Here is a 72089-nt window from a genome sequence, read left to right on the forward strand (position 1 = left end):
TGGTAGTGGACCTCAAGGTGGAGACAGCTCATGGAGTTGCACCCGCCAGCGGGGGCCTTCATACCGCTGGCGGCGTCCAAACGTTAACTGGTTAAATGGTAGACGTTACTTTTTTCAAAATGTGGGTTTTTGGGCAGCATTAAACCTACTCTCCTACGTCCGTATTGCCCCTTGTGCTGTGAAGATTATTTTGTGAACTTAATTTTGCGCACTCTTACAGCAACCAGTCTTTATTGCAACCATCACCTTGCTGCTTCTTTTGCCGACTGGCCTAGCCGACTCTGCATGTCTTTTGTTCAGAAAACCCGCTCATTACGGGCAATCAGTACCTTGATGGGGTTCACCTGCTCACGCACCACGCACCTCAGCGCAGCGAAGAATGGAGCAGACGGCTGTCAATCAATCGAGCCGTGCCAAGGCATTGCTTGACGCAACAATAGCGCTGTATCATACAAGGCATGCAACTCAAAGTGCTTAACATATGGAAAAAACCATCATTGATGGATTCAAAAGGAGAAGTAGAGAGGAGAGATAGAAACAAGGGAGAATAGCAATAAGACAAAAGAAGAAGACTGAGATTGTAGAGTCATAAGGTCCACATGGGTTGGGCCCAGGATTCTTAGAGGCATAAGGTCCACAGTGGCTGGGTCCAGCATAAGTGATAGATAGTCACACTGAATTTGGGCGCTCAGATGTGGCTCCTGGTGGCAACAGGGGTGAGTAAAAACTCCCTTTTGACTTGATTCATAGTTTATAGGGGGGAAAAGCTCAATGAGGTCTGAGAAAAAACCCATATAGTCAGGCAGGAACCTCAGGCAGAGACCACCTAGAGGAGCCCCCTGCCAGGGCTGGTTGTGAGCAGAGTGAGGACGCTGCGGCAACTGGGATGCTGTGACGCCTGGGCAGCTAGGAGTAGGCAAGGGTGAAAAAGTGGGTCTTCAGCTGCTTCTTGAAGGAGTCGATGGAGCTGGCTGATCGGATTTCGATGGGGAGGGCATTCCATCTCTTGGGCGCATAACACACGAACGCAGCGTCGCCAATCTTCTTTTGCGGAGGGGTGGGAGTCCTTGCAGCTTGGCGTCAGTGGATCCGTGAGCTCGAGCAGGGGCATAAAAAGAGAGCATGTCAGAGATGTAACTGGGGGCAAGTCCATTTAATGCTTTAAATACCGCCAGCAGGATCTTAAAGTCGGTTCTGTATGAGACAGGCAACCAGTGAAGATCTGCCAAGACTGGAGTGATGTGCTCTCTCCTTCTGGTCCTTGTTATGATTCTTGCAGCAGAATTCTGAATAAGTTGCAATTTGTCAATTAACTTTTTTGGCAGGCCAGAGAAGAGAGCATTACAGTTATCTAGCCCAGTCTCAACAGGGGTGCCGGGGCACCCTGGGGTGCCGCGGGCCCCCCTCAGGGATGCTGTTAGTCTCTTGGACCAGACTAGTCTCAGGCTAGTCTCTTGGCACAGCGGTATCGTACTGTGTCTCCCATTGCCGGACCGTTGTAGTTGACGAGGTCGCACGTTCAATCCTCGAGGGGGGTGAACAGGTGCAAGATGACCTCAAAGCTCAAATCCGAGTCTATGACCACTCCTAGGCTAGTAACCTTATCTTTAATATGCATGCTTAGGTCACCTAGGCTTGAGTGAAGCGCTGCACATTTGTCCTTAGAGCCAATGAGTAGCACGGCAGTTTTATCCTCATTTAGTTTTAGGAAGTTACTGTTCATCCAATCTGTGATGTCAGACATGCATTTAGTCAAGGCATGAATGGCAGCGGTTTGGCTAGGCTCAACAGAGATGTATACTTGTTTGTGTATCATCTGCATAGCTATGAAAATCAACATTGTGCTCTCTGATGATGGAGCCCAGAAACAACATAGAGAGAAGAGGAGAGGGCCCAAGCAACTACCCTGAGCAACTCCAAAAGGCACATAATACTTGTTGGAGACATGTTCTCCAATGGTGACAAAAAATTGGCTTCCTATGATGTGTTATATGTTTTGAACCAGTCTAAGACGTGGCCGAACAGTGGCCGAAACTTTGTTAGCAGCGGTGCTGAGCCTAAGATCACTTATTATTTTGGTTAGGGCTGTTTCAGTGCTATGGTTGTAGGGTGGCCATCGGTCCGTTTTTACGACCTGTTTACGACGTTCGTGTGTCCCTCTCTTTGTCTTTCCTCTCCTGCTCGCCTTGTGCTTATGGCCTCGAGATGAGAGGCAACGTCATTGACACAAATTAGATTGACAGTCGGTCGTGTTTCCGATATCTGCGGCCGCCATGTTACTCCAGACTTCGCACAGCAAATTAACTGTATTGATGTACTGGCAACGCATAGTGCAAGCAAGTTTGTCCGCTTAATGCATTTACAACGAGGGCTCTCGCAATGTTGTAACCAGTGCAAAGAAAGCGTCTTTCTGCACGGGCGCTCTCCGTCTGTATTTTGAGCTTGTGCTGTTGCTAGGTTATCCAAGCGTCTGCAGGAAAAATATGCTGACAGAAGTGGCTGCCTCTCGTTTTAAAACACAGCTGATAAACACACTCCTGACCTTAACTTTGAGTAAAGTACATCAAATAAATTGTAGGGTATTATACACATGCATGTGTAGCAGTAGAGCTTTCTATTGCTGTCCGTCATGTCTGTTTCCTCCCTGTGCACGTTTGACACTTTGGTGACAGTCCCCCCAGCGGGGCTTCACCTGAACTCACGATTGGGTGACCGCAAGCCACACCTACATAAAGAAGATGGCGACGCAAACATTCTGTGCTTTTGCTGAGAGGAACAGACTTGGCTAGCAGCTTTGGCTGTATGCTCCTCATCGCTTTTGCCCCGGAGGGAACTCGTCGTGCCCCTGGCTGCTCGGTAGGTTGCTGTTCCTCTGCACTTTTGACAGAGCGCAGGCGCAGTAGTTTAATAACAGCACGAGAGCAACGGCTTTTCACAACTGAGCATGCAAATCATTACGTGTGCACCGATGCAGCCAGATGATTGGATCACTGGCAACGCAGCTCAGCAGGCACATTGGCTCTTGTTACCAGAAAGGCGGGAGACGTGCGGGTAGACGCCATATTTACGTTACGAATCTTCACTGTTCATTTCTATGGACACCAAACAATTCTGACCTATCAACCCATAGAGGTAGAAAATAACACTAGAGAGGACACAGCAATTTGCGACAGCACTGCTAAATGGCAGATGGAGCTTTCCAACTTCTGTAGGTAGTGTAGGTACCTTCAGGCAATGTAAGTCTATGGAGAACACGCCCACCCCTGTCAAAAAATTGACTAAAATTGTGTGAATATGAAGTAGGCCTAACACATTAATCAAAGACCAGATTTGTAATGTCAGGCTAAATATCTACTTAAATCATATGAGTCGATAAAATACATTTAAAAATCAAAAAATATCTTTTATGAACATAGTTAGCAACACACTTCAACTATTGTCCTTGTTTAGTGTGTTGATGGACATTTTCACATGTTTACGCTAAGCCATTTTTGACAGAGGTGAGCCTCGTTCTCCGTTAATTTCCATTTCTCTGATCTACCTACAGATAATGGCCGCTACAGATTGCTGTAAAAAGGGGGGCGGGGTCACCTCTAGTGTTATTTTCTACCTCTATGTATCAACCCTTCCTAAAAAAATCTTAGTGGGGTCGTAATAGGCTCAGTCATTTCAAATTGGTGTTAAAGTTTGGTTTTCACTTCCAAGTTGAAGTTTAGGGCCTATAGAACAATTTGAGTTCGAGTGTCAAACACACAGATAACAAAATGGCCTGCGGGGGGCGCTCTAAAATATATAAACTGCTATAACTTTTGATTAGTTAAACCAAATTTAACATATGAGGTATGTATGGATTCAGCATGAAGAGGAGAAACCGGTGAGCTAAGTATTTGGTTACCAGATTAAAGACACACTATGTAATAAACACACTTTTAGCCCATGGACAGCTAAATCCGGGCTTTTTTAAGATAAAGGGTGGAAATGCCCTCAAAGTTGCAATGAAACATAATGTATTGTTACAAGTTATTGTAAATAAAGCCTGGGTTATCACTTAACTTGATTTGTTCAGAATATCCCTGAAGCACACAGATACTTAGGATACCTATACACAAATATGGCTGCATAAAGCCTATATTTAGCACCCAACTTGCAACTTTGAGTTTATGAATTTAGGATCATGAGTACCAGCTTTTTTTTCAATCAAGCCATCATTTTATTCACAACTTAAACACTTTATATCTGGAAGAAATTAAATCAATAATAATAATAATAATAATGATAATAATGATGATGATGATGATGATAAATACTATGGGGAACATCATTTTTTCCTGCATTCAAAAAGCAAACAGAAGACCATAGGGCTAACATTTATTCCAATAATTCACTCTACAATAACTATGACAGAGAACAGATACAAAAACAGTCAGTGGTCAGTCTTAGAAATTGCATGTGCACTTGCACTGACGTGTGAACTTTAACTCTGCCTTCATGCACTTGCACCGAGATCTGGCAGGTCTATTTGTACAAGTACAGCTGCACTTCACCTCTAGTTGGAATACATCTTTGGCAACTGCATCTTTGGTAGTGTAGTCCAAATCTGGGAACTGTTCATTTGTTACCAGATTGGCACGCTGGTTTTCATTCCTGTCAACTACGCTGGTAACAAATGGACAGTTCCCAGAGCAGATGATTGTGTCTACCATGTATGAAATAGTCCTATAGTATTATTTAGTATGCTTGCCAAAGGCCTCTGCTTGCCCCCAGCAAGCATACTAATTGTTCTCCAACAGTTTATTTAGTATGCTTGCGGGAAAGCATACTAATTGTTCATCAACAGTTTATTATTATTATACATTTTTCCATTCACCTCGGCATATGGGAATCGCCATTCATTAGTACGGCGGCTTTGAATCGTTGCAGCGTTCGAGATAGAGACACGGTTCGAGTGCCAAAACGGCTCGAAAAGGGCTCAGGGTGGTCTATTTTTCGTTCACCAGACTTGTTTTTCCTCAGTTTTCTCTCTGTTTTCCCCCCATTGAAATGAATGGTAGAATGGTCAAGATGATGATGTCACAAACTGTGGCAGTTAGAGTGAGAGGTGACCTGATCTGGGGTTTTTAACTAGGTATCAACTAGGTAAAGGCAGAGAGAGTAGAGAGAGAGAGGTTCCATTAGCCCATTATTTCCGGGTTCTATTATTTTATTATTCTATTATTAAGGGGGGGGGGGGGTCCCCCTTTAGGCAGACCTAGGCAGACCTAAGGACCTGTTCTATTCATTGTAGGAGTATTATGACACGCCCCTTTAGGCAGACCGGAACCTGGTCATGTTAGGTGCCCATAGCAACCTATTACACTGGCATATCTCTAGAATCTCTGGTAAAGGCATTGTCAGAGAGGTCTTGGCTCTGAATACAAACTGTGTGAAGATCATAAGCCAACTCTTAAAAATGTTTCAAAGAGAGCAGTTTTAAAATCCCTATGATGTGACCCCATTCACTTACAAAAAAATGTGTGAACATGAATATGTCAATTTTTTGACTGAACCATTTGGCCTAGAAAAGTGATCTCAGCTTTGACATGAAGAGCAGGGTTGTGTTTGCATTTGTGCCATTTGTGTTTCGATATCATCTGACAACTGGCAAACCTTTTGGAGATATGACAGTGTAAAAATAAGGCTGCACATATTACTCAGCTATTGACTACCAAACTGTCACCGTTAGAATCTTCATTCATACACACACACACACACACACACACACACACACACACACACACACACACACACACACACACACACACACACACACACACACACACACACACACACACACACACACACACAGCCTTGTAGAACTTCAGACCTCTTCTGTCACCTGGGCAACCGTGGCCTGATATGCACTGTGGCCACTCTACAGTAAGTGGCAGTGGCCTACTGGGTAGGGTGTTGGTCTGTCAGAGGGTTGCAGGTTCGAAACCCACCCTTACCTCTCCCTACCCACCCATTGCTGAAAGGCACCTGAAGCATCTCCATACATGCACACACACACACACACATCTCTCTCTCTCTCACACACACACACGCGCGCGCGCGCGCGCGCGCGCGCGCGCGCGCGCACACACACACACACACACACACACACACACACACACACACACACACACACACACACACACACACACACACACACACACACACACACACACACACACACACACACACCTCTCTCTCTCTCTCGCACAGAGACACACACACACACACACACACACACACACACACACACACACACACACACACACACTCAGACCTCTATCTCTTTCCCTCGTGTTTCTGTGTGTGTATACAACAGCTCTGTGTGTGTGTGTGTGTGTGTGTGTGTGTGTGTGTGTGTGTGTGTGTGTGTGTGTGTGTGTGTGTGTGTGTGCATAAGCCGCAAGCATTGTCTCTCCGGAAATGCAGTCTTATTATTAATATTATTATTATTATTATTATTGATTTATTTTCTTCCAGATATAACGTTTTTTTGTGATTTATGTGTGAATAGAATATGGCTTGATTGAAACAAGTTGATACTCATGATCCTAAATTCATAAACTCAAAGTTGCAAGTTGGGTCCTTAATATCACATAGGCTTTATGCAGCTACACTCGCCTCCAAAAGAGTTGTCGCCTATCCATCTGTTTTGAATAACAGCTAATAACCTGACTTTCAATTAATCACTTGGCTTCAGAAGTCACTCATATGAAAGCTACAACCCTCCCGAATGAAAATGTATGTACAAAAATACATTTCATGCACCAAAGAAAGATTGAGCCTTTATTGAACACAGACAGGGCAGATTTTCACAAGACAAAAGTTTTGTCGCCTATCGAACATAATGTGAAAATGAGCAGATAAGTCACTTCAAAACACTTCAAATACGTAGATTGGGTGTCATACTTAATCACTGAATCACTCTCACCTCTCCAGAAAATCGACTTTGGCCTTAGGTGTATGTTTAGGGTCATTGTAATCATGGAAAGCAACACAATGAAAATCAATGGAGTTCAATGAGAGATGGTGACATATTCGCTATTCGTAGAGCAATACATGTTTAACTTCATGATTTAATCAATGATAAAAGCCCTCAAACACCTGCAGCATGCATGCAGCTCCTCATAAGAGCTGTATCTGTACCATGTTTCACTTTATGCACCATTTCTCTTTTTTCATATTCTTCATCTCCAACACCATATAGTTTTGATGCTATCAGTTCTAAAATGGTTGATCTTGGGATCTTGACTTCAGAGTATGAGTCCCATTAGCCTTCATTTTTGTCAGAATTAGGCCTGACATACTCTTGGCTGTTTTTTTTGAGACAGGACAGTGGGAGAGACTTCTTTGGTGTTAAAGGTGAAGAATTTGGAAAAAATGCATGGTGCCTAAAGTCAAACATGGGAGGGATACAGCTCTTATGTGGAGCTGCATGCATGCTGCTGGTGTGTGAGGGCTTTTATCATTGATTACATCATGAAGTTAAACATGTATTGCTCTACGAATAGCAAATATGTCACCATCTCTCATTGAACTCCATTGATTTTCATTGTGTTGCTTTCCATGATTACAATGACCCTAAACATAAACCTAAGGCCAAAGTTGATTTTCTGGAGAGGTGTGAGTGAATCAGTGATTAAGTATGACACCCGATCTGCGTATTTGAAGTGTTTTGAAGTGACTTATCTGCTCATTTTCACATTATGTTCGATAGGCGACAAAACTTTTGTCTTGTCAAAATCTGCCCTGTCTGTGTTCATTAAAGGGTCAATCTTTCTTTGGTGCATGAAATTTATTTTTGTACATACATTTTCATTCGAGAGGGTTGTAGCTTTCATATGAGTGACTTCTGAAGCCAAGTGATTAATTGAAAGTCAGGTTATTAGCTGTTATTCCAAACAGATGGGTAGGCGACAACTCTTTTGGAGGCGAGTGTATATTTGCGTATAGGTATCCTAGGTACCTTTGTGCTTCAGGGATATTCTGAACAAATCAAGTTGAATGATATCCCAGGCTTTATTTACAATAACTTGGAAAAATAAATGATGTTTCATTGCAACTTGGAGGGCATTTCCACCCTTTATCTTAAAAAAACCCTGAATTTTGCTGTCCATGGGCTAAAAGTGTGTTTATGACATAGTGTGTCTTTAATCCGGTAACCAAATACTTAGCTCACCAGCTCCTCCTCTTAATGCTGAATCCATGCATGCCTCATATGTTAAATTTGGTTAAACTAATAAAAAGTTATAGCAGTTTATATATTTTAGAGCGCCCCCCGCAGGCCATTTTGTTATCTGTGTGTTTGACACTCGAACTCATGTTCTAGGCCAGTGGTTCCCAACCTTTTTCTTAAGGGACCCATGTTTTTACTATTGTAAGCTTTGGTGACCCAACCACGCGAGCGCCCGCACGAGACACAAGATGCCCTCCGTTTCCTGCGATAACTTATTTTAGTTATTTTATTCCTCAATTCGTCTTTGGTCAAATATAGAATAAATGTTTAATGTAGCACTTACAATTTGTTGCGTCTATGCATTTATTAGTTAAATGCTTTGTCTTTTATTCAACATGGGCTATATATATTTAAAACGAAACCCCTTAAAATCAAGAGGGCTCCGCGACCCCCTGTGGATCTTTGGCGACCCATAAGGGGGGTCCCGACCCATAGGTTGGGAACCAATGTTCTAGGCTATAGACCCTAAACTTCAACTTGGAAGTCCAAGACAAATTTCCTTCGGGACTATTAAAAAGAATCTTGAATCTTGAATCTTGAAAACCAAACTTTAACACCAATTTGAAATGACTGAGAAAAATTGCACACGCCTACGACCCCACTATCTCTGTTTTGACTCTCTGCCCCATGAACCCAAGTATGTTCAACGGCAGTGTGCAGGGGACCTGCCCCCTCCCCTGGACACTGCAGTTGGATGCTACCAATACACACACCGCTCCCTAAAAAAAGCCATACATTTATTTCAATTTAAAAAAAGATTAGGCTACATTAGATTAAAATGGTTGGTATAATATAATTTGTATTAAGCTACAAGTCATACTGTAGGGTTTATTATTATTATTATTATTATTATTATTATTATTATTTACAAACGTCTTCTTGCAGATAACTTTTCTTTTCAAGTTGAGGAATCCCTACAGAGCGTCTGGTGCTGTGGAATAATAAGCTATCCCATCCCTCCCATGCCATGGTGTAACAGGATGTTGGAATTGGAGGGCGGAGACTTCGTGAAAAAGAGGAAATCATGGGTTGCGACAAGCAGTAAGTAACTATGTAGGCCTACATCTTATTTTATGACAACGGACATAATGTATCCATTTAATGTTTGGCTTTGGTCTTTATAACGTTCTGTTCTGTTGACTAATCGTGTTCGCACATGTCCATGCGTTACCCACTCGGCTAATGGCCTATCCTCAGGTGTGATGCACACAACGCAAGACTGATTTCTTGTTGTTTTCTTCCGTAATACCGGTAGGCCTACTGTATGAACCGAAGGAAAATGTTAAACAGTATATTTTGCATCTGTTACGAGAAAATCTACGGTGAGAGTTGTTCAACTATCCGTGAAACGTTTGGTTTTGGCACCCCTTACCGGAAAACAGGCCTGTTTGGGCAACGCGATTTGATACCTCCTCGGTCTTGCATGTCAACCAAACATTTTCGCTGGCAACATGCCACAGTAAGTCCACGACGTGCCACACACTTTAAAAAAGTACACCAAAACCCGGCAAATTACGAGAAACAACGTGAATATAGCACACCGCTGAAGTGAGCCCGTTGTTTATTCCAGCTGCCTGCTCTCATTCTTTTTTCAGTGCTATTCGAAATGAACTGTAGGAATGTTTCCTCTCGTGGAATGGCAGGTGAAAGAAGCTTCTGAAAGGGATCTAGAACTAGGCCATATGTCGCGCGTACCTATCATGTAGGCGCTTAAATGAACAAAAATACATAGTCAATGCAGCAGCAAACAGCATCTCGAGAATTTTGGGATCATGACTGCCGACTGCAGGCCCATATTACTTCATGATTTTCTGGCTCTAGCAGTGGACCCCCGCAACATTTGGGTAGGTCACATAGGCAGGTCACATTCTTATTTTTTCGTTTAGGCCTTAGGGTTAACCCTAGAACAGTGATACTCCATATTTTTTCCTTAAAGGGACACTGTGTGAAATTTTTAGTTGTTTATTTCCAGAATTCATGCTGCCCATTCACTAATGTTACCTTTTTTATTAATACTTACCACCAGCATCAAATTCTAAGTATTCATTATGACTGGAAAAATAGCATTTTTCATACATGAAAAGGGGGATCTTCTCCATGGTCCGCCATTTTGAATTTCCAAAAATAGCCATTTTTAGCTGCAAAAATGACTGTACTTGGACCATACTAGAAAATATTTGTTTAATACTAGGTAAACTTTCATGTAAAGATCAAATTTGGCAATAGGCAGCCCAGTTTCAATGAGCAGCATAGTTGCAGTACCTTTTTTGACCATTTCCTGCACAGTGTCCCTTTAAGAGCCACATTAGGAGAAAAAAATCAGGAGCAGAGCCGCATGGAGCGAACCCCCCCCTTACTTTTCAGGGCCTTTCTTTTTTTGGGGGGAGGGGGGGGGGGTTACATCATGATAGTGTTGGCCTCATTATACATGGTTGTAGTATTATTTATGCAAATTATTATTATTAGTATTATTATTAGTAGTATTTAATTATTAAATGATTAGTATTTTTAAATTGAATTATTAATTAATTACCCTAGCCTATGTCAGCAAATGCTGTTTGGCCTCTAGCTCACTTTTAAACAAAAGACACCACGGCTGAAGGGCACTTTTACATCAAAGAACAATAGGGCAGTTCAGTTTAACCTGGCGCTGACAGATGGCCAATACATATTGCCGCGTTTTTTTACCGGCGTCAGTGAAAATACATTGAAACCTATCTGTCCTTACACACCAACCGCGCTGCATTTGGAAAATAGAACTCAAGCGTATTTTTCACGCCGGTGACCGGCGGTGTCTCATTCAAATGAATGGCAAAGTAGCATGCTAGCTTTGGCTGTGAGGAGGGTTTTGAACAGGACTGGCCGCGCACGCCGACGCTGTCAGTGTGAAAGGCAGAGAAAAACACGCCGTCCGGCCAAAACATACCAAGGCGGAACGGAACGGCCGCGGAACGGAACGGTCGCAGGACGAACGCGGTCTTTCTGCTTAGTTTCAGCCGGCGTGTTTTTCTCTGCCTTTCGGCGTGCGCGGCCAGTCCTGTTCAAAACCCTCCCCACAGCCAAACCTAGCATGCTACTTTGCCATTCATTTGAATGAGAAACCGCCGGTCGCCGGCGTGAAAAATACGCTCGAGATCTATTTTCCAAATGCAGCGCGGCGCGGAGCCGGCTCCCGCGCCACTGACGCTCGACTACCGCCGGTTGGTGTGTAAGGACAGATATGTTTCAATGTATTTTCACCGACACCGGTAAAAAACGCGGCCGTTCCGCGACGCTTTACCGCCCTGGTGTGTAAGACCCCTAAGACCCCTCAACTAAGCAGAAAGACTGCGTTCGTCCCGCGACCGTTCCGTTCCGCCTTGGTATGTTTTGGCCCGCGACGTCGCCGACAGCACTGAGTTCTATCAGCTGTCAATCAATGCCGTGCAGAGAGAGAGAGAAAGCGAGATAGAGAGAAAGTGCGTTTCCAACTTGCAGCATTCCAACGCGAATCCACGTGCTTTATTCGCGCTCTGCTTGCCTTCATTGCCCGTTTGACAGCGCAAGGTTAAACTGAAAATGAATAGCACTTTGCGATGTGGTCGGCAAGCAATCTGCGCGAGAGAGTTACGGCTGTGATACATGTACGTAAATTCCACCCGCTCTCAACCTGCTCGCTCGCCTCGTGTGGTGACGTAGCATTGTTTCCCGGTCAAATTAGCTTAGCTTAGCAAATGCTGTGGTCAAACAACCGTCTCTCTTCAATCACAAACACTGTATGTACGAATAAAAATGATGAAACAGGATTTGACACCACCGAAATCAAAACAGCCTCCATTTTAAATATCCCAGTACTGCTGGTGACGCACGTGACGTCATGGCGTTGAAAGCTCTCCGGTTAACGTTTCGTGGTGCTGCTACATTTTTCAGCCAAGTTCAACTTTCTCGCCTCGCTCGCCCACCGCCCGCCACCCTCGCTTCCCTACGTCACCACCTCTCGCCTCGCTGCCGCGTCCCAACGGAAAATAATGGAACGCCACGCTTCTACCGCTTTGGAAGCGCCCATGTAAATCAGGCGTTACACCAGGCTCTAACATGGAACAGCGTGTGCGATGTGGTCAATAACAAAGCAATCTGCGCGAGAGAGTTACACCAGGCGCGTGCACGCATCATTCACAATGTATGATGGAATTACTCATTTGATGTGGACTAGACAATTTATTGGTCTCTGCCATTGAGTGTCGTGGCGTTATTGTGAAGGATGCTTGCCGAATTAGGTTAAGTTTTGGCGCTCTTTTCTCTGCTGATAGACGACCCCCAGCCATGAAAAGCCGTCTATTTTTAAAACAATGCAAAACCAAGCCACCAATGAAAATGTGAACAAACGTCCATAAAAAATGACAGCCAATGCATTTTCAAATAAGATCTGTGATTGATTTTCGCGGCTCACTTCGGAGGGGAAATGTGGCTTGCTGCTGCGCGCCTGAGTCAAATTTGTCAGTAAATAAACAACGACGCATGGGGCCAGGTGGAAAAAAAGAGATCTTGATGTAGACGTGCCCATAGCCTTGCCTACTTGATGACTATAGTATGATACGTGTTCATTGTATATTTAGATTTTAAATGCAGGTCTGTTGATTGTGTTGGGCTATAATATTTTTTCTATAACCTTGCGAGCCGCACAATGAGTAACAGGGCCTTAGAACTACAAGAACATCTGCTGATAGTGCATACTTAGACATGACATTGATTTATTCCACACCAACACTGCCAAAGAATGTCTCAGATTTATTGATGGGTATGGCACCAGCAAGAATGTGAAATTTGGACTAGGCCTACCATGTGTATGCCTACTTCAGCTACTGCATGCACCGTATGAATTTGACCGCATTTACTGTATGCACCTATGCATTACACAAAGCAGTCGAGATGGTCTTGAGGTGATACTGTCTTGCAATTCATTGTAGAAAAATTGACAATTTATACAACTTTCACTTATTTCAGAGGACGACCCCCCATTGGCATGTACTACTACTGCTGAAGTATGTTTCATCAACAACTGATATTTTGGGGATTTGCGAGGACTACTCATAATGGTCGGACCATTTCAGAACCTACCCAACACCCCCAACATCTCAACATCAGTGTGTCGACAAAAGAAGAGTTGGTATAGCGCTGCTCGTAAAAAAAACAACTGGAGCTAAGGCACTGCAAAGAAAAAGAACAACAAAAACAACAATAACAAAAGATCCCAGTTGATCTGTGAGTGGAGCCTTCAATAATGTTTACCTGGAGGCTGTTTTGTGTTTATGGGCTGCTACTGGTGACTGCTAGGACTTGCCATGGCCACAGTCAGTTCACCTGCGAGCCCAGCAGGGTCCAGTGGTGCCAGGGGATGCCCTACAACATGACCTTCTTCCCCAACATGCTGCACCATTACGATCAAGACATAGCAGCGCAATCAATGAAGGTAGGATGTTTTTTTCTGAATAAATAATTGAAGATTGTAACATCCATTTTGGGATATTTACATTTTTGTGAAAGCGTGAAAGTGAAAGCCCATTGGGAAACTCCAACTCCCATTGTCATTGTGACACAGCACTCCACAGCACACAAGTGAACACTGCACACTGCACACAACGAAATTCCATTTATGCCTCACCCGTGCAAGGGGGCAGCCCTCAGTGGCGCCCCATGGGGAGCAGTGCGGTGGGACGGTACCATGCTCAGGGTACCTCAGTCATGGAGGAGGATGGGGGAGCATGGAGAGCACTGGTTGATTACTCCCCCCACCAACCTGGCGGGTCGGGAGTCGAACCGGCAACCTCTGGGATGCAAGGCTGACGCCCTAACCGCTCACCCATGACTTTTGTATTGGGCATTCCATTGCATTGCATTGGAAAATTCATTTTATTTAGATGAAAAAACTGTGTTCTCAAAATATTTGAATGGCAAGAATTCACTCATACTGTAGATGATAGGACTTCTGAAAAGTCAATAACAAAATGCAGGTCAAAAATGGTGGTTACGTCGTTTTGCAACAAAACTCCTCAAATGCGAGTCATTTTCTCAAGCTCATTGAAAACACTATAAATCAAAGTATTTATTTCATGACGACAACTCGTCGTCATTAAATTTGGATGACCAAAAGTGATTAAAAAATAAAAGGGATAGTCCAGAAAAAAGGAACACCACTATCAAGACATTACAGTGTTGTCAGTGAAGGTAAATGTACTGGTTTACTGTGTTTTTTTTTAATTCATGCAAAAGTCATTGAATAGTCACTTAGTATGGATGACCCAGTGTTATGCGATTTCTCTCTTATCTGGAATAGTAACCATGTTCACTAAAATAAACCATGCGACAAAATCTAGGTCCACCACCAGTTTGTGGTGATTTTTCCCTTCTATCTCCATTGTTCTTCTTATGACTGTGCACATCACCAGCATCTGGAAACTGGTTGTGCTTGACTCAAACATGGATATGCTGTGTATGTCATTACCCATGAGGCCCTGCTAAAAAAGAAATGGCATTGGTACCACAGTAGCCCCATAATGAGGCATGCAATTCCATAGTAATCTCAAATGTTACAGCATTATTATATCCATGCTGTCTCCATTCATTTGAAATGAATTCAAAATAAATTGTGCCAACAGAACACTTATATATAACACCTATAAAAAACACTATAAATAACACATTCACAATATTGAAGGCTTTTTGCACATCAAAACGTGCCTAACTCACCCTGTATGTCACTTGAGTTATTGTTTGCCACTGTGCTGTTTGCTACTGCGTCCGTGAGGTTGTGATGATGACAGTTGAGCAAGGGAATACACAGATAGGGTCCTCCCTTACCAAAGCCTCTCCTCTCCAGCAGTAACATAAACAGGACAAGTAACATACTTCAAGATAAATGTAAGCCTATATAGGCCTACAAAACAAATACATTTCTCCTTTCAAACGTTAACTAGTTGATCATGTGTTAGCATTTAGGCCAAGCGGAAATTTAGCATTTCTCACGTCGCACAACACTATATTAAAAAGTTGATCATCCAGCTCTCCCTCAGAGGAGATATGCGCCCGACCTTGCGTGCCGGACGCCTAGGCTACTGTCTCTCTTTCCATCTCTCTGCCCACCGTCAAGCTGTCATTCTAACAGAATATTTCTATGACCAATAAGAAAAAAATCTTTAAGTTGACTACACGGAGGCATCTCTATAATTACTATGCGTTGTTTACAGATAGGACCTAAGATGAAGTGTTTAGTCGGGAGTTTCCCTCTTTTTTTGGCGAGCTGATTTGAATCGACTATTGCTAAATCAGCAATATGATATGTGGAGATGGTCATTAATCCATCTCGTGTTAGTTATGTCAGTGTTTCCCAACCTTTTTTGTGCCAAGGCACACTTTTTCTCTTGAAAAAATCTTGCGGCACACCACCAACCAAAAATGATGAAATAATGAAAGCAAATTATTCTCTGATAAGAATGACTGACTATATTGTATAATATATGTAATGTATATTCTCTGATAAGAATGACTGACTATATTGTATAATATATGTAATGTATAATCAGTGTTGGGTAAGTTACTTTTTTAAAGTAATTAGTTCCTTTACTTTAGTTACTGCTTTCAATTGTAACTGAATTACTTTACTTTTTTAAAAAGTTTTTTTACTTAAATTTAGTAATAAGTAAAGTAACTTGTTACTTATTACTTTACTTTACTTTTTGCGGAAAAAGGGATTTTAACCAGTATAGTGGTACAACTCATAATACACCTGCTTCCCCAGGTTGTAGGCCGGCTGTGTAAATGGCCTAATATTTTGATATGTGCAAACTGTACCTCTATGGAATCCCTCATATAGGGCCTAGGCCTATTGTCATTCTCAAATCTAAAATGCATTTCATGATTGCCCTGTAGTCCTATTTATAACAGTGTCAATACATTTGAGTACAATAGAATAGACTTTTATTGTCATTTCAGCATGAAAATTGCCTTTGGTCTCACTGAATAAAAACAGAATGAGTAGGCTGAGGTGGCCATACCAAACAGAAATGTTGTAGGTAAGGACACCCTAGGCTTACATATTTCCTCTCCTCGATTTTTTGCAGCTTACCGGTAGCTACTCTTTCAGTTTCCTGATTAAAAACGACCTTGGATTGTATGCATCAACATTATTAAGGCATTTTATTGCTAGTGGCATATTCATCTTCCGCTATTCATCTTTGCTTTAGTAGGTCTACTATATTAACCATTTTTAAATCTTGATTTTAAAAATATATTTTTTAACAAATGTTTAAACCGCTCCAGCTTTACAGATTCTACTCAGAATGTGCACGAGTCTCCCTCCCACCAAGACTCCCCCGCCCCTGCGCGCGCTTCTAAACACACCTCTCCCATCCCATCAGCAAGTGCTACTTTCCCAACCAATTCAACTTTTAAACAGGACAACTGTGTCAACAAATTTCACGTTGTACTACTAATGTAGACCTACAGCAGGCTATGCAACAGTGTGCGATTTATTACTGTAGAAATTTTAAGACGACCATTCTCGCGGTGGTAGGCGGGCCTATTGCATGTATAACACAACTTCAATCCAGGCCCGGTTTTGGGGCGTGTGATATTGGGGTCTCCCCCAGATTAGACATTTTTGATAAAAGCAGAGCTCTTAAATGGTGATCTTGAGCTCTTCAGACAACCTCCTTGCTCCTACTCAGTCATTTTTATACCACGCTGCGTTTCAATTGCATCTACACTCCACCACTCCATACAATCCACACGTTTGCGTTGTAGTACCACTTAACAAGAATTCACAGTAAATGCATCCAACAGAATAACACCACCGCAGTCATCATTCCAAAAAGGAGCTCCGTAAAAAAATTAATAAAGTCAGACGTTGACAGCATACAGACCAGGGACGGTGAACACGACAGCTACCTGCGTTAGGCTAGCCTACTTGATTGACAGCTGTCATGGCATGGCCCAAAAAGTCTTTTCACTCGAAAACAGGCCTACGACAAAGAGACCAAAAAGCCCTTCTGAACAATTAACATCAGTTAACATCAGCAACTAGGCTACAAACAGCGTCACAGCGGACATGAACCCATATTGACCTTACCTTAAAAGTTGTCTTGACCGCAGTATTTATCCCAACTTTTAATCCATGCGTTTCCACCACCATCATTCACGTTCCACAGTTTTTGTAATCCACATCATAGCTGGCAAGAAATTAACTATCCTCGAGATTAACTTTAATTATGAAAGCAAGCAACTGGTCTGAGCCAAAAATGTAATGCAAGACGTCTGCTCTTAGCTCCACTTCCTTAATCAAGCCAGCTCTGCTTATGGCGCTTCAAATCTGGGACTTCAGTGGCTGTTAGCCAATCAAAAACCTTTTTACCTTTTTTGCCACATATGAAAGTGAATGGTCCAGGGCTCTATTTCACACATTGCAAAATGCAAAGGCAGAAATCAGATATTTTCTCCAAAAAGGTGAGGGGGACTGATCCAAGTAAGTGAATGAAAATCTGGGTACGTCATGTCATTTTAGTAGAAACATGTTTGCAACTGAAGTTGAAAATTATTGTGGTGGCGCGTAATGCAACACGGCTTAACGGAATCAAAACTGGTTTCGCCCCCTGTGCGTTTGGACTGCGTTACCAGTATGTAGAACGGAACCATGCCAGCTTCAGCTCACACCGCACAACGGCTGCAGCCCCGCTCCGTTCTGAGTCCCAACGCACAGCCTGCCCAGCCAGTTTTGATTCTGTTATTAAGCAGTGTCGCTAGTGTCCAGGGAAGTCAAACACTTGACGTGACAGTAAAGTGTCTTACGATCTGTCTAGTTATAGCTATTGTAGGCCTACATGAGTTAAAATATAACATGAGTTATAGTCTTACCATTATGCTTCTTCTCTTTTGTGGTCATCTGCCATCTTCCCTGTTGAGATAGCCTATCTGATAAAACAAACAAACAAAAAACCCTGTTAAGCTTTAGAAGTTGTTCTCTCTACGAAGCCACTAAGTTTTGCAGCATCTCTACGGCATTCCGTTCGTAACCACTGTAAAGAAAACAATTTCGTTCACGGATTCAGTAGTGCTCTGTACATAGACACACAAAATTATTAATCAATAGTACATCTACGGACCGATTCCCACTAGCACTTCTAGTCTTTGTCACCATCAGCGACATAGTAGTGCAGCGGTTAAGTTAAACAATCGTTCAGTTTGTGATACAAGCATGGAAATTGAACTGGATATGGAGCCATCGTGAATTTTCAACATAGTGGCCATGGCAGCCATTTTTCAAAATGACCGCCAGCAACAACTTTTTCTTATGAGTAGCCTAATGGATATAATATGATATTTTAGACATCTTTACCATTCATACGACTTGGTAAATGTCTTATGGATAATTGAAAAGTTGTCATGAATATTCAAGATGGCCGCCATTTTCAAGATGGCCGCCGTCACTCGTATGATTGTCGGATATAGGTGATATTGGTGTTAAATCAGTCATTTTTCATGATGCAGAATTCAAATTTGTAACTTTGGAGTTGACCAGAAGCTTCCTTTTATCTCATTCTATACTTCATATGAAGAGCTCTTTTCCGAAATGAGATACATCCATTTTATAGAATGTTGGGAAATTGACATTTTTGTATTGGGCATTCCATTGAATTGCATTGCAAAATGCATTTTATAGAGGTTAAAAAAGTATGTTCTCAAAACATTTGAATGGCAAGATTTCACACATAGATGATAGGACATTTTAACAGTCAATTCCAATATTAAAATGCAAAAGGCAAAAATGGTGGATATAGCATTTTGGAAAAGAGCTCTTCATATACAGTTGAGGACGATATTATTAGCCCCCCTCCTGAAATTAGACATTTCTCTTGATTTCTCAGTAAGAATTACCATTATTCACCGTTTCTGTTATTCTGGAAACAAATACACTGATGAAGATAATGTTCAATGAGTTGAATTTGGATTTTTCTATTGTTACGATGAGTTTAAACAAAAAAGGGCAAAAATGACAAGGACAAAATGATTAGCCCCCTGATCATTAATAGTCAATATGGCGCCATTTATGAACCAAAACTGACAACAGGCTCTGATAAGTTGCTACCTAGGTTGGCTCGTGCCCCACTAGGGATTTTGGCCCATTTCTTCACTGCAAAGTGTTCTAGCTGGTCCAAATCCTATGGATGCTGAGCATAGACATTAACCACAGATTCTCAGTGGGATTGAGGACTGGACTATGAGCGGGTGATTCCAATATCATGGTTTTAGTATCCTTGAAGATCCTCTGAACTAATCTAAATGTATGCTTTGGGTTACAATGTTGTTGGAAGACCCAGCAATCCAGATTCAGACCCAGACTCCCTGTGTCTGAGGCTGAATAACAGACTAAACTTGATGCCCTTCCACTATGTGTAACTGTGGAAACTGCTTAGCCTCATTAGACCAAAGAAGCATTGGACACCTGCCTAGATGATTGTTATTGACCTGGCCTCATCTGGAGGTGTTTTCCCCCCCAAGAGAGGCAGTTGTTAGGGCTTGTCATCATATTGGGCTTTGGGGCCATCATCACAGAAGAACCCCTTTTCTAAAGGCAGCGCATATCAGAGTATTATTGAGCTTTGCCTGTGAACATTTGAAAGTCAAAAATGAGTTTTGAACGTCTCTGCTTTCGTCTGATGATATTCAATTGCACCTGCTTTGATGCATGAATTCTGCTTCTGTCAGGTGAAGAAAGGGATAGGCCTTGAATCGTTATAAGATGGTTTCCACAATTAAACATGGTGGTGGATGCATCATTCTGTGGCAGCCTCAGCCACAGGAAACCTTGTTTGGGTGTACGGCACCATACAAACTGAAAATTATGATAGAATGTGGAAAGTGACCTTGCAAAAATATGCTCATAGAGGGAGTTAAGATCATAACCCAAAACTTGCATCCAAAATAGTTCAAATGTTCTTCAAGGATACTAAAACCATGGTCATGGAGTGGTTTAGACCTCAATCCTTTAGATAGTATTTGAAGAGTGCTGAAAATGAATGTCCATCTTCAACATCCATGCAATTTGGACCAGCTTAACTATTTGCAATGAAAAAAATGGGCCAAAATCCCTGGTAGGACATGTGCCAACATAGTTAACAACTAATCAAAGCGCCTGATGTCAATTTTTGTTCATAAATGGCACTGTATTGACTATTAATGATAAGGGGGCTAATAATTTTGTCCTTGCCATTTTTACACTTTTTTGTTTAAACTCATTGTGAAAATGGAAAAGTCCAAATTTAACTTATTGGATACTATCTCCATGGTGTATTCGTTTCCAGAATAACATACATTTACTAATAATGATCATTCTCAATGATCAATGAAGAGATATGTCTAATTTCAGGAGGGGGGCTAATAATATCGTCCTCAACTGTATAGTATGTATCACTGTTTCTTTCAAGATAGCAGCCCTATGGCCAAAATCGAAGTTACAATTGCAAAAAATGTGTTATCTATTTTGTTTACATGTGATCTAATAAACGTAACAATTCCTATATCAGCAACAACTGAACCATTTGATGAATGGACATGAAATAGAGTGTATGTTTAAGCACAGCTAGGACACACTGGCAACACCACTGCTGTGAAACTTGGCATGGGGTTCAGTGCCAGCTAAATACTCTGTCTAATAATGCCATAGTTTCTGTTATTAATGTGCTGGTTGTTGTGATGGTAGTGTAGTTAAGATAAGTTATAAATTTAGCCCCACATCCATGTAGTATACATTAGCTGTAGTTAGATAGCCACACCGGAATGGACAGGATGTTCCAGTGCGAGAGAACCGAGCCAAGGGTAACATTTGTAGTGTTACCATTTGCCCCATTTTTTGCTTCATTTTCACAATAGTCATTTGGTTTTAAGCCTATGCACGTCATTGATCTATGTATAGATATTCAATATATTTCTTTTATATTTTGTATTTATCATATACACTCACCGGCCACTTCAATAGGAACACCTCTCTAATGCTGAGTTGGACCCCCTTTTGCCTTCAGAACTGCCTGAACTGCCTGCAACAAGACTCGGATAGGCTGTGGCATTCCAACAGAGATAAATTGGTACTAATTGGCCCAAATTGTGCTAAGAAAATATCCTTATGCCATTATATCCCCAGCCTGAAATGTTGATGTAAGGCAGGGTCGACCCATGTTTTCATGTTGTTGACGCCAAATTCTGACCATTCCACCTGAGTGTTGCATCAAGACTCATCAGACCAGGCACCATTTTTCCAATCTTCTAGTCTCGTTTATGGTGAGCCTGTCCCAATCGTTGCCTCATTTTCCTGTTCTTAGCTGACAAGAGTGGCACCAAATGTGGTTTTCTGCTGCTATAGCCTATTTGCCTCAAGATTTGATGTGCTGTGTAATCAGGGATTCTCTTATGCATACCTTGGTTGTAATGAGTGATCATTTTACGTAAATGTTGCCTTTATATCAGCTCAAACCAGTCTGGCCATTTTCCTCTGACCGCTGCCATCAACAAGGCATTTTTGCCCACAGAATCGCTTTTTACTGCATTTTTTTCTTTTTCGTACCATTCTATGTAAACCCTAGAGATGGTTTTGTGAAAATCCCAGTCATTTCGGCTTGACAGCCATGTCATGTTCAAAGTCATTTAAATAACCTTTCTTCCACATTATGATGCTTGGTTTGAACTGCATCAGATCATCTCGACCATGTCTACATGCTCAAATGTATTGAGTTACTAGAACAGTCAAAAAGATGAGGCGCACACAAGGCTTGCAGGTTCAAAAAGTGTATTGTGTCCGACAAATTAACAAAAGAAGTCAACGGAAAATATCTGGAGCTACAAACGTTTCGGATCTAGTCCATTATCAATGTCTCCAGTAGGAAGCGCGTGGCGCGCTTTCCGGTCTTAAATAGTGTGACGTGTGAGGTGAGGTGCTCCCCCAAGGTGAAACCCCGTCAGCATCCAACCTGGATAATTCAAAATAAATAATCAGATGAACAAATAAGTAAAAACACATTCAAGTGATAACGGGATGTAGATCTAATATTATATAACATGCAGGTTATATAGGCTACAGAGACTTAAAAATAATCAGTGGTTAGGTTAATTCATAGAAAACATGATAAGACAAGCTCTTCATTCATCCCTAATGGGTAAACAGTTTTCAAAGTAAAAATCCAGAAACATTCCCTCTGCAGTAATCTTTTTTCTAAATCCCCTCCCCTGCGTGTCGGTGTGATCTGTTCAATGACAGTGTATGCCAGTGATGACACAGGATGGCCCGCTTCGTGGAAGTGCCGTGCCACTGGTGACTTTTCATCCTTGCGCCTAATGGCGCTGTTGTGTTCAATGATGCGCGTCTTTACTGCTCTGTTTGTTTTTCCAACATATTGTTTTTTGCATGGGCATGTTATCAAATAAACAACATTTCGGGTGGAGCAAGTGGTGAATTGGTGGAGTTTGTGTGTCTTGTTGGTGACGGGACTGCAGATTGTGTTGCTCTTGGTTGAGTTGTTGCGACAAGCGGCGCATGTCCGACATGGGTGGAAACCGGTGGCTCTGCTTAGGCGTTCAACACCACTGCGTATACTGAAGTTATCAGCCTTGACCAAAAAATCTCTAATGTTCTTGGCCCTGTGGTGGGCAAAAAGGGGTAGCTCTGGGAAGAGGGCGCGGCATGTGTCGTCACTGCTCAGGACGTGCCAATGCTTTTTGACAGCTTCTTTTATCTGCGTGCTGTGTTTGCTATATGTTGTAGTGCAGACAACAGAGGTGCGCTTCTCTCTTTTCGGGGGCGTCGAGGTACGGTGGACTTTTTCCAAGGCCTCGTTGAGACAGGTGTTGTCATAACCTCTCAGGCTGAATTGCTTATACATTCTGGTGACTTCCCTGTTGAAATCAGATGCATTAGTACATATACGCTTGGCTCTAAGGAATTGGGTGTAGGGCAAGCCACGTTTCAAAGCAGGTGGATGCGCGCTGGTAGCATGTAAGATGCTGTTCTTGTCTGTCGGCTTCGTATAAAGCGTAGTCCGTAGGCTGCATTCTTCAAGATGTACCACAGTGTCCAGGAACGATACAGATTTTTCATCAATGACCACATTGAATTTGATTGAGTCCACCATGCTATTTAGATAGTTCACAAAAGTCTGAAAGGTTTCAACCGAGCCCTTAAACAGGCAAAAAATGTCGTCCACATATCTTTTCCACAGGATCACATTATCAGAAAAAGGATTGTTATTCCAGACATATCTCTCCTCCAAGTAGCCCATGAAAAGGCACGCGTAATCAGGGGAGAATCTCGAACCCATTGCTGCCCCTTGTGTTTGCAAATAGTACTGGTTCTCAAAAAGAAAAAAGTTCTTGTGTAGAAGGAGGTAAACAACATCTGTCAAAAACTGCGTAGGGGGTTTTTTTTTCAGTTCGTTCGTTGAGGAAGTGTTCGATGGCAACAATGCCCTTATCATGTGGTATGTTCGTATAGAGCGATACTACATCCATGGTAGCCAAGAAGATGTCTTGAGTTTCACAATCAATGTGGACATTGGATAGCTGTTCAATAAAGTCATTCGTATCACGTAAGTATGAGGGGCAAAAAACAAGAAGTGGTATGGAAGGCTGCGGATAAAGGCGGTGGAATCGTCTTATTAAATAAGGACGAATATAGAACTGAAATCATATCACAGCTCTCCAACGACAGATGTTATGTCAAATTAGCCAAAAACCCAACCCCCGACTTTAAGAGAGAGATTGACATTTTTCTGAACGACGCCCTTGAAAAGGGCCACATCAGCCAAACTGAAATGAAGTTCCTCACTACTAATCACCCTGTCACTCCTGTGATATACATCCTACCAAAGGTACATAAGACATTGGTGAAGCCTCCAGGGCGTCCAATTGTTGCGTGCAATGACAGCCTTATGGAGCCGCTATCATTGTATGTTGACCGAATTTTGAGACCTCTTGTGGTACAACTCCCCTCATACTTACGTGATACTAATGACTTCATTGAACAGCTATCCAATGTCCAGATTGATTGTGAAACTCAAGACATCTTCTTGGCTACCATGGATGTAGTATCGCTCTATACGAACATACCACATGATAAGGGCATTGTTGCCATCGAACACTTCCTCAACGAACGAACTGACAAAACCCCCCCTACGCAGTTTTTGACAGATGTTGTTTACCTCCTTCTACACAAGAACTTTTTTCTTTTTGAGAACCAGTACTATTTGCAAACACAAGGGGCAGCAATGGGTTCGAGATTCTCCCCTGATTACGCGTGCCTTTTCATGGGCTACTTGGAGGAGAGATATGTCTGGAATAACAATCCTTTTTCTGATAATGTGATCCTGTGGAAAAGATATGTGGACGACATTTTTTGCCTGTTTAAGGGCTCGGTTGAAACCTTTCAGACTTTTGTGAACTATCTAAATAGCATGGTGGACTCAATCAAATTCAATGTGGTCATTGATGAAAAATCTGTATCGTTCCTGGACACTGTGGTACATCTTGAAGAATGCAGCCTACGGACTACGCTTTATACGAAGCCGACAGACAAGAACAGCATCTTACATGCTACCAGCGCGCATCCACCTGCTTTGAAACGTGGCTTGCCCTACACCCAATTCCTTAGAGCCAAGCGTATATGTACTAATGCATCTGATTTCAACAGGGAAGTCACCAGAATGTATAAGCAATTCAGCCTGAGAGGTTATGACAACACCTGTCTCAACGAGGCCTTGGAAAAAGTCCACCGTACCTCGACGCCCCCAAAAAGAGAGAAGCGCTCCTCTGTTATCTGCACTACAACATATAGCAAACACAGTACGCAGATAAAAGAAGCTGTCAAAAAGCATTGGCACGTCCTGAGCAGTGACGACACATGCCGCGCCCTCTTCCCCGAGAGCTACCTCTTTTTGCCCACCACAGGGCCAAGAACATTAGAGATTTTTTGGTCAAGGCTGATAACTTCAGTATACGCAGTGGTGTTGAACGCCTAAGCAGAGCCACCGGTTTCCACCCATGTCGGACATGCGCCGCTTGTCGCAACAACTCAACCAAGAGCAACACAATCTGCAGTCCCGTCACCAACAAGACACACAAACTCCACCAATTCACCACTTGCTCCACCCGAAATGTTGTTTATTTGATAACATGCCCATGCAAGAAACAATATATTGGAAAAACAAACAGAGCAGTAAAGACGCGCATCATTGAACACAACAGCGCCATTAGGCAGTCCCCCCAGGAAATCGCGATGTTGCGATCGCGTCGTTTTTCGCAACTTCAATGAATTCCCGCGAATTCTGCGCGAGAGCGCAACTTAAACCAATCACCGCGATTTCCCGCAACTTTGAACACTTTGAACCAATCCATGTTGCGACTTCACTGACGTCGACAAACTTCCGTTCAAAAAGGATAATACAATAAAAAATACAATAAAAAAGTAACCTAGCAATCAGTCCCAGCACTTTACTATGCATGTACAAAGTTGTCGGTGAGGGGGAAAAAACTAATAAATACGAATGTAGGAAACGCCATGTTCTCATTGCGCGTCTGCTCGCATGGTCACAGGAGGGGAAAATTTATGACTACTAGTCTGGCATAAGCATAACCAATAGGCCTACATTTTTAAAATGTGGTAGGCCTATGTAACGGAGGCTAACTAGCACAGAGTTGGCGTGGAACGTTGGTAAACCTCCCTCCGATAGCCTCATACAGTCTTGTGCCGTTGGGCGAGAGATAGTCTCTTGGCCCAGCGGTATCGTACTGTGTCTCCCATTGCCGAACCGTTGTAGTTGACGAGGTCGCACGTTCGATCCCCGAGGGGGGTGAACAGGTGCAAGATGACCTCCGTCACAGTGGTGCCGTGACCCGGATGGGAGTGAGGTTTAAGGGGGAGAGTGTAACGGAGGCTAACTAGCACAGAGTTGGCTTGGAACGTTGGTAAACCTCCCTCCGATAGCCTCATACAGTCTCGTGCCGTTGGGCCGAGAGACTAGTCTCTTGGCCCAGCGGTATCGTACTGTGTCTCCCATTGCCGAACCGTTGTAGTTGACGAGGTCGCACGTTCGATCCCCGAGGGGGGTGAACAGGTGCAAGATGACCTCCGTCACACCTACATAAATATATAGCCTAATTAACACTTCATGACAGTCATCTAGGCTACATTACGCCAAGTATAGGGCTCCTACAACAAGATGTGTTTTCTTTTTTTCTAAAGCGGTCCACCTGCTGGGCCACTTTGGTGTTTGACTTGTGCGCATACAGAAGGCAACATTTTCCCTCCGAATTGAGATGCGCAAATGCCTTGTCCACAACAAAGCAGTAATTTCCATCCTTCATTGTGAATGCTGCGTGCGTGCCTGGCCGATATAGTAATCTCTTTCGCGCAAATTGGGCTATGGCTGGATCAGGGTTCACGTTAGCCGGCTGTGGCCGGACATTGGCCGTTTGCATGCATGAATGACCGGCAAAATAAAATGTGGCCGGACAAAATGTCCGACAAAAATGACTGCAATCAGTCAGTAAATAATATTAGCTCATTTTAAATAGGCCTAGGCCTACTTAACGTTACAAAAGACCAGTAGGCCTAATATGAAACTGAACAAAACTGAAAATATTTGTGAATAGCCTATGTAAATGAACTTGTCATAAGCAGCAATTGCTTGCGCTCTCGTCCCCACCGTCGTTGTCCCCAATCACGTTATGCTTATAATCACTTGACTCACGCTGGCTGCTGTGCTGTCGAGGAACGATTCTGTTTTGTTGTGGGCTATTTTTTACCAATATATCAGTGAACACAACAAAGGGCATTGCATTTGCAAAACCGTTTCATGCCCTTTGAGAAGTCAAGCCTAACAGTTTGGGACTCAATGGCATGCGCAGCATTGCATCACTTTCACTTTTACCTCTGCTGAAAAATGGTGGTGGATCTCCAAGTAGGCTACAGAGGGTCAAGTTAAACATTCCAGAGAACGATGGACTCGCCAGAAGTCCCAGTGAAAGTGCATGCAGGGCTTTATAACTGTTTTCATCACCGGCCAAAACGTGTAGCCCATATGAGCATCGTTGACAGCTGAGACCTCCGTTCTGCAGGCGATGTGGTGTTTTATAGATAACAATGTCGTCGTCTTTTATATTCACAAGAGCACCAAAATTAATATAATTTCTGAGCATTATTCAGCAAGCACCCTTCACAAAAGGAAATCTGTGAACTCCATCCTCGTTACATTGAATGATGATCATCAGCCGGACGGCGCGGGAGAACCAAAAAAAAAACCTAGGCTATGCCTTCTTTCGAAAGCGACCCCTCTCTCTGCTTTTATTTGTGTTGCTTTTGACAAGCTTGAAAATTAAACGCCGACACAGGCAGGCTATGTGTAGCAGACGACTCACATTAACCAGGATTTCAGTCAGTTCCTGTCGCGCAGCCTTGGGTGGACATGCCCAATTCCGCCCGCCTACTTATAGTTAATTATGTATCCACTTTTTTTTAAAGTCAGGAATGGATATCGACATGATACGAAGTTTGTATGCTTATAATTTGAAACGGTGATGACATTTAAAACAGAGTCAAACGGCCATAAACAGCATTGTAATGAAGGGTGTCGTAATGGCAGCATGAAAGAGATGGAACTTTTCACGACGACATTCTGGCTAAAAACTCGCCCAGGCAGCTTCCCTGCTTTGCCTAAGAACCAAAATTATAATATAAAAATGGAAATAATATAAAAACACCAGAGGACTGGAATGTGGCAGTGTCCTTTACTTTCAAGCGTGGGGAAGCACATTAAAAATCGCAACAAAAATCGCACCTTTCACTTCATGCCGCAACAAAATCGCAAAAACACAGTAAGAAGCTCCGCAACTTTTATCGCGATTTTCTGGAAATCCTCGTGCACCATCTGGCAATTCCGACCGCGATTTTTTGAGAAAATGCCCGCGATTTCCTGGTGGGACTGATTAGGCGCAAGGATGAAAAGTCACCAGTGGCACGGCACTTCCACGAAGCGGGCCATCCTGTGTCATCACTGGCATACACTGTCATTGAACAGATCACACCGACACGCAGGGGAGGGGATTTAGAAAAAAGATTACTGCAGAGGGAATGTTTCTGGATTTTTACTTTGAAAACTGTTTACCCATTAGGGATGAATGAAGAGCTTGTCTTATCATGTTTTCTATGAATTAACCTAACCACTGAGTATTTTTAAGTCTCTGTAGCCTATATAACCTGCATGTTATATAATATTAGATCTACATCCCGTTATCACTTGAATGTGTTTTTACTTATTTGTTCATCTGATTATTTATTTTGAATTATCCAGGTTGGATGCTGACGGGGTTTCACCTTGGGGGAGCACCTCACCTCACACGTCACACTATTTAAGACCGGAAAGCGCGCCACGCGCTTCCTACTGGAGACATTGATAATGGACTAGATCCGAAACGTTTGTAGCTCCAGATATTTTCCGTTGACTTCTTTTGTTAATTTGTCGGACACAATACACTTTTTGAACCTGCAAGCCTTGTGTGCGCCTCATCTTTTTGACTGTTCTAGTATCACTATTTTTGGTGAGCAGTCGCACCAAGCAACAAGCGATCCTAAGTTCAAGGCGCAGACGCCAACTTTCTTTGTTTCCTTACCACAAATGTATTGAGTGGCCACCATGTGATTGCCTGATCAGAAATTTGCCTCAATGTGCAGTTGTAACAGGTGTTCCTAATGTAGTGCCCGGTGAGTGTACGTTTATGTAAAGGTGGACGGGAGTGGTAGGAATGTTGGGGGAATGGAAGCGGATATACTTTATATTTTGTATTTATCATATGCGCTTATGAAAAGGTTGACGGGAGTGGTAGGAATGTTGGGGGACTGGAAGCGGATATAACTTACCTTAAGCAGTCAAAGGCGACTGCACAGGCAGTCTAGTTTAATGTTGTGATGATGATTTTATATGGTTGCTGTGATTTGTGTGCCTTGATTTGTGTGAACTGTTTCATTATGTTTTTATTTATGTGGTTTTCTTGTCCTGCTGTTATGTGTTGTGTGGATGGCCAGGTGGCATTCAATTTTCCCTTGGAGATGAATTAAGTCTCTTTCCCTCATTAATCCGGGGGATCACCATAAAAATGCCATAATGCCAAGAAATGTTTTATTTTTTTACATTTGTTTTTGGGTTCCATGTATATGTGGTGGTGTGGCCCATTAGCACCCTGCACCACAGCAATCACAAATTAACTGTTAGTATTTCCTCCCACAGCACTTCATGCCCCTGGCCAACCTTAAGTGCTCCCCAGACGCCCATCTCTTCCTGTGTCAAGCGTTTGTTCCAGAGTGCATTGAGCCTGCCCGCACGATATCACCCTGTCGGGAGCTGTGCGAAAGAGTCCACTCTGATTGTAAAGCCGACATGCAGGTCTTTGGGCTGAGCTGGCCGCCTGAGTTGCAGTGTGAGCTGTAAGTACAACTGGCCATATTACAGAAATACAATACAAAAAAATTATTTCTCCATCAATGTATTTTCTGTAAAAGAAATGTATTTTGTCATGTTTCAAAACCATTCTTTTACTATTCTTTTGCGTTTCTTGACTTTTCTTGTATTGTTTTCCTAAATATGATTTTCATACTGGTTGAATGTACGGCACTCCTCATAGGGTGTGCTACCAGGACAAATTTTTATCACATCCGTTCAACATTTTCTGTAAAATGCACTTCCATTACTTTGTCTAAAACCTGTATAATGAACACATGCTCCTTTGTATGCGGGTGAAGTTCTGATGACAAAATATTTCAACTCGCTGCAGCAGAAAATCTTAACCTTTCTGTATAGTACTGACAAATATGTACACTTGGTTAATTTTTTTGGTTTATTGCCCATTAGTGTGATGTGACTAATGACTTATTTCCCTTTTCTTATAACTTATTTCCCTCATTTCTTTTTTTCTCATTTCCTTAGGTTGCATTACTGCCAAAGCTCACCCGATGGGGCTATAGTGCCGCCTACAAAGCATGCAACCACACCCAAGAGCTCCCCACCAGCCAAGAAGCGCGACCTTGGTTTCTGGTGCCCGTTACAGCTCAAGACTCAGCCAGGCCAGGGCTCCTCGTTTCTGGGCGCCCAAGATTGCGCCCCGCCGTGTGAAAACATGTACTTGAAACCGCACGAGATCCACTTTGCCAAGACATTCATTGGCATCTGCTCCATCGTGTGCTTGTGTGCCACGCTTTTCACGTTCCTCACTTTCCTTATCGACGTGAAGCGCTTCCGTTATCCGGAGCGGCCGATCATCTTTTACGCCGTGTGCTACAGCTTCGTGTCCCTCATCTACTTCGTGGGTTTCCTCTTGGGCAACAAGGCTGCCTGCAAGCAGCCTGTCCACCCCGGAGGCGTCGCAACGGTGGTCCTCGGCGCTCAGGAAAACAAAGCGTGCACCTTGCTGTTCATGCTCCTCTACTTCTTCTCCACGGCTGGGATGGTGTGGTGAGTCTAGGGATGCAGATTATCGATTAATCCACAATTGTTAGTTGATTGACTTTATCGATCGACTTATTATTCATTGATAAGTGGCGTTTTTTTTACCCCCGTTTAAAAAAAAAATCAAATCTAAACATTAAATTTGCTGTTAAAAGGGAAGTCACTTGCACTCTAACCTTCTTGGTGCGTCCAGTCCAGGACGGTATACAATGTAGAGTAAACTGGTCCACTTCGGAAAGACTAGGCCAGGGATGACTGGAGCACTCAGATACTTTTTAGTAATTTATTGTGGTGCAAACATAATGACTGACATTTCGACGCCGTGTGCGTCTTCTTCAGTGTCACTGAAGAGGGGACCAGTTTACTCTACATTAAATTTGCTGTATTGAATGACCGACTTATAGTGCATTACTTAAGGCCCCCTCTGTTATGTCATAGTGGAGTAGTACTATGGTTATTAACCTTTCAATGACTATTAGTTACAGCGTGCCACTGGTGGTACGGCGATCATTATGGGACTACAATAAAAATAAGATAACATTTATTTTCTGTCATCATTTCTATTTATATTCTTTAATCCAAAGGTCATTGAAATGTTCCTACTCTTTACACTGCTTCACACCCACTTCATCATGCCTATTTCACCTGGGTCTCTCGGCAGTCGAGTTGGCGATTAATTGCAATTCATTTTTTTGTAATCAACAAACCTTCTAATCCACTTAAGTCGACTAATTGATTAATTGTTGACATCCCTAGGTGGGTCATCCTGACCATCACGTGGTTCCTGGCTGCGGGCCCCAAGTGGAGCTGTGAGGCCATCGAGAAGAAGGCGGTGTGGTTCCACACGGTGGCCTGGGGCCTACCAGGAAGCTTCACAGTCATCCTGCTGGCCCTGGACAAAGGTGCCTACTTTGGATTGATTTCAATCTTCAGAATACATTTTAGGGCTGTTTTGGATAGCATCAGGTACTGTACTGTATGTTTAAATGAATAACCTCAATTACTTTTTAAGACATTGGACTGCTATTTGTGGAAAGCATTCATTCCAGAGTGCCATGCTGCAACAAACAGATAAATAAAACTAAAAACATCAAATCAAATGTCAGCGAAGCAATGTGCTAGGGGGTAAAGTGCAGTAGTGTGCAGTCTTGTGAAGTTGATTCAAGTTGTGAATATCATGTAAAAAATATCATATATATATTTTTAAACTGCTCTTTTAATACACTACGATTTTAACATTTTGTACTGTTAAGTTTCCTTGGGTACCATGAAAGGCGCTACAAGTAAAATATGTTATTATTCTTCTAAAACTTTTCACCGGCAGTGTGCAGCATTGTGAATTTTCTCTTTCTTTTTTGTTTTCTTGGGACGATGTAATCAGTGGAGGGGGACGGCATCAGCGGTGTTTGTTTCGTAGGGCTCTACGACCTGCTCTCCCTGCGCTGGTTTGTTCTGGCTCCGCTCTGTATCGGCGTGCTGACGGGCCTGGCGTTCCTGCTCGCCGGCATCGTGTCCCTCAACCACGTCCGGCAGGTGATTCGCTGCATCATCTGACATCAAAACTGCCTTCACTTCACCTGTTAGGCATATTTCAGACCAGAGTGGGAAAGCGGTGCGGAACGGGAACTATTTTTACCGTTGGTGGCGAAAATGCATGGAAACGGATCTGCCCTTCCACACCAACACGGCAGGTAGTTGGGGGGTAGCAGTGGGGGACACAGGTCCGTGCCGTGCTGCATTTGGAAAATAGAACTTAAGCGGAATTTGGACGGCAGCGGGCGGCGGTATCCCATTGAAATGAATGACAAAGTAGCAAACTAGCATTGGTTGTTTGGGGGGGGGCAGGTAGAACGCACTGCCCGATACTAGGCAGAAAGACAGCCGTCTTCTCGCTGCCGTCCCGTCACGCTCTTGTGTGGATCTGGCCTTACTCCTTCACACTTGGCGTGGACCCAGTGGTTACATGTTCCACACTACATCTGACTCTCAGAGTCGTTGTTCTCGTAATACTCACAACAGATAGTGCAGTAGCTACTTGAAACACAAAGACGATATCTTGAAGCAGTTGCATGACTGCATAGTACCCAATCATACTTACAAATGCTGAAAAAACACTAGATATGTTTACATGTTTTATTTTTTATATAAATCCACTAAGAAACTACTGACTAAAATAACTACTCTATCAGAATAGAAATTGGCACATAAACACCCCAATCCAAATAAATATGTCTGAGTCAATTAAAATTCTAATCCGATTAAAAGGCCGGTATAGACCAGAGTATGTGAGCGGAGCTGAGAGTGGCTCAATTCCCGCTCTCCGCTCAGGTGGATGTTCACTCGTTCGCTCGGCCGCTCAAAGTTGCACCAGGAAGCTCCGCTCATGAAACGCTCTGCGCTCATCTTAATTTTCTTGCCGCTCCGTCTAAATCGCTCCTCGCTCGCTCAAGTTTTCAGAAGAAGACATTTTCTGACCCTTTTCCTTCATGTAATTATGCCAGGGCCCAAAATGGCCTACATCGCACTGTTTCCCAGCTGTGAACATAACACCTCGCCCCGCCTTTCCTATTTAATTATTAATTTATTTTACTAGACTAGATTAAAAAGGTCACTTCGCATACCATTGCAAATGAGATAATAGAATATAATCCATTTCCAAAAAAATACAGGCTCGATCACTTTAAACCCACTCTGTATTGTTAAGCATAGTTATGATGTTTTCTGATAAGTTTATCCCACTTTTAATCACACAATATGCAATACTTGTCTCGGTGACTCCGGGGTAAAATTGAAACATAGGCTACAACAGATTATATGCACAGTCTAGACTACAGCTCAGTCATCTACTGCTGATTGACTGATATTTTTTGACTGATAGTGTTTTATTGACTGGTTGAAGTAACATTGGCTGGAGGAAGAGAATCGAAATTAAGACCCGCGTGGGTAGGCTACAAGGTAGATTAGATTAGACTTCAGCAACTGCGCGCGTCAAAAGTTGCTTGAGAGTGGCACGAACCAACTTTGCCTTCATGCATCTGCGCCCGAGGTCTCCTCGCGAGCCACATTTGAAATAGCGCGATTACCTTCACTACATTGCAAGCACACACACACACACACACACACACACACCTCTTGAAGTGCCTCCCGCGCATAGGCATATAGGCGGTCTTTCGTCTTGTCTCGCGCAAAGGAATGGCACGAGACCGCATAGTGGACATGGTAGGCTTTAAAATTCGGTCAGTCGTCCTGGAAAAAGTCTAATTACAAGCACATGGCTTCTGTATGTTCCAGAGCGATATCGCAAGGACCATACGACGCAACCCCCACGTAATTTTTTTATGTTTGTGCATTTTCGGCCTTGAGTTCACAGTTTGCGCACACCTGAAGACTTATTCCGTTAAAGTAAGCCTACAACACATGATCAATTTTTATTCTTTCGTTTGCATGGTCTGGACCATATGGCGCAGGAACGGCCATCTCACTGACATCAAGTAGGAATTATTTACTAATATTTTCGTTCAAAATTTTAACAATAATGTGTCTATAGGGCGTCTACTGAAAAAGAATGATGGCAGTTGGAAATCCGACGGCAGCCTCCTGTCAACGTGTTCTTTTTAACTTAATAATCAAACTCCAAAGAAATAGTTCAAGGAAATTATTGGGTTATTGAGAAGTCAAAACTAAAGGTCTTTGGAGAAATGCTTCCCCAAAATGTTTAATCTAGAACTGGCAAAAGAGGAATGCTCACGTTTCGGTTTTGTTCCATCCTCCAGGTGTTTGGACCACCTCGTTGTGCTTTGTCATGCCCAGGCTTAAATAAATAATAAATAAATCAGCGCTCTAACCATATTTCTCCCGCTCCGCTCCCCTGCTCGCTTCTCGCTCCGCTTCGTTCACATGCTCTGGTATAGACATATGCACAGCACTACTATTCTGTTACAGCCAGGGTTCCATGACGTATGTTCAAATAGCCTGTCATATAAACACACTATTGACATCAGACTATCAAATTCATGTACAAACTGTGCTACGATCAGGGAAAAAAGTGTGTAAAAATAACTATTGTCAAATTCCAAAGGCATTGTTTGTGACAAATCAACCATGTTGCGGCAGGTGATCCAGCACGACGAGCAGAACCAAGAGAAGTTGAAGAAGTTCATGATCCGCATCGGCGTCTTCAGCGGCCTTTACCTGCTGCCGCTGCTCATCCTGCTGGGCTGCTATCTGTTCGAGCAGGGCAGACGCGAAGCCTGGGAGCACAGCTGGATCAATGCTCACTGTCGGGACTTCAGTATCCCCTGTTCCCATAAGGTAAGCTTTGATTGAGAACAACAACAGAAAATGGGGCGGTGGTAGCTCAGGTGGTTGAGGAGCCGTTCGGCAACTCTAAGGTTGCAGGTTCGAGCCCCGCTCGGCCTGACTCCATCGTTGTGTCCTTGAGCAAAATACTTAACCCCAAGTTGCTCCTGGTGGCAGGGTGGTACCCTGCGTGGCAGCCACGGCCACCGGTGTGTGAATGGGTGAATGTGAGGCATACAATGTAAAGCGCTTTGAGTGCTCGAAGGAGTGGAAAAGCGCTATATAATTGCAGTCCATTTACCATTTGAACTAAAAGGTTGGTAAGAAGATAAATAACATAACACATCAAAGTGTGGCATCCACACTACAAGTACACTGGTGATAATATTGGGATTTTTTAAATTGTAAACACTGTAACACATCACCAAGACTGTTGCAGTGTTGATTCCACATTTTGATGGTACATGGTTTCTATTTTTAACAACAAATAGCATTAAACCAACAAAAACTGAGCGCTTAATGCTCACTGTCAGGACTTCAGTATCCCCTGTTCCCCTAAGGTAGGCTTTGATGTTGTTAATAAGCACGTATTTATGATGCACAATTTTCAGTATTTTCAGTTAATAACATGGTGATTGTAGCATTGCCTGTTGGTTTGGATGAAAAAGTCTCAAGATGTTCAGGACTGGCAAGTAGTGTAGTGACTACTCTCATGAAAAAAGCAGTTTTTGAATACATTAAATGGGACATTTGCTCATCAATATTGTTAATAACAATTAATTTTGTGTCCTTTTTTTTCCCTGTAGACAGCAGATTTTGATTGGCCCGACCTGTCTTTATTTCTAATAAAATACCTGATGACCCTGGTGGTTGGTATATCTGCTGTCTTCTGGGTGAGCAGTAAGAAGACCTGCTCTGAATGGGCCTTCTTCTTCAAACGGACTCACAAGAAAGAGTACGTATAAACCTTCCTTATCTATATATGTATATTTTTCATATAGGAAGACACATTTGCACTAAATGATGCAAGGGGATTTTTAGTGGTCTTTTCTGGTCACTCTGGGCATGAGAAGTTCAGAAGTCCATCAGGGCAAAGTTGTCTTTTTCACATGGCATGAACTGCCTGCCATCCCATTAGTTGCTCTTTACTGATATTATATTTATCTGATTCACTTTGTCTTGCCACTTGCCCAGCGCTTTGTTCTTCATAGAAGGGCCATTAGTGACAGTTGCAGATTTCTCAGGGAGACATGCACAGTTTTTCTTTAAAATATGAATAATATCTGATTCATTTCAGGGTATTATGTTGTCATTTTGCTTTGTTTTTTTGTCCTCAACAATAGTGCGATTACCGAGAGCCGCAGAGTTCTGCAGGAGTCTTGTGAGTTCTTCCTGAGGCACAACAACCGCGACCATCACAAGAAGAAACAGTACCTGGCCAGCTCCCATAAGCTCAAGGTCATCTCCAAGTCCATGGGCACAAGCACTGGTGAGACCATTCCTGCATCCACAGGTATGTTGGCTAATGCACTTGGGGGTGGGTATTGGCAAAGGGTTCACGATTTTAATGCACATCACAATACACATGCCACGATGATATTCTATATGGCATAAGATCGCCACTTCTCCAGTAATCCTACCTCTGACTAGTAATGCACTGCGGCTTGGTCATTGCCATTCTGGTAACAGCAAATTTATAACGCTGTCTGGTTTAAAGCTTTGAAAAGTCGCCTGACAACTGAACATTTAATTTCAGGTTTATTTTTAAATATTGAGTCGAATCCTGCCACTTTTAGGCAGCCCTGCGCAGGTGTTTTTTTTTTTTTTTTTACATTTCCCACAGTATATCTGAGTGATATCTGAAAATGTAGGGAAAATACAGCCGCGGAAAAAATTGAGACCACTTCGACTTTTTCAGCTTTTCTGATTTTGCTATGGATTGGTATGTGTTTGAGTAAAACAAACATTGTTCTGTCATTCTACAAACTACCAACAACATTTCCTCCGAATCTTGAAATAAGATATTGTCATTAAGATCATTTATTTGCAGAAAATGGTCAAAATAACACATAAGATGCAATGTTTCCTAATCTCAAAAAAAAAGGCGAAGAAAACAAGATGATATTAACTTTAAAGCAACATAATCGTAATTTATTAACTTAGGAAGGGTTCAGAAATCAATATTTGGAGGAACAAGCCTGATTTGTAGTCACAGCTTTCCTGCGTTTTGGTATGCGTTCCATTACTCCTTCACATTATTTATTCCATTTCCGAACTCTTCGCAAGTTAACACAGTACTATTGTACATTGTTTTTAAGTTGATATCACCTTGTTTTCTTTGCCTTTTTTGGGATTTGGAAACATTCCATTTTATTACATTACATTACATGACATTGCATTTGGCAGACGCTTTATAACCAAAGCGACTTACATAATCAGCCAACATCACAAGCAAATACAAAGTGCACAGGAAATATACAGAACAACAAGTGCAGTTGCAAAGAGGGGTTAGTTTTTTTATTATTAATAAAGAACACACACACACACACACACACACACACACACACACACACACACACACACACACACTAAACTAAACATCATGGCAATAGTCTGCCATGGGGCTAGGCCAGCTCAAGCATTAGTTTTCTCGAAAGAGGAAGGTCTTTACTTGTTTCTTGAAGGCTCTAAGAGATGTGCTTAGTCTTGCTGCCACTGGGAGTGGGAGACCGATCCACCACTTGGGTACAACAACGGAGAACAGTCTTGACTGGGAGTACCTAGAGCAACTGGATGGCAGAGCCAGACGGCTTGTGCTGGATGAGCGCAGTTCTCTTCCAGTAACATAAGGCGTTAGTAGGTCCTTCGGATAAGCTGGGGCCGTTCCTGCGATGGTTTTGTAGGCAAGGGGTAGGCAAAGGGGTAGGCAAAGGGGTAGGCAAAGGGGTAGGCAAGGGTCAAAGCCTTGTGCTTGGTCCATTCCATTTTATGTGTTATTTTGACCATTTGAGATTTTCTGCAAATAAATGACCTAAATGACAATATTTTCTTTCGAAATTCAGAGGAAATGTTTTTGGTAGTTTATAGAATCAAATAACAGTGTTTGTTTTACTCAAACCCATACCTATCCAAAGCAAAATCAGAAAAACTGAAAATTTCAAAGTGGTCTCTCAATTTTTGCCGCGGCTGTATATACCACTCTTTTCCCACCCTTACTCTACTTCTACTCTGCTCTACTCTACCCCCCTACCCCTACTCGAATCTCCTCTTCCTCCTCCTCCTCCTATTCTACTCTCCTACTTAACTCTGCTCCATAGATGGCCATGTTGGAGAAGTGGTTCCAGTTGCCCACAGCAGTGCTGTTGAAAACCACCACAGCAGGACGCAGACCTCTTACTCTGGGACGCTCAGCTCCTCTGAGATGTCGGGAAGAGACCAGGCTGAGAGACGCGCTGCCACATCCAAGAGGGTTGGGAGAGGCCCTGTGGTGGGACAGGCCCCCACCGCAACAGCCACTGCTCCTCCATTCCAGTCGGAGAAGTATGCCAAAAGTGTAGGCTCGAGCAGAAGTAAGCTGTCCGAAAATGTCCAAAAGATTCCAGTTGAAAGGTATGTAGAGGTGTTTACATAACTATTACTTTTTGTTTCTCATGATGTGTGATCCAAAATTAGGTGCAGATTTTTAATGTGTGTATCTCACTTTCTGAAAGCTCAACAGATGATGTGTTAAAATGAGTCTATGCACATTTTGGAAATAATGTGTGTGCTTATTGAAATGTTGTTCAAAATGTTACTTTTTAGAAAGGGTATATTTATTTAGGCCCTCAATATGCCGCGAGCCTGAAACGGCACAGCATGTGATTGACGGCAGTGGACCAACACGCACAGTATGGGCGTTATCATCTAGGAGGCAGAGAGAGCATTGCAGTCAGGAAATTGGAAACAGACTGTAAGGAAAACAAAACAAAAAAGACAATACTGCTGCTCCTACATTCACACACGTCTATCAAAGTACAACGGGGAAGTATGATTGCACAAATGTTTGTAATTTCGGACAGACTCAATGAGTCAATGCCATCATCATTTTCATGAAACTGTGCATGGAACTGTGCAGCTTTTTAGTTCATGCAGAAAACGTGCCTGCGCACGCGTATCCTGCAGCAAGCGTATCGAGGGCCTTATCCTGCAAACTGGTGTGTGTGTGTGTGTGTGTGTGTGTGTGTGTGTGTGTGTGTGTGTGTGTGTGTGTGTGTGTGTGTGTGTGTGTGTGTGTGTGTGTGTGTGTGTGTGTGTGTGGTGGTTGTTGTTGATGATTGTTTTTTGTACATAATGACTTCATGCCCTTCTTCACAGCAGCAGTGATAGTCCTGCTCCACGAAGTCATGATCAAAAGAGCAGTTGCTCCACGCTACCAAAGCCAGCTTCCTGAACACCGACAGCACTGTCTTGGCATCTTCATCCTCAGCACCCTCCCAAACTCTGCATTGACATGCTGGGACTGAATGTCACTGCTGATGTACTTATCGTCACGACTACTGATCTCTGCAAGATGACATGGCTCATCTGTGGAGCTTTTGTTTAGTTAAGTTTGTAAGACCACTAGTGCCTTCTCACAGCAATTATTGTTATAAAGTATACATGCATACATACATACATGCATACATACATACATACATACATACATACATACATGCATACATACATACATACAGCTCCAGACCACTTTATTAGAATAGCGTGAAAAAGTTGATTTATTTCCATAATTCCATCAATAATGTTAAACTGTCATGGATTGTAGATTCATGGCCCAGTTGTTTAACTATTCCAATCATTCATTTTTTTCTTTTTACAGATTTTGGCCTTCCAGCTCAAAAAACCCATGAATTGGGGAATTCGCATCATTAGAATATTGTAATAAAATCACAATTTTCATCATCAAAATTCGGGTCACATCAAATCAGTTGAAATTTGGTACTTTCTACATAACATGCAATGTTCAATACTTGGTTAGGACTCTCTCTGTCTTAATGAATGCCATGATGCGTTTAACATTGAAGGCAATGGCAGAAACTGTGCATGGGAGTTATGGAAGCCCATATATCCTTGATGCTTTGCTGTCAGCTGTTCTTGTTTGTTGACCTGGTGACACACACTTCACTCTTCAAAATACCCCGTAGATTTCCATGCCATGTTTTGGTGTTAACTCACCAGTTTAATTCCAACTCACCAGAAATAAAACCCCATTCATTTTCAATGGGGTTTCATTTCTGATGATTTAGAATTAAACTGGTGAGTTAGCGCCAAAACGTGGCATGGAAATCTACAGGGTATATTGAAGAGTGAAGTGTGGGACACCAGGTAAACAAACAAGAACAGCTGACAGCAAAGCATCAAGGATATCCCCAATATTTTTTTGAGCTGGAAGACCAAAATATGTAAAAAGAAGAAAAAAAAATGAATGATTGGAATAGTTAAAAAACTGGGCCATGAATCTACAATCCATGACAGTTTAACATTATTGATGGAATTATGGAAATAAATCAACTTTTTCACGCTATCTATCTATCTATCTATCTATATATATATATATATATATATATATATATATATATATATATATATATATATATATATATATATATATATATATAGTAATACATTCATGATTAAGTTTTCTTTTGGTCATTTCCAAACTTTTGTAATGTCTTAAATAGAGAGACCTGTTTTTTCCCCCATGTTGGACATGATGTAATATGTCTTTTTAATGTTTTTAATAAAATAAAGCCTTTCTTTCAAACACATGGCCATGGTCAGCTTTTTCAAGGAGTATGAATTCAAATCTACTTCCATACACCTCTTGTGCCAGATTCTTGCAGCATTTAATCATAATTATGGATACTCTGAAAATCAATTCACTGGCTGTTCGGCAATGCACCTACATACATCAGTAATTTGTTGGGTTCAAAGCCAGTTCAAAGCTTCATCACTTCATCACTCTTGCAGCAGTTAGTAAACTATTGTGATCTCTGTTGGACCAACGATTTGTCAGCCTCATTCGACTTGTCGAATTGGATGCAGTTGCATGCAATCTGACATGCTTTCTGGAATCAAAATGTTACATTGTAGATATTGAGTCAGAAATGTAACCATCGTGCCCTACCCAACATATGGTTCAGAAGTATCGTAAACAAAAGCTCATGTGATTTCGAACACGCATAACTTGGCCCTGTCCATCATATCCAGTTTTCTGATTGGTTGGAAGTTGGAACATTCTCCTCATGGTCGTTCCTCGGTTTATTAAATGGAGGGGTACCCATACTTTTACTTGAGTATGAGATTCCAGTAGGCCTACTCAAAATGAGCATTTTTTTTAAAGACAGTATGTTTATTTAAGTTTTCTACAAAGTTATATAAGATTAGACAAGTAAAAAAAAAGATTAGGAAATGAGTTACAGGAAAATTGAAATGGAATATAGAAACAAACACAAAACAGACAGGGTGTACAAACTAAGCCAATTACTTTTCTTGACTAGTGTAAAGACAACATTAACAGCAAAAAGAAAACAAAAAGAAAGAGGTGGTTAGCATATCACATAATTTCAAGGTCCCCTTCAAAGTCTTCAAGATGGTCTAAGAATGTCTGCCATATCTTATAAAATCCTCTCCGATTGCCAGACAGACTGTACCCGATTTTCTCCATATGCAATAGAGGCGTGAGTTCAGACAGCCAAGTCTTGAAGAGGGGCACTGCCTCTGATTTCCAAAGCATTAAAATGAGTCTTTTTGCTATCACCTTTCCATACATTATGGTGTGCTGCACACGCATGCTTTGAGGCAACAGAGACATTAAGTAGCCAAACAGTGCCACCTGTGGGTCAGGTTTGAAATCAGTTGTACATGTCAGAAAACCATTGGAATACACTGCACCAGAAGTCATACAGTTTTGGACATGACCAGAAAAGGTGGGCTAGGGAGGGTACCATCTGCAGACTTACATCTCTGACACAAAGGGGAAACAGTTGGATATATTTTATGCAGTTTAGTTTTAGAGTAATGGAGTCTATGTATGACCTTAAACTGAATGAGGTGGTGTCTAGCATTGATGGAGCAGTATTGTATTCTGCTGAGACATTCCCCTCAGACAATATCATCAATCTGGATATTCAACTCCTCTTCCCATGCATTCTTCAAAGACTGGGTGACAGTCTACTTGTTCAGAGAATATCTTAACAAAGTTTGAAATAAGGCCTTTTGACAACGCCAAGCAAGAGATTATGATCCTTACTTTCCTCAGGAAGGTTTTCAAAAATAATCTATGTTCTGGCGTACATAGTTCCTAACCTGAAGGTAGGCCTACCTAAAATGTGATTTTATAACAATATTCTAATGCTGCGAATTCCCCAATTCATGGTTTTTTTAAGATGGAAGGCCAACGTATATAAAAAGAAAAAAATTAATGATTGGAATAGTTAAAAAACTGGGCCATGAATCTACAATCCATGACAGTTTAACATTATTGATGGAATTATGGAAATAAATCAACTTTTTCATGCTATTCTAATAAAAAGGCCTGGAGCTGTAAATGGCATGACTATGGAGTCCAACAACTTAAAGAAAGACTTGGTTAAAAAAATTGGAAGGTTTTGAAACAAATAGGCCTAGAGAAATCTTGACAGAGAGCCCATCATTAGGCCTATAGCATTTATACGGCCCACCATTGAAATAGGGAGTGTGCGCCACTTCCCAATGTCCCCTTTAAGTTTTTCCACCTTTTCATGGAAATTCAATAAAAAAATATTTTTGGGTCTTTTTGAAGGGTTACACCAACTAAATGGGAGACTATGCAAAAACTCTGGTTTGGTGTTTTTCCCAAGAGGCATGAACTCACTTTTTTGCCATTTGTCGCACAGAAATGTCCCCAAAATAGCCTACTTCAATGAGAACAGAATAGGAATGGACAACTCAGGCTAAAATGAACAATTTTATCCTCAAAAACCACAAATATAAATTTAATTGGCGGCCTGTGTTTCTATTGCTTTGGAATACTGTAAGGACGGAGGACTACACGAGTCAAAGGATTATATTTATTTGCGTGAAGCTCGGGTGAAAAATGTCATCTCGCGCATGGGCTAAAAAAGAGGGAAAGAAGAACACGCACAGGTTGTCTTGGAACACGTTCGATGCTAGTTCTTCTAGTTCTAGCTACCACCTGGCTCGTGAGATGTGAGAGCGATCCGGAGGAAGGCAGGATTTGGAGACGACATTGAATGAAGGTTGGATGTTTTTAATTGCTGTTGGAAATACAGATTAGCAGACTGTAACCATCGTGTTTCTTGAAAACATACATTCAAGAGATCCTATCAGGGATCATTTAGCTGTGCGAGATGCTGCCGATGAACGCCTTTTTCCATTGAAAAGCTGACATGCTGACTACTCAACAGATGCAGCGATTGATTGAAGACAAGAATAGCAAGTAATATCTGAAGGCCTAACCTAGAGCTACATTTATGAGAATTTGAGACACCGGCACTAGCCTATCTGTTGAGTATGGCACTGGCACTGGTAGTAAGTAGTAGTAGCCTAGCAGTTGGGCAGCTGACTTGACTTGGACAGCATTTTGCAGGTGAAGAAATGGCTTATTTTTTAAACCCATGAAATATACATTTTTTACAGACTACATTTTAATCGAAACCGCTATCTTCCAAAAATATATAGGGGCCTACTTAAAACGCAAGTTATGTCAGGCATTGTTAGCCACCAGCTTGCAATTAGCATGATGTTGACCGGATGTTGAGAGAACAGTGTTGTTGTCGTGCCGAAAAGCGAGTCCCTGCCAGAACACGAGTGCCCTCATTGAAACCACGTGGAAACCAATGACCAATTTTTCAGATATTTTTTTTACCCATTTTTGCAGATAAATCCGACACAATTTAAGATGGAAAGCCTATTAATAAAGCATCTACATTTCTTCTGGAAGTATTAAAGAACTGGTTACAATTTCAGTATTATTTCCATAAAAGAATCGATTGTCATAAATGTTAGTTTCATTCAAATAGCTCATATTAAGTGGAGGACGAGTAATGTTTCATAAGCATATTTTTAGTTCATAAATTATGTAATTAATTCTGCAAAAATTAGTATAATTTTTTATCAAAAAATGTCATGGGTTTCAATGAGGGCACTCGTGTTCTGGCAGGCTTTTCTCGCTTTTCGGCACGACATCGTCGAACAATTCTGATTTCGGTTTGGCTGGTAGAAAATGCTTTGAGCAGGGGTGGGGAACCTATCTCGAGGGGCCGAGATTGTGGCCCCTGAGGCCGTTTTATATGGTCCCCGACATAATTTTCATGTTAAGCAGCTTCACATGAAATATGACATAATTTAAAGGAATCTTAGAAAATGCATTTGCAATACAATTACTTCAGGGGACATAGAGAACGGGTCTGTTTTTAAGGTAGCTGTCTTCTTTAAAGGCCTAACGTGTAGGTGAAATACTGGTTTGTGTTCATAGTACGGCCCTCAGAGGACTTTTATGGCCCTCGGATGAATTTGAAGTGGCCCTTAGATTGAAAAAGGTTAGTACAAGCCAGTTTTTTGGCTGCAAACTACTATTAGGCCTCTCTCTCTCTCTCTCTCTCTCTCTCTCTCTCTCTCTCTCTCTCTCTCTCTCTCTCTCTCTCTCTCTCTCTCTCCCACTCTCTCTCTCTCTCTCTCTCTCTCTCTCTCTCTCTCTCTCTCTCTATATATATATATATATATATATATATATATATATATATATATATATATATATATATAATAGGTTTAATTGATAATAAGAATTTTGTGTTATAGGCTATATTTTGGCCACCTACAATATATTTTTTTATGCCATATATATATATATATATATATAGCTCTGGCAAAAATTGAGAGACCACATCGAAATTTTCAGTTTTTTTGAGTTTGCTATGGATAACAACTCTGGAAAAAAAGAGGAGGAGGGCTCTGCATCTAAGTGCATGAAGGTTGGTGCAATAGCAGTGCTGTTTTGGATAGCCATTGTTCTCCCGACCTAGAGTGCATGTCAGTGAGATGTAGACCATTCTATCTGCCAAGAGAGATAGCCGCTGTTGTGATCACTGCTGTTTACATTCCCCCAGACGCTAATGTTAAAATAGCGCTCTCTCTGCTCCTTAACATCATTAATGACCATCAGAGAACCCACCCAAACGCAGTACACCTACTGGCTGGCGACTTTAATGAGGCCAATTTAAAAACGGTATCTAACATCAAGCATGCATACAAAGCCACACCCCTACCCAGTGTTAATTCCGTCAACCAGGACGATGATGAAAATATTTCGTCAACGCCCCTTTTTCCCGTGACGATGACGAGACGATGACGCAGAAAAATTGCTTCCAGAACATAAAAATATGACGAAAATAAAAAATGATTTTCGTTAAGGAGACTAAGACGAGACGAAATTTACAAGCCATGGACGAATGGACATTAAATATGTAATTGTTTAAAATTAATTTGTAATTGTTTCTTGAACTTCATAGAAGATTACACGCTGTTGCCCTGCTTGTCTCTGCAGGCAGTGTCTGGCGCTGGTGCGGCTCAATCAGAAGTAGCCTAGTTCAGTGAGTCCTGTTCAGTTGAGTTTAGGCCCTAAAATGTTTCCCAGAAAGAGAAAAAGAAAGAGCCGACGGTGAGGCAAGTGTTAATTTTGAAACATGTTCAACAACCCTTTTGTCCATAACGGAGACGTGTGTGTTTGTGCAGTCATGATAATAGTGCTACCGTCACTCTCGCCAATCTTCCTCTGATGCTGTCATTTTAAACCTCCTCGAGCTTCCCCTCTTCTCCTTTCCACTAACGCAAAGATGACATGGCGTGTGTGTTTGTTGACAAATGGGGGGCATTTTGATTCAATTGCGCGATATAGTGTGATTGAAATGCATGTAGGCTACATGCAAAAATATCATCAACTAGAGAAAAAACGGAGGTATTAGGCTGTTGGAAAAATACCCTAGATAGTCCTCAGCATATTTTTAGCGTTTATCATTATTATTATTTTTTGTGCTCAAAGTCACAGGCGTCGCGTGTCCCTCAGCCTGACTCTGAGGACGAGGTGTGTCCAAACGTCAGCCACACGTGCACCACAATACTAAAAACAAACAATCAACGCTTCAAAGTAGGCCTACACTATGTGCATCTCCGTTTATTCGCTAAGCAGTAGCCCAGTCTGTGAGTTGGCTGTCCTCGACCGAGAGCACCACGCTGATGCGCGGATATCCTCCCAGCCATGTCAATTTTTAATGGAACTGCTTGAGACAATAGCATTCCCTTCAGTCCAACCATGCCCACGATCTCCACATTTGTGGTGAAGCTTGCTTCAAAACCACACATTGGATCCACAGAGTCCTAGCTTGTTTTAGCCTTCTCCTTGTCGGCCACAGTTCCATCATTCTTCACAGAAGGGAACTTGTGCAAAGATATTCCTTCTGTCAAGTAGCCATTTTTGCAGCTGGCACCGTTCGGCCCTCCAGCAACACACTGCTTGACACTGCGCTTTGTTTTGGTACTAGCCGCCATTGATCTGAACAAGGTGGAATGAGGTGAACTCACCCCTTCTATGTCACGCATATCATTTGCATAAAATTTGCATGTCACCAAAAAAAGTAAACATAACACTTTTTGGGAACGTTTTAACATGACTTTTAGGACAAAATAGCACCCAGACAATATCCCATTTTATTCACAAGGCTCACAAGGCAATCTGTCCTGGAAATGGTCAAATTCCTTTACTTTGTTTTCGTTTCATAAACACTTTAAGTAGTCTAAACAGAGGCACGGCTACTGTAGTTTTGATAAGAATCAATGTGTGGGCGATCAGGGTTTAAAGTGTGGAGAATTGAAACTTGTTCCCGTCGAGGGCAACACTAAAAGACCCAAGGCAGTCGACATCACTTCCATGCGATGCGTATTACAATAGCGTCTCCCAGACATCCCAAGTTCTAAAAACTCATTTCTTAAACTTGGAGATGCTTATCGACCCTCGACATCCCGACAAACAAAACAGCATTAGTGTTCAACCCATTGACAGTAAATAGAATGGACGCCAAATCAACGCTATTTGCCATTCAACGCTTTGAAGCCAGATTTGGGAACATTCCAACTTACATTCCACCTTAGCAACGCCAAACGCAGGTGCTGATTGGACAACAACAAGACTTCTAACGGTCAATCAAACCATGTTCTGATGCTCATTGGTCAATTTAACTTTTAATATCTCTCTAAAATAAAACATCACCACAAAAAATCACCACCCTGGTAAGTTGGAGAGCAAGGGGACCTACTAGTTGAGCGAAAAATGATCCCCCTGGAGTGGCATTTAAGGGAGATACAGGGTTTTATGTCTCTCATAGGAATGAATGGGATTTGGCCATTTTTTGGTCTTTTTGGGTCCAACCTTGGCTCCAACTTGGCTTCAACAATGAAATAGAATTTTGGCCTCCATTCTATTTACTCTCAATGGTTCGGAACCATTGTTTGTCAATGTCCTTTNTGTCGTCCAGTCTGCATAGAACAACTGGCTACTTTTCCCCCAGGACTTTCCAGGAATGACGCACGAGGCATTATCTTTGTCTGTCGAAATAACCAAATCGAAATAACGCGAAATTGCAAAGTCTAAAATCAGGAATATTTTATCTGACTCGCGGCCATCGGGGAGCCACTATCAAATATCAGGAAAACTTCTTGGACTTCATTGGGATGTCTGGTCTTCCCACTGCCTGCAATCTGCAGGCTATGAGTCACGCGGTCAGGTGAAGAAGAGCTTGTAGCCTACGTGATCAAATTCAAAAGCAAATAATACGTAGCAGCTTCTAATGCACGAGAGCGAGAGAGACAGAGAGAGAGCGCAACCTGCACCTGGAAGTGTGTGTGTCTAATGCTCCTTTGCTCTATGCTGCTGAAATTACTTTTACAGGACTGATTTGGGTTTTGGTGGAAAATAAGCTAGTAACAATGTGAATATTTGCTGCAATAGGCTATCTAGTAATAATTTGTGTAATAATTTGACTAAAATGACTAAAATTTGACTATGACTAAAATTAATTTTCGTCATTGTGACTAAGACTAAGACTAAATTTAAAAAAGCTGACGAAATTAACACTGCCCCTACCCCACCTCGGCCAGTCTGATCATCTCTCCCTATTCCTAACCCCCGCATACACCCCCCTCAGCCGCCAATCAAGGCCCACACGCCGTACAATTACCACCTGGCCTGACGATGCTCTCCCCCGTCTGCAGGACTGCTTTGAGCAGACACACTGGGAAGCCTTCCATCATGAGGATCTGAGCAGATATACCGACACTGTACTGTCTTACATCAAGTACTGTATTGGCATGGTCACTGTGGAAAAGACTATCCAGGTTTACCCAAATCAAAAAACATGGATGACCAGCCAAGTGTGCACACTCCTTAGGGCCCGTGATATAGCTTTCAGGTCTGGTGACAGAGTGCAATACAGCAGTGCTCGCGCCGACCTAAGAAGAGGCATCAAGGCAGCCAAAGCTGACCACAAAAGGCGGATTGAGGAGCAGCTGAACAACCCCCGGCAGATGTGGCAGAGTATTCAGTCCATCACTAATTATAGGGGAGAGTCTGTGTGTCATGGAGATGGAGATGCAGCACTAGCGGAGGAGCTGAACAGCTTCTTTGCCCGCTTTGAAGCTCAGGCGCAGCATTCAGGCGTACCACTCCAGCCCCTGCAACAACCCACTCCACACCTTAGCACCCCCCCACCCACTCTGGAGGTTGCGGCTGATGACGTGAAGCGAGTGCTTCGTTCTGTGAACCCGAGGAAAGCAACAGGCCCGGATGGTGTACCAGGAAAGGTGCTCAAGGCATGTGCGGACCAACTAGCACCAGTCTTCACTGACATTTTCGACCTGTCACTGAAACAAGTCACCATCCCAGCCTGCTTGAAATCTGCCACCATCATACCTGTTCCAAAGAAGGCATCTACTACCACCCTCAATGACTTTCGCCCTGTTGCACTCACTCCAGTCATCACGAAGTGCTTTGAAAAACTGGTGCTGAGGCATATAAAAGCCTGTCTCCCCCCAACCCTAGACCCTCATCAGTTTGCATACCAGGCCAAAAGATCCACTGAGGATGCCATAGCCATTGCTCTCCACTCTGCACTGAGTCACCTGGAAAGACAAGGGAGCTACGTCAGGATGCTCTTCATCGATTATAGCTCAGCTTTTAACACCATCATTCCTGACATCCTAATCCCCAAGATGAGACATCTAGGACTTCCATCATCCACATGCTCCTGGATCAAAGACTTCCTTGTTAATTGTCCCCAACAGGTGAAACTAGGTCACCATCTCTCAACCACCCGCACCCTCAGCACCGGCTCGCCTCAAGGATGTGTGTTGAGCCCACTTCTCTACTCCCTCTACACGTTTAACTGTAGCCCCATCCACCCAGAGAACATCATTGTCAAATTTGCAGATGACACAACAGTGGTGGGGCTGATAACCGAGGGAAAGGAGGAGGCCTACAGGGATGAGGTCCTGAAACTTGGAGAGTGGTGTGCATCCAACAACCTGGCCCTGAACATCTCCAAGACGAAGGAGCTCATCCTGGACTTCCGGCGGAACAAAGATGCTCCTGCCCCCCTGTACATCAATGGAGAACGTGTAGAGCAAGTGAGCTCATTTAAATTCCTAGGTGTACACATCTCCGCTGATCTCTCCTGGTCGACTAACACCTCGGCTCTGGTAAAAAAGGCCCAGCAGCGATTGCACTTCCTCAGAGTACTTAAGAAAGAACAGTTAGACTCAAGCTTGCTGGTGACCTTTTACCGTTCCACCATAGAGAGCCTGCTGACCTACGCAGTGTCAGTGTGGCACTCAAGTTGCACTGAGGCTGACAGGAAGAGACTGCAGAGGGTGACCAAAACAGCACAAAAAAACGTTTGCAAAGATGACAATTAGCGATTTCAGCCTTGCCTGATTCACCATACAAACTTACCTTGGGCCAAAAAAATCCTTCTATTCTGACAATGCCCCTGAATGCTGAGGATGGTTTTCGTAAAGTAGGACAATACTCCAGCCTCTCAGCTTGTCAATCAATCTGTGGATGGAGGACCACCAGGTCAATACCCCAACATGGTCAGCCCAAACTCCAGGCCTGAACCCCCTTGAAAACCTCTGGAATGTGATGAAGAGGAAGCTGAATGGTCGCAAACCATCAACCTAAGCTCAGCAACTTGAATTCTTACACCAGGCCTGGAATACAGTCATCCAAGAACGATGTGAAGGACTAATGGACGCATACCAAAACGCATGAAAGCTATGACTACAAATCGGGCTTATTCCAACAAATATTGATTTCTGAACTTTTCCTAAGTCAATACATTAATGTTGTATTTAAGTTAATAGCATCTTGTTTTCTTTGCCTTTTTTGAGATTTTGAAACATTGCATCGTGTGTGTTATTTTGACCATTTGAGATTTTCTGCAAAAAAGGCTTAGGGCGTTGCGCCACAGTGCCCCTGGCCTTGTGATTGTAAAGTTTGGGAACCCCTGGGGACCATTCCATCATCGGCGCTGAATTCAGCGGCGCTTAAGCGCAAAAGCGGAGTTTCAACTAACAGCAGCTTAAACTTGAGGCAGACGCCGTTCCACCACTGAGGATCAGCTGCGTCTTGGCTAGTTTCACTTCAGCCGCGCTCATCAAAGCTGGCGTTGCGCTCGTGCACGTTTTACATGGAAATTCCATATCAACGATTGTCGAAAATGTGATCATGTTGTAGACTCGGGCATGCCTTGTCAAATCAAGTCTTTATCAGAGATATTAGGCGACCATCTGTAGGTGAGCGGTAACGCAACCGCACTCTCATTGAGAGACCAGCGTTCAATCCCCACCATGCGCAATGCACAACTCAGTCATCAAAGGGAGAGTCTTGTCCGAACCTCGACAGCCATCATTTCAATGCACAAAAATAAAACGCTTGCATCATCTAAGGTGTTTTAATTTTATCTTTCAGAAGAATTTGTTTTATGATACATTAAGGCATAGACTAGGTAAATCGTTAGGCAGAGATCATTGAATCATTGCAATGCAAACTCCAAGCGTAGACGTCTGCAAGGTGGTTGTGAAGACGTTTTTTTATTGCCTAGGCCTATGCTGAAAACAGCACTACATAGGCCTATTGGTAGACCTATTGCTTGACAGCAAATGAAGCCAGCCACAAAGCGACATCAAAGGAGAGAATAGGCAAAAGTATGTTATGAAGTTTTCATTTCTAACATGTCACCATGCAAGACTTGAACCCGGGGCGACCATATATAACGCAGCGCACCTGCCCACTGGGCCATTCACGTCTTTGTTTACATGAATGGACCAGACAGAAAGGTATTGTCCAATATGATTTTAGTAAATCAACACTAAACGTTTTAAAAAATGTGCGGATTATCAAAAATCTCGCGAAATGAAAAACAATGATAACTATTGTAGTTTTTACTGGCATTATCACATCATAGACTATTAAAATAGAGTGACTGGTTCGCTTTGATCTCGTAAAATGATGGCGGGAATCAAGCGGAACGTGCCCGTTGTGGCAGCTGTTTCCTACAGGTTCATGTTTTTTGCAACACTGATTCATTTAGCCTGGTGTTAAACCTGGGAGCTACCAGGTTAACGTTGGAGCATAAATGACTGTGGCAACTCAGCTGAGTTTCAGGTTAGCAAGACTGATGGAACGGATCTGTGTCTAAAAATAGCGCAGTTTACCGACTTGAACTCGGATTTGGGGTTAGCGCTGTTGATTGAATGGTCCCCTGATCTAGAATGTCCAAATGTAAATATTTAGAAAAGGTCCCCACACTTCAGGGCTGTATGTTAAGCTTTTGCACTAGGAGCACAGGTGCTCCTAAATGAAAAAAATTAGGAGCACGGATAAAAATTTAGGAGCACAGATAAAAATTTAGGAGCACTCTAAAAATGTCGCAACACTTTTGTTATGGGGGGGAGGTTGTTATGTAAAATACTGTGCTTATTGCACCATTGCTTGTTTCTTCAGCTTCATGCACAATAGCCTAGGCTATATGTCAGTGTTTTGTTTCCAACACTGGGGTATGGGGTCACCTGGAATTCCAATGGGCTCCCCTGAAATGTGTAGGTGTGAAATAAAAAAAATACCAATAAATATCACTAATTAACAATCCATAGCTATTGTAGTCTTATACTGTCAGAAATATCCATTTTTTTTTATTTTATTTTTTTTATAGCCAGCAAGTTTGCTCAATCATGGTTTTGGTTGTGAAAAAAATGGGGTCCCCAAAAGTTCAGGATAAAATGATCCCAGTGCAAAACGTGTTGGGAACCACTGCTATATGCCATAAATCACAGTTCCCATTACTATTACTATTATTAGGCCTACTATTATTATTGTTGTTGTTGTTGTTGTTGTTGTTGTTGCTGTTGCTGTTGGTATTATTATAATAACTTCGTGATTAAAAGCATGTAAATCACATGCTTACTGAACCGATTGACTAAATCTTAAACATAGCCTAGGCTACAACACGTTAATCCAATGGGCTTTAATAGCCTAGTTTTTGTTTCCTCAAACACATGGGTTGGAACGGTGTGAAATGAAACTGGGAGCAGCAAAATTATCTCACTGTGTTGGCTGCTCTTTTTGATAGCCTACAGCACCGGTAGCTACTGGACCAACTAGACTTTAAATTTGCGCGCACTGCACACTACTTGTCAATGCTCCTCGAACTATATTTTGACTTGATTACTTTGATTGCGATTGCATTTTTTTGCTTAGTCATTGCGAAGACAGCGGTTTGGGAAACGCCAAAACAGCTCTAACAACGACGTCTTTTAAATCACATGAGCTAGCAAACCGAGTGGCTATTTCACTATCGGATTCAAGAGGTTTCCTGTTAGCAATGCAAACTCCCGCATTTGAAAGTTTTAAACAGCAGTCCATTTCGAAAAGCTGTAAGAAGTTTTAGCACAGAACATCCGACTGGGAGATGAGGCATGCGCGCCTTGTAACTGTTGCCAACAGGGATCTGTGCGAAGCGATTCTGTTGTTTTTTTCTAAACTACGGGAGCAGAGATGGCTCAATCTTAGCCAACACGGAATTCAAGCAACATTGACCGTCTGTTTTGAAATGCGTTCCCAATGGAGTTTGATGGTGTCTATCAGACAGGCTGTGGAAAAAATGAGCAGCTCTCACAATCATGCACTTGAGCTCAGGAGCAAAATGCGAATGAAAGGGTTGAAATGCATACTCGTACAGGTGCGCCCGTTTTATTTTTCTTTCTCGCACAGTCAAAAATTTAGGCTCAATATGCGACCAATTGGTCTTAATGTTTAGCCCTGCACTTGTTAAGCAATGAAACAGGCTAGTTATTAAATCAACACTGTTTATGAGTTCAGTGGCAGCATTACATTGTAACTGCACTGCAACTGCTATCCAGAGAAATTGAAAATCGCAATATTTATCATATTGCACTATCATGTGACCCGTGTGAGCCTTAAAGCAGCAAAGGAGGCATATGGGAGGAAGGTAGAAAACCAAATGCATAACAACAGCATGAAGGAGGTATGGCAGGGAATAAGAAAAATGACTGGGTGTGGAGTGAAAGCAGGAAGGGCTGATGGTGACGCCTCCAGAGCCAACGAGCTTAACTGTTTTTATAACAGGTTTGACAATAACTCTGGCTTTGGGGTGACTTCTAGTAGTGACATGGACAGTGAGAGTTTAAGTGTCACTCCCCAAGTACCTTCCCCACCTGCCTCTGACATTGACTACTCTCTGTCTGCCATCTCATCATCCCACCCCCCACAGCTACCTAATGTCCCACCTATCTCTCCTCTCCCCAGCTCCACTTTCCATCCGCCCCATCCTATGGACAACACACATCCCCAGCCCCCACCTCTGACTACCATCCCTTCACTCTCAACCCTCCCATCCTCTCTCTCTCTCCTCATCTCACCCCCAACATTCCGCCACCCAGCCCTATGGACAACAGACTTTCCCAGTTCCCACCACTGTCTACCAACCCTGCATACTCTACACTCCACACCGAACTGTCTTGCCCTACCTTGGGAATCAATCGAGCAACCTACCAGCACCACCACCACCACCAACCAACAACATCCACTGGTTCATCTCTTGACCCCCCACGCCCAACCCTCAGGGTCACTGCTGATCAGGTGAGAGGAGCCCTGTGCAGACTCAAACCTGAAGGCAGCAGGCCCAGATGGCGTCTGTGCTAGACTGTTGAAGACCTGTGCAGTGGAGTTAGCTGAGCCTCTTCAACACCTATTCAATAAGAGCCTACAGCTAGGCAAGGTCCAGTCACTGTGGAAGACATCATGCCTTATACCAGTACCCAAAAAGCCACACCCAAAAGAACTAAATGACTACAGACCTGTTGCCCTCACCTCACATCTCATGAAAACCTTTGAACGTGTGCTGCTGATTAACCATCTCAAGCCACAGGTCTGCCATGCACTGGATCCCCTCCAGTTTGCCTATCAGGACAGTGTGGGAGTAGAGGATGCTCTCTTGTATCTTCTATATAGGGTACACTCTCACCTGGACAAAGGAGGCAGTGCGGTGAGGATTATGTTCTTTGATTTTTCCAGTGCCTTTAACACTATTCAGCCACTTCTGTTAAGAGACAAGCTACTGCAAATGGGAGTGGGAACAGGGTTTGTTACCTGGATTACTGACTATCTCACAGAAAGGCCCCAGTTTGTCAGACTGGGTAACTTAACATCAGAGACTTTGATCAGTAGCATTGGAGCTCCACAAGGAACGGTGCTCTCCCCGGTTTTTTTCACCCTATACACCACTGACTTTAGCTACAATTCTGTGACCTGCCACATGCAGAAATTCTCAGATGACACTGCCATTGTTGGATGTATTAAAGATGGGCAGGAGGGGGAGTACAGGGGACTGGTAGAGAGCTTTGTTAGATGGTGTAGGACCAATCAGTTGCAGCTGAACACCACCAAAACAAAGGAAATGGTGGTTGATTTCCGGCGAACAACCCCACCCCTCGTGCCTGTCTCTATTGAGGGGGAGACAGTGGAGACAGTCTGCACCTACAAATATCTGGGGGTACATCTGGATAGTAAACTGGACTGGTCAGTTAATTCACATGCAGAAGGACAACAAGAAAGACAGAGCAGGCTTTACTTTCTGAGGAAGCTAAAATCATTTAACGTCTGCAACAGACTCCTCCAGATGTTTTACCAGTCTGTCATGGCTAGTGTACTTTCTTATGCTGTGGCATGCTGGGGCGGGAGCATTAGGAGGAGGGATGCTGGACGTCTGGACAAGCTAGTGAGGAAAGCAGGCTCTGTTGTTGGTACAGAACTGGAGGCTCTTAGTACCACAGCTGAAAAGAGGACATTGGGCAGATTGGACTCTATAATGGACAATGACCATCACCCCTTGCACTCAGTCTTTGCCAACCAGCGAAGTCTGTTCAGCCACAGATTCCTCGCCATTCCCTGCAAGACTGACAGGCTGCGTAAGTCCTTTGTCCCCAGGGCCATCCAGCTATTTAACTCAACAACTCAGAACAACACAATGAAAGAGATTGTTATTGGTGACTGGACCGCATAACAATTTGGCAAACGGCAACAGCTGCTGCTTATAAACACTCCAAACTGAATAGCGGTTAGCGTTAGCGATTGCTTAGCACTTTTATTTGTAAGGTAAGCGTACCCATTAAGCCCACCAAAATCTAAATTTCTTTATTTTTCAATCATCTTCACATAATTTTTGTGTGAAATATTTTGTTAAATAGTAAGATTTACCTCTCTTCTCAATGTTTGTCACTGAGTTGATGGATATTTCAAAGTACAATATGAAGATTTTTTACGAGAAAAGTGAAAAGTCTGAATGGGCTTAAATGGTACCATTGGTACCATTTAAGCCCACTTGTGTTCCAAATAAGCTCATATAGTTATTTCTCTATCAAAATACCTGTGGTGTGTGAATTGAGTTTAAACAGTGGAGCTTACATGGCATAAATGGTTTCAGACCAAAGATGTAAGATTTGCTCAAAAAATAGTGCATAAAATCTAATTAAATATTACGGCATCTTTTACTTCATATACTTCATAAAATTCTTCATCCAAACAGAGAAATGTATTTTTTCTTATTGATTATTGTTAGTTCATTACATTACGCCTTTTAAACCAACAATTTGGGATTGTACAGCACTTTTTATGTCCCTCAAAGGCATTTTTCATAAGCATGCATGCAAACTTGCATGCATTTCAATGGGGTGTACCATTTAAGCCCACCTTGTACCCATTAAGCCCGCCTATACAAAAAGCTATTTTATGGAAATAATCAACTCCACAAAACATTTCATGATGCATTTCTTTAAAGACCAATGCCAAACAAACTGGAATATGCTTAGAATTCATACCTAACCACCTTAAGTCTTACGGTAGAGTAAGATAAAGATGGTGTGTGGTTGTATCAAGAAAATATCGGCGTGTGCTCGCTCATAAAACACATCTTTCCATTTGAAGGGAAATGCTATAATTTAGTAAAACACTGCATGTATATATATAAAAATCATTACATGTACCTTAGGGTGCATCAGATGCCCCCTATGAAAAGATATCGCCTTGGCCCTATAGTAAAAATGTTCTACACCCAGTAAAAACACACTGTGTAAAATATTTTGAAATTTGGATGAAGTCTACCGGGGCCACCAGCCCCATGAAAATAGAAAATAATGGTGATAGTCAGAATCTTGGAATAGAAATGGACATTTTGCTGCATAAAGCTACCCAATAAAAAAACATATTGTCTCAGCTCTGTGATAAAAATGTTCTATGCACAATAAAATCACTCTGTGTAAAATATGTTGAAATTTAGATGAATTCTACCGGGTCCACCAGGCCCATGAAAATACAAAATAATGGTGATGGTGATGGGCAACCTGGATTCCAAAGCTGAAGTCCAGTGCCACATATTCCAAATGACATACCTAGTTTTACCTTTCCAGTTAGGGCAATTGGACAGGTAAAACCAGGTAATTTGAAATCTGTGGCACTGGATTGTAGCTTTTGAATCTAGGTTTGCCATTGTCTTAAAACAGAGGTGGACAAACCACGTGACACATTTGCCCCAGCCAATATAATGAACCAGCTGAGCCTAATTACCACTTAAGCCAGGTTGATGAGGTAATTAGTGAGATCACCTGTATTGGGAGCACAAACAGAAGGAATATCTAAGCAGGTTGTGTATTCAGTCGACCCACTTACACAGATTTCAGTCTCAGGACAGACTGATGGTCAAACTGCTATATTTAGGCAAATTTGCTCTTTTGCAACACAATATCAATTCCTTGCTACCTTAGACCACTGCTAGTATCAAGCAAGAGATTGCAAAGCTGCATGACTGTTATATTTGTGTGTTTCACCTGTGGGCCTACAATTCATGGAGGAACATCTGTACCAAAGCTGTGAATGTTCCTTGGAATGTCTAGGCTACAAAGCAGTCAATACAACTGTATTGAAGAGTGCCATTACTTCTTTATCCCATCGCCTGTGGAAGTATTTCACTTTACTCCATCAGAAGAGTACCATAACTTACCTGAGAGGCCCTTGGCAATGGACTCTGGACCTGGTGATACCCATGACACACCTAGAAGCCACTTAAGTACAGGTTTTGGGAAGCCACTCTTTCCAACATTACATACAGTTGTATTGTATGTACTCTATTGAACTACTGCAGGGATTTCTTAAAAGAAACACAAGTCATTCCAAGGAGCATTCACAGCTTTAGTACAGATGCTCCACCAGGTATTAACAGCTACCTGTACAATCCTGTAGGCCCACAGGTGAAGCACACAAAAGTCATACAACTTCGCAATCTCTTGCTTGATACTGGCAGTGGGTCAGCTGGTTCAATATATTGGCTATATTTGGAATATGTGGCACTGGACTTTGGAATCCAGGTTGCCCATCACTATCACCATTGTTTTGTCATGGGCCTGGTGGACCCAGTAGAATTAATCTAAATTTCAACACATTTTCCACAGAGTGATTTTGCTGTGCATAGAATTGTTTTTTATCACACAGCTGAGGCCATATGTTTTTATTGGGTAGATTTATGCAGCAAGATGTCCATTTCTATTAAGGGCTGGACTGGGCAATAAATAGGGCCCGGGCACTTTTGGATTTAAGGGGGTCCCCTCATTATTACTAGTGCCGGAGAACTGACTCACCGGTGGGCCCCGCACCCTCATGGGCCCCTATTTTCAGTAATGTAAAAAAAAAAAAAATGGGGGCCCACGAGGGTGCGGGGCTCACCGGGAAATGTCCGCCATGCCAGATGGCCAGTCCAGCCCTGTTTCTATCCAAGATTTTGACTGTCACCATTAATTTCTATTTTCATGGGGCTGGTGGCCCCGGTAGACTTCATCCAAATTTCAAAATATTTTACACAGAGTGATTTTACTGTGCATAGAACATTTTTATCACAGAGCTGAGACAATATGTTTTTTATTGGGTAGATTTATGCAGCAAAATGTCCATTTCTATTCCAAGATTTTGACTTATCACCATTATTTTCTATTTTCATGGGGCTGGTGGCCCCGGTAGACTTCATCCAAATTTCAAAAAATTTTACACAGTGTGTTTTTACTGGGTGTAGAACATTTTTACTATAAGGCCAAGGCGATATATTTTCATAGGGGGCAACTGATGTACCCTAATGTACCTCTTAGTTTACTCAATATGAAAGTATTTTCAAAACATTTGACTTAAACTAGCTGATATTCTATGATTTCTGACATGTCCCAAAACAGCAAAGTTTTGAGGCAACTTCTTGTCAGTAGTCCTGAGACTGGATTCACTTGGACGGGAATAACTCGACGATAAAAAATGTGATTTGTTTGCCATAAAAAACATTTTGTCAGTTACTAAACCCTTTTATTGGATAGGGTGATGAACAACAAAATTCACCTTTTCCCTTTCTTTAAATTGACCTCAAAGTTGAAAGTGGGCTTAAAGGGTACATGGGCTTAATGGGTACGCTTACCTTACAGGGTGCCCGCGGGGTAGTAAAAAGTAGTAAAAGGTAGTAAATGAAAAAGTCCAAAATAATGACCAGTAAAAGGTAGTAAAAGGTAGTAAGCCACATCTCAACTGGTAGTAATTTTCCCTGACTCCCTACAACATGGTCTTATTTGTTTTCCAATTTGTTGGATTCCTTTAGCCCATGATCTCAAATCTCGGCAAATTGATTTTTATGCAGCGGCAAGGACGGACGCTGGGTGAACTGATTTAGCTTTGTGCTAATACTACCGGTAGTTGTTAACTAGCAGCTGACTGACAGGCGTCAGACATCAGCAGCGCCACAGAAGCTGCCAGCTAGGCATTTTGTAGCCTACGTTCTGCAAGACGCGACTAAACTGGTTGGATGTGAAACAGTGAAAGGTCTGCTAAACATAATTTCATGAATTCCATGATGACTGTCTGTGTGAGATTAGCTGTTGTTCATACAATACCAATGAAGTTAGAAGCGGTGGAAATTGGTGCGTAACATGGTGCGTAATATTGGTGGTAAATGTAACAAATCGGTCGAGTAAAAGAATGCGAGGCTGAATGTTTTTTCACCGGTGCATCCAGCCAAACACAAAATGAATTGACAATGCTAAACGCCATTTTAATGGCCATTAGTCATTCTGCAGTAGTGCTAGTAGGTATTAGCCCATCAAAAAATAAAAAAAGTTTTTGGAACTTCAACTCCGCTGCTCTGGCTTTCTACCCCTTGCACCTTGCGCTGATAGGCAGCCCGACTTTTCAAAATAACATGTTCGACTACCCGAGTTCATAATGTGCTAACGACTAGCGAGGTGGTGCTCAACCAAATCAGGGAGTTTTGAAACGGACGAGAGGGTAACGAGGGAAACGAAATGCAAACAGCAGCGGCCACTGATAGAATTCACGCGGAAGGTTCAAGCGCAAAGAATGGGCCGTTTCAGTCACTGTCAAGAGTTGACACGCGAAGTCTCCCGGGAAATCGCAGATGTTTTTGATAGGTTCTAGCTGTCGACAAGGCATCTGTCGACAAGGCATCCTTCATGCACCGAGACAGAGAGAGAGTGTGACGATAGAGAGACGCAGACGCTTCTGTTCGAAGCGCTTGCTAAGATGCCACAATCATCATTCGGAGCGATCCAGAATGGGGAAGGGCAAATCCAAGTTCACCTCGGTTTCCACCTAAACAAACAAAAATCAACTTATCTATCGATCTAGCTACCATATGAGTGTTTTTTAATGTGAAATTGTAGTCCCTTTTAAAAAATAATGAATTTTAAGTTATTTTAATTTTGATTTCAGTTTGACATCCCTGGCTTAGGCGTTCAGCAGGCGTTTTTTGCAGGTGCCTTAGGCTTAAGGGGTAGTCAAGGCTGGTTATGGATTCTGTGTTCCCTATCCAAATCACGAAAACTTTGCCATAACTATAATGACTGTCATTTTTGTCATATCCTGTGTAGTATTTTCTCTGATTCTGCTAAAGACACACACACACACAGACTCTCACACACAGGTGTTGGGGGGCATTTGGGTGCACCTAGATTTTGTGCTGGTGCACCTGAAAACAATTTTTAGACGCACCAGTGCAACCAGCGCAAAAAAGTTAGCAGAGCCCTGGTCGACATTGACTGCAGGAATCCACTTCAAGGTGCACTGCTGGTACTTTCTCTCCTCCTACTCTCTGAGAGGAGCGACTTCTTCTGTTAAAAGTGCACTGCACTATTAGTTAACCATTATAAATGGCGAATTGTTGAGAAATGTTTGAAACATACCTGCAATAACTTGTACTAACACATACACTCAATGATGAACTTGTTAAATTATAAAAACATTATTAATTTGTGTTATTAATAGGATTTGGAAAGCTATTTCATTTCTGTAGTCAGTTTAAGATCGATGTTGTAATGGTAGTAAAAAAAAAAATTGGAGGTAGTAAAAAGGTAGTAAAAGGTAGTAAATTCAACCTAGGAATATCTGTATGCACCCTGCCTTAACTTTAACTTACAGTTGGAATAGTATCATCCTGTAAGTTACTGTATGCAGAATTAGCATAAGTGACATTATTTTTGATTGCTTTGTGAATCCATGCTGTAAAATTGCCTCTCTGGCTGTAGCAAGTTAGCTAAACATGCTAGGTTACGACACAACCGCACGGAGGGAGACACAGAGAAGAGGTGGCTTTGATTAGAGCTGTAATAAAACCTGGACGATCCGGTTGGAGAGCCGGATCAAGACCTCTTCCGGACAGACCGGATGGCTCAAGTCAAGTCAAGTCAAGTCAAGTTGGTTTTATTGTCAATTTCTTTACATGCACTGGTCATACAAAGAATTTGAAATTACGTTTCTTGCTTTCCCATGCAGACATAGACTAATTTAGGTAAGGACATAGACAGTATAGACATAGACAGTACTCATACATGGACATAAGACAGTATGGACATAGACAGTGCTCATACAGACATTTAAAGTGCAAGACTGGACAACAGAAGACTTGTAGAGAACATACATTAAGAGGAGGTATTTTGTTGTGCTTTTTCTAAAAGTCCTTTATAGTGTTCTGACATAGTAATAGTAGCATTTGAAGAAAAATAAATATTAAAATAGGTCTATCAAGTACACCAGCAGCAGTGAGTGTGTGTGTGTGTGTGTGTGTGTGTGTGTGTGTGTGTGTTTAGTGCAGGTAGAAAGTGCGGTGTGCGTCTGTCTGTGTGTCTGTGTATGTGTGTGTGTGTGTGTGAGTATGAGTTGTGTGTCAGTGTGTGTATGTTTGGGTTTAGTGCAGAAAGTGCGGTGTGTGTGTGTGTGTGTGTGTGTGTGTGTGTGTGTGTGTGTGTGCGCGTGTGCATGTTTTGAGTTAGTGCAGGTTGAAAGTTCAGTCACAGATGTAGTAGTGCAGGTGGAATGTTCAGTCGCAGATATGGTGGGGGTTGTCAGTGGCCTGGCTGGCTAGAGGCTGACAGTGGAGGGAGAGTGGGTTGAGTGTTCAGTATCTTGATGCATCGTGCTACTTGCAAGCCTGGTGGTACGGGAACGGAGGCGCCTGTACCTCTTTCCAGAGGGCAGGAGGCTGAACAGTTTGTGTGCAGGGTGGCTTGTGTCTTTGATGATCATCAGTGCTTTCCGGGTGAGGCGTGCGGTGTAAATGTCCTGCAGGGAGGGGAGTGGTACACCAATGATCATCTTCGCTGTGTTCACAACACGCTGGAGTGTCTTCCTGTTTTTCTCCGTGCAGCTTCCTCCCCACACTGTGATGCAGCTGGACACGACGCTCTCTATGGTTCCTCTGTAGAATGTTGTCATGATGGAGGGTGTAGCACTTGCCTTCTTTAGTTTGCGTTTGACCGGATGGCTGTCATGCATTGATCCGCCAAAGGCGAGTCAGACAGCATTTCATTAATATGTCAACAAAATGGCAGTTACAGCGCGAGAAATTATGAAACCGGAATATATCCCTCTTTAGTTGACTACAACAGCCATTCTCTAATCTCTCTAGTATGTAATTCAGTCACGAACACTCACTGAGTAAAACGGAAGCAACTCCCGCCTCGACGAGCCCATTTGATCCGTCCTGACTCTTGTGGCCAATTGAGTCGCGGATCCCCACTCCCAGAAATGTGTGCTTCTGACTCTGTTGAGGTCACATTTCTAAATGTTAACAGTGCTCTACCAACGCTTTTACATCTCAGTCTGTAGGCTACTCTTAGGGAAATTCTAGTCTACAGACGTGACTCTACTATCAACCACTGCGTTAGGCTTCAAAGCCACTGCTGTCACTCCCCTCGCCCAGGTCAACAGCGGTGCCCTCGGCGACTCGGTCAGAGACGAATCCTGACTGATTTGTTGGTAGCAGCAGATCCCCTATGGATCGGATCACCGCTTAAGTTTCGTTTTTGCCACGAGTGTGCGAGTCGCAAGGCAACTCGGCAGCGGAAGCAGGTGGTCATCTGCTGCTCGCCTCCTGTCTCCCTGCTCAACTAGAATTCTGCTCCCAAATATTTGACTTTTTAGTCTTCTTTAAATAGCCTACAGACACACACATTACTTATTGCAAAATCAGGATCATGCCGTTTCAATGCTGCCAAAGACTCTTCGAGTCGTGGTCGCATGTTTTAGTTAGGAGACCCAGGTGGGTCGGATCGCAGCATGAGTTTCGGAACTGTGACGATTCATAAAGTGAGTTTTGTTGATCAAACTGTCTTACTCTCAATGTAAATTGATAAATGGGACAAAAAAGGGGAGGCGCATAGCCACTTAACGGCAGAAACGTTTAAAAAAATAAATAATAAATGTATTTTAATTAAGTGATCCGAGTGCTCCGTCTAATCCGGATACCCTCCGTGGAATGATCCAATCAACCCGGACGCCCCAAACATTCGAGTTAAGCACCCCTAGCTTTGATGCTGCGTGTGTGTGAGTGAGTGAGTGAGAGAGAGAGAGAGAGAGAGAGAGAGGCGCTTCTGATTGGATCAGCGCGAGTTTCTTATTAACCTCTGAAGTGCTGGAGAACAGCAAGTAGTGGTTGTAATATTGAGTTGGGGTTTTGGTTAAAATCTACCAGCAGTGAAAACAAGCAAATGTGCGAGAAATAATTCACTGCACATTCACTAACAGTCCATATCACATTTGAATTAAAAGTAACTTACTATGATGTGAGTGTGATGTGTGTTATCCAAATAAATATCCACTCATTTTCTTGTATTTTCTGTCATTTTAACGAAATGATTTGGATGGGATTATTAAAAAATGCTGCTGTTTCAGTACAGAGTAGACTATTATGACAGTTATATTGAGATTGGCATGATTTGTACCGGGAGCTGGAAAAATATTGCATTACAGGACATACAGTGGTGCTCATATGTTTACATACCCCAGCAGAATATACGCTTTCTCTGCGATTTCTCACAAAATATTAAGGATTACACAAAACCTTTTTTTTCACTCATGGCTAGCAGGGATTAAAATTAACGTCGTCCTGGGGCCGTATTAAATTGTCATTGGGACGATCAAGAATTTAATTTGGGACGACAAGAATTTCAGACCGTTTTTCATTACACCTGCAACTCAAAGAAACGTAATTTCAAAGTCTTTGTATAAAGACACTGACAATAAATCTGACTTGACTTGAAATGGACTGACTCGCGCTTCACGTTTGTGTTCTATAGTGACAATGTTTCAGAATGTTACAGAATGTTGCGCTTGCTTCCCGCTCAAGCTCTGTGAAGAAGAAACTCGTTTCGACACTGTATTACAGCAGTAAAATATGTTGCGCTGGTTGAAGCCGAATACTCCCGAGCCCCAAGACATACAACCAGGCCCAAGTGGTCGAGCACCTCCAACATCTGTTCTAGATACAGAGGTAAGTAATGTAGACCAAACAGTCTGCGTTTAATGTCATCAATCCCAACTAGCTCTACCGAGTGAGTCTGAGGAAAGTCAGTTTGTGGCTTAAGTAGGCTATGGGCAGCTAGAGCTGAGGTGGTAAAATAGGCTATATTGATAACAATTCTGATCTCCCAAAACTCAAAACACAACATGTCCTTTGACATTATTAGGTACAGGTTCCATCTCTTAGTTTTCTCATTAAAACAAAAAAATAAGCCTGTACATCGTCCGGTAGACATGACAGGCAGCAGCTAGATACAGTCGAGCTGGAACTGTTCTGCAGTAGAGATCACACGTAACACCTAATAATTAGGCTAAATGCAGTCCGATTTAGTTGGTGCTGTCGAAGTATGAGCTGTGACCCAGATGAAATTATCTAGGTTTTCTTTTCACAGCCATTTCTATGTCCACTGTGCCGTAGTATTCTCCCAGTTCTCGTTGAAAGTGCCAGGGCGAAATTGCCCGATCGGTCAATCGCGCTTGCTTTGAAATTGTGTCATATCATTCATAATCAAGGCTCGTGTGTGTGTGTTATATCCAATGATAAAGACGTGCATCTGCAGTACCATTTGCTTTACTTCACTGAAAGCTAAGTCCGGAGAGCGTTATCATCTGTATTTTAAATAGGGTATAGAGGTGAGGCTTCTGCCAGACCAGTCTCTGCTGAAGACGCTATGGTAACTATAGTAACAACGCGAGCCCAGTAGAAAGCGCCCGCTCCAACGCTCAGAGACACTTTCGAAGTGAAAGTTTTGTCGAAGTGAGTCACCTAGCGCAAGACTTGGGTAGTGGCCTAAAGCCCACTGTAGGCCTACTATAACTATCATATTGATACGGTACAGTGCATTCATGTCATAAACAAATGCTGTAGGCTGTAGGCCTACACACCTGAACACATATTAAAATAAATAGGGCCCAACATAAGGTTATAAGCTTCTCCTATTGAGTTACTGGGATGAATCCCTGCTAGGCCTATTATTATTATTATTATTATTGTTGTTGATGTTGTTGTTGTTGTTGTTGTTGTTGTTGTTGTTGTTGTTGTTGTTGTTGTTGTTGTTGTTGTTTATTATTAAAGTCTCTTTCAAAATTAACAATTATGCTAGATTTAATATGTTGTACTTGCTACTAATGTATGGCAATCTGTACCTATTTTCAGCTCTTATTTCCAACAGAAACAAGAAAGATGTTCAACATATGAAGCCAAAAGAAAACGGAAGTTCCTTCCTGAGTGGAAGAAGACATATTCTTTCATCGAATGGGATGCAGAGGCAGAATTAATGTTTCGTCAAACATGTAGAAGCTGTCCAACTGTGGCCAAGGGGAATACACTGATGCTTGGTGTTACAGGAGACAAGGTGAGGGTGAAGACCATAAAGGAGCATGTGGCCACCACCTTCCATAAAACAGCAGCGGAGGCTGTGCAGGCAAGGGAGGATCCAGCGGGGGGAGAGATAGTGGCAGCCTTTGACAGGATAGATGCGGCAGTCCAAGAAAAACTGGTCAAAATATTCAACATTGCATATTTCATAGCAAAGGAGGAAGAGCCATTCACCCTTTTTCCAAAATTAATTTCACTGCACAAGACCAACGGCCTTGATCTCGGATCCACCTACCAGAATAACATAGCTTGCCAGACTTTTGTGGAGGCAATAGCTGGATGCATGAAGGAGGAGTTGAAAGCAGCCAGATTTTTCTCCGTCATTTCAGATTCCTCTGTTAATCGCACGGCAAAGGATCAGGAAATTATCTATGTCTCCTACCTGAGGGATGGGAAACCTGTCCATCGACTTGTTCAGATAGTGGCCCTGGAACATGCCCATAGCCAGGGCATTTTGGATGCGGTTTTGAAAGGCCTGGAAGGGGTGGGTAGTTGTTTACATTTGAATGTTATGTATGAATGAAATAATTCCTCTAGTCAGTTGTATTCTTACTATAACCTAATGTGATAATTCTTTGTCTTTTTTCACAAACTCTATCATTAGGTGGGGATTCAAGAGGAGGACCTGAAGCAGCGTCTTGTGGGCTTTGGCTGTGATGGCGCTGCTGTAATGCTGGGTATACAACGGTGTTGCAGCCAGACTACAGCATCTGTGTCCCTCCCTTGTATCGGTATTGTCCGTGCTCATCGACTGGAGCTGGCTGCGCTGGATTGTCTTAAAGGCCATCCGAAACTCAAAGAGATCAACGACATGCTTCGCTCAATCCACAAGCATTACAACAAATCAGCCAAAGCAACAAGGGACCTGGAGGAGATAGGCAAGACAATGGAGATCTCCATACTCAGGCCAGGAAACATCGAAGGTACTAATATAACCAAGTGTCCACTGTATGTACTATATGCGCATCCATCCATAGGGGCTATTTTCAACCATAGTGTACTGATTTTTCAATCTTTGCTGTCTTATTACAGGTACCCGCTGGCTACTTCACACGGCCCACGCATTGGAGGTCCTCATGAGGAATTATAAGCCTCTGATGGCACACTTCGAAATTCATGCCAGCAACACCAACGATCGGGAGGCGAGCGCAGCCATGAAGGGTAGGGCGAAGGTCATCTTAACATTTCTGAAGAAGTTCAGCACCCTTCTCTTCGTCCACTTCATGCTGGACCTTTTGCAGGAGCTCAAGACCCTCAGCCTCCTGTTCCAGCAGGATGGCCTCACCCTCCAGATGGTGTCGGACGGACTACAGACATCTTGCATGTTGTTTGTTGCAATGCAGGTGAGTTTTCTTTTTTATCTATATACTTCGTTTAATTCTATTTCTATTTAATTATATTTTATTTGCATTATTTGATACTAGAGTTGAATGTATATTCTTCCTCTTCTTCATCCTATTATTGTTATATATATATATATATATATTTATTATTATTATTAGTAGTAGTATTAGTATTATTATTATTGCTTTTGTTGTTGCTGCTGTTACTCTTATTATTAGTAGTATTATTGTGTGTTAAATTTAGGCCGAAACTGTTCAAAGCCACAGTTGCTCTAAAAATTCATTTCATTTTTAGCACTGAAACCATTTGTCCATGTTCAATGTAGACAAACCCAGGCCCCAGGCTGCAGCGGTTCCTGGATGAGGTTGGGACTGGATCCACCTGGCAGGGAGTTCAGCTGAACAGGACCAGCACAGATGAGGGGGACTTCAGCAATTTAAAGCTTTGTCTCACCAATGGGCTCTGCGAGTTCATCTCAAATCGCTTTAGGAATCCGGAGACCGGAGTCCTGAAGGCAATCTCCACCCTGTTTGACCTCTGCAACTGGCCAGAAGATCCCACCTCCCTGTCTACATTTGGCGCTTCACAGCTTGACCTGATCCTGGCACATTTCCGACCAATCCTGGAAAAATCCAAGGACTTCGACTCAAGAGGATGCGGCAAGGCGAGAGTGGCTGGACCTCAAGACCATGGTCTCATCTCACTTCAGGCATCTTACATCACAGGTGAGTTATTGACCACATTAAGAGATCAACAATATACATTTCCTATAAGTTCATTGGTTTTGGAGAAAAGTGTGCTTAGAGCCATAAACTACCCCAGTATAAAAGCAAGCCAGATGATGAGACTTTCAACCCTTTCAGGTTCTGTGGCAGTGGCTAATACAGGGGGCTATCGGAAGAGCTGGCCAGTTCCTCCACCTACAGATCCTGGCTGAAATCACCCTGGTCCTCCCCATGTCAAGCTCCTGCTGTGAGCGAGGGTTTTCATGTATGAAGCGGATTAAATCAGATTGGAGGTCTAGGCTCACAAATGAGACCCTAAATTCTTTAATGCATATATCAATGCACGGCCCACCTCATGAGCAGTACAACTCCATGAAGGCCGTAAGTAAATGGTGGAGTTCCAGCAGAAGAGCCCGTAGGCCACAGTTCTCTGAGTGACTCTCTCTCTCTCTCTCTCTCTCTCTCTCTCTCTCTCTCTCTCTCTCTCTCTCTCTCTCTCTCTCTCTCTCTCTCCCTACCTGTCTGTTTGTCTCTCTTCCTATCTTTATCTCTCTCTGTTTCATTGTTTTATGGATATATATATCAATGCACGGCCCACCTCATGAGCAGTACAACTCCATGAAGGCCGTAAGTAAATGGTGGAGTTCCAGCAGAAGAGCCCATAGGCCACAGTTCGTTCGTTCGTGTTCGTTCGTGCTCTCTCTCTCTCTCTCTCTCTCTCTCTCTCTCTCTCTCTCTCTCTCTCTCTCTCTCTCTCTCTCTCTCTCTCTCTCTCTCTCTCTCTCTCTCTCTCTCCCTGCCTGCCTGCCTGCCTGCCTGCCTGCCTGCCTGCCTGTCTCGTGCTCTCTCTGTCTCGTGCTCTCTCTTTCTCTCTGCCTGTAGGGCTCTGTCTCCCTACCTGTCTGGTTCTCTCTCCCTCTCTGTCTCTATCTCTGTTTCATTGTTTTATGGATTGCTCAAGACTTCTTCCTTTGTTTGATGTGTTGAAAACTTTGTTTCTCACATTTGGTGAATTGTTTTCTTTGCAATTGTTTATTTTGGGCTTTAAATACACACAGAGGCATAGATCAAAATGTCAACTGATTAATTTCGTTTTAGGCCAAGCAAAAATGGCTATCTACATGAGTAGGAGCAATAAAATGGGCAGTAATCTGGACTCAGACTGCAATGTTCTAAATGTTTTTTTTTCGTTCATTGAAGTCTAGAATTTTGGTTGATTTTCATTTTTTCAAATATATGAAGGACCTGGAAACTTTTGTTGAGAAGTGGTGCTATGGTGAGGCACTTTGTTCTGTAAGAGATGGTGAGGTGGTTTTTGCTTGGACTTTGGGTTGATTTTGAGGTGTTTTTTGTTGGTTATGGATGTAGGTTTGACACTTAATACTTTTTTATTTTTATTTATTTATTTATTTATTTATTTATCTATCTATTTATAACCATACTTGCCATCTCAAGGCCTTTCTAGTGCCATGTAAAGGATTGAATTGATTCATGGTTTTGTCAATAAATGCACATTTAAAAGTCAAAGTCTCTCTCTCTGACTCTCAATCTCATTCTGTCTGGTTCTGTCTCCCTGCCTGTCTGATTCTGTCAATTTCCTCAGTCATATTAAATTCTTAGAATTTAATGGTGGTGGTAGGTAAGTAAAGTATTAGTTAAAAAGGTAACATTTGTGAATGGGCAGCATGAATTCTGGAAATGAACTAAGCTCAATACAAATTACACAGTGCACCTTTAAGGGAATTCAATGTTTGAATTAACTTGCACCGAATGTAGGGTTTTTTTTTTCTTCATAAAATAGTTCAGTCCTTCGCTTTCGGGAGGGTTCAGGGACGATTCGGGACGGTTGAAAAAAAATTTCGGGACGGTTCCGGGACGGTTGTGAAAAAAGTTAATTTTAATCCCTGATGGCTAGTGACTGGCTTAAGATATTTATTAGCAATATTCTGTGTTTACTCTTTCAAAAGCATGATCACAACCCAAACTACCCAAATGACCCTGTTCAAAAGTTTACATACCCTAGTTTCTGATGCTGAATATGGCCCTGTTTAACATGAGGGACCGCTCTAAATTGTTTGTGGTAGTTGTGGATAAGGCTCTTAATGTTCTCAGATGACAAAACAGCACATTCTTCCTGGCAGAATGGTTGTTTCCTATAATATTTTTGGGTGTCTTGCTGGAACCTCACATTTGAGGTTTCCCCTGAGTGGCTCAATAATGTTGAGATCAGGAGAGTGAGATGGTCGCTCAAAAACCTTCATTTTATTCTTTCTGAAGCTAATGACGGGTTGATTTGGCTTTCTGTGTCGAAATATTGTCATGTCGGCACCGTTGGAATTTCAATTCAGAAATGCAATATGAGGCGTTTGGTTGGAATCAAGCCAATGGGCAAGGGAATCATTGCATTGCAATGATCATTGCAAGGAAAATCATTCAGGAGGCATAGGACAACCAAAAAATAACTTCAGGTGAAATATAGGACAACATGAAAAAAATGTTTTAAACTGTACAGGACAGAGGCACTTGAGGAAAGATGGGCTGTTGGGGGTTACCAGGAGAAAGCCATTACTACAAAAATGCAAACATGTTATTTTGCATATGATACACCAAATAGCACAGTGAGAAGCATAAAAATGTCTGTGACAAAGTCATTTGGAAAAATGAGATCAATATGCAACTTTTTTCAGCCACTATTAACAGTACCATTTGGAGAACAGTCAACAGAGCCTATGATGAAAGTTACACCATCCCTTCTGTGAAACATGGTTATGGACCACTGATGTCATGGGGGCATTTGAGTTACAAATGCACTACACTTTTGGTCCATACTCACAGAATGATGAATACATTGCCCTGTGAAAAATACTGGAGGAAACTTGACACTCATCAGCCTTGAAACTGCACATGGTCCATTGTTTGGACATGCCAACATGACAATATTTCAGCACACAAAGCCAAATCAACCCGTCATTAGCTTCAGAAAGAATAAAATGAAGTTTTTGAGCGACCGTCTCACTCTCCTGATCTCAACATCATTCAGCCACTCAGGGGAAACCTCAAATGTGAGGTTCCAGCAAGACACCCAAAGATATTATAGGAAACAACCATTCTGCCAGGAAGAATGTGCTGTTTTGTCAACTGAGAACATTAAGAGCCTTATCCACAACTACCACAAACAATTTAGAGCGGTCCCTCATGTTAAACAGGGCCATATTCAGCATCAGAAACTAGGGTATGTAAACTTTTGAACAGGGTCATTTGGGTAGTTTGGGTTGTGATCATGCTTTTGAAAGAGTAAACACAGAATATTGCTAATAAATATCTTAAGCTAGTCACTGGCAATGAGTGAAAAAAAAGGTTTTGTGTAATCCTTCATATTTTGTGAGAAATCGCCAAGAAAGCGTATATTCTGCTGGGGTATGTAAACATATGAGCACCACTGTAAAAATGTTGCAATATTTTTTTTTTTTTTTTTTTTAGTACCGAAAAGTACCGAAATACAGTTGAGGACGATATTAATAGCCCCCCTCCTGAAATTAGACATTTCTCTTGATTTCTCAGTAAGAATGACCATTATTAACCGTTTCTGTTATTCTGGAAACAAATACACTGATGGATATAATGTTCAATGAGTTGAATTTGGATTTTTCTATTGTTACGATGAGTTTAAACAAAAAAGGGCAAAAATGACAAGGACAAAATTATTAGCCCCCTGATCATGAATAGTCAATATGGCGCCATTTATGAACCAAAACTGACAACAGGCTCTGATAAGTTGCTACCTAGGTTGGCACATGCCCCACTAGGGATTTTGGGCCATTTCTTCACTGCGAAGTGTTCTAGCTGGTCCAAATCACATGGATGCTGAGCATAGACATTAACCACAGACTCTCAGTGGGATTGAGGACTGGACTATGAGCGGGTGATTCCAATATCATGGTTTTAGTGTCCTTGAAGAACCTCTGAACTAATCTAAATGTATGCTTTGGGTTACAATGTTGTTGGAAGACCCAGCAATCCAGATTCAGACCCAGACTCCCTGTGTCTGAGGCTGAATGACAGACTAAACTTGATGCCC

The 72089-nt window shown here is 42.4% G+C and overlaps 2 protein-coding genes across 5 annotated transcripts in view; both read left to right on the plus strand.

Annotated features, from left to right (window-relative positions):
- Positions 1 to 9228: 9228 nt before the first annotated feature.
- fzd6 (frizzled class receptor 6) lies at positions 9229 to 40337 on the plus strand. Of its 2 annotated transcripts, none has more exons than XM_063199816.1 (11): positions 9229 to 9307; positions 13250 to 13715; positions 29560 to 29756; positions 30256 to 30780; positions 31531 to 31676; positions 32156 to 32307; positions 34888 to 35085; positions 35880 to 36028; positions 36417 to 36586; positions 38391 to 38682; positions 39427 to 40337. In XM_063199816.1, the coding sequence occupies exons 2-11, from the start codon at positions 13527 to 13529 to the stop codon at positions 39500 to 39502; spliced, it is 2094 nt and encodes a 697-aa protein (XP_063055886.1). In that variant the 5' UTR covers positions 9229 to 9307; positions 13250 to 13526; the 3' UTR covers positions 39503 to 40337. The 2 variants fall into 2 exon arrangements, with proteins under 2 accessions (XP_063055886.1, XP_063055887.1); XM_063199817.1 differs by having other exon boundaries at positions 39430 to 40336.
- A 2860-nt stretch (positions 40338 to 43197) lies between these two features.
- The window catches only part of msh5 (mutS homolog 5), a 248287-nt gene continuing 219395 nt past the window's right edge, over positions 43198 to 72089 (plus strand). The window contains exons 1-2 of one of the 3 annotated variants that reach the window (XM_063199819.1): positions 43199 to 43346; positions 44585 to 44648. The gene's annotated coding sequence lies outside the window, so the exon portion shown is untranslated. Of the gene's footprint in view, positions 43347 to 44584; positions 44649 to 72089 lie in introns of all 3 variants that reach the window. The other 2 variants (XM_063199820.1, XM_063199818.1) reach the window with 2 other exon arrangements.

This window comes from Engraulis encrasicolus, chromosome 5 (genome assembly GCF_034702125.1).
Source record: "Engraulis encrasicolus isolate BLACKSEA-1 chromosome 5, IST_EnEncr_1.0, whole genome shotgun sequence".
In the NCBI taxonomy this organism is placed as follows: domain Eukaryota; kingdom Metazoa; phylum Chordata; class Actinopteri; order Clupeiformes; family Engraulidae; genus Engraulis; species Engraulis encrasicolus.

Bases quoted from the DNA above. Each gene is read 5' to 3' on its own strand.
- fzd6 (XM_063199816.1), top strand. From the start codon at position 13,527: ATGTTTACCTGGAGGCTGTTTTGTGTTTATGGGCTGCTACTGGTGACT. The intron at 13,716-29,559 runs GTAGGATGTTTT...TTCCTCCCACAG, and splicing joins TAGCAGCGCAATCAATGAAG to CACTTCATGCCCCTGGCCAA. The intron at 31,677-32,155 runs GTGCCTACTTTG...CGATGTAATCAG, and splicing joins CCTGCTGGCCCTGGACAAAG to TGGAGGGGGACGGCATCAGC.